At 43.6% G+C, this 72,089-nt stretch overlaps 1 protein-coding gene across 1 annotated transcript; it reads right to left on the bottom strand.

The window, feature by feature from the left end:
* Positions 1-29,348: 29,348 nt before the first annotated feature.
* LOC124606081 lies at positions 29,349-54,817 on the bottom strand. Its single transcript, XM_047138046.1, has 2 exons — positions 54,422-54,817; positions 29,349-29,471 (listed from the first exon to the last, which is right to left on the bottom strand). The coding sequence occupies exons 1-2, from the start codon at positions 54,815-54,817 to the stop codon at positions 29,349-29,351; spliced, it is 519 nt and encodes a 172-aa protein (XP_046994002.1).
* Between the last annotated feature and the right edge of the window lie 17,272 nt (positions 54,818-72,089).

The raw sequence follows: 72,089 nt of genomic DNA, 5'->3' as shown, positions 1-72,089 counted from the left end.
TCAACTGATACTGGTCTTCGGATGACCTTACTAGACGGTAAATTACAGCATCATCTGCGAACAACCTAAGAGAACTGATCAGATTGTCACCCAGGTCATTTATATAGATCAGGAACAGCAGAGGTCCCAGGACGCTTCCCTGGGGAACACCTAATATCACTGCAGTTATACTTGATGATTTGCCGTCTATTACTACGAACTGCGACCTTCCTGACAGGAAATCACGAATCCAGTCGCACAACTGAGACGTGCTTGCCTCACATGCAGCGGGCCCGGGTTTGATTCACGGCCGGGTTGGAGATTTTCTCCGCTCGTGGACTGGGTCTTGTATTGTCCTCATCATCATTTCATCCGCGTCACCGGCACTCGAGTCCCCCCAGTGTGTCGTCGACCTGAAATGAGACTCGCACTTCGCGGCCGAAATTCCCGGATCGGACCTCCCGGCCAGCACTGCCGTACGATCATTTCATTTTTTTACGGTCCTTTGACATCAAAATTGGTGCTACATTAATGTTTAGAAGGAGCAGAAATTAAGTTACCGTAGCGACTAGCTGTTGTTGATGTCTTCAGTCCTGAGACTGGCTTGATGCAGCTCTCCATGCTACTCTATCCTGTGCAAACTTCTTCATCTCCCAGTACATACTGCAACTTACATCCTTCTGAATCGGATTAGTGTATTCATCTCTTGGTCTCCCTCTACGAGTTTTACCCTCCACGCTTCCCTCCAATACTAAATTGGTGATCCCTCATGTCTCAGTACATGTCCTACCAACCGATCCCTTCTTCTCCTCAAGTCGTGCCACAAACTCCTCCCCAATTCTATTCAATACCTCCTCATTAGTTATATGATCTACCCATCTAATCTTCAGCATTCTTCTGTAGCACCACATTTCGAAAGCTTCTATTCTCTTCTTGCCAAAACTAGTTATCATCCATGTTTCACTTCCAGACATGGCTACACTCCATACAAATACTTTCAGAAGCGACTTCCTGACACTTAAATCTATACTCGATGTAAACAAATTTCTCTTCATCAGAAACGTTTCCCTTGCCATTGCCAGTCTACATTTTATATCCTCTCTACTTAGCCATCATCAGTCATTTTTATCCCCAAATAGCAAAACTCCTTTACTACTTTAAGTATCTCATTTCCTAATTTAATTCCATCAGCATCACCCGACTTAATTCGACTACGTTCCATCATCCTCGTTTTGCTTTTGTTGATGTTCATCTTATACCCTCCTTTCAAGACATTGTCCATTCCGTTCAACTGCTCTTCCAAGTCCTTTGCTGTCTCAGACAGAATTACAATGTCATCGGCGAACCTCAAGGTTTTTATTTCTTTCCCATGGATTTTAATACCTACTCCGAATTTTTCTTTTGTTTCCTTTATTGCTTGCTCAATATACAGATTGAATAACATCGGTGATAGGCTACAACCGTGTCTCACTCCCTTCCCAACCACTGGTTCCCTTTCATGCCCCTCGACTCTAATAACCGCCATCTGGTTTCTGTACAAATTATAAATAGCCTTCCGCTCCCTGTATTTTACCCCTGCCACCTTCAGAATTTGAAAGAGAGTATTCCAGTCAACATTGTCAAAAGCTTTCTTTAAGTCTACAAATGCTAGAAACGTAGGTTTGCCTTTCCTTAATCTTTCTTTTAAGATAAGTCGTAGGGTCAGTATTGCCTGGCGTGTTCCAACATTTCTACGGAATCCAAACATCTTCCCAGAGGTCGGTTTCTATCAGTTTTTCCATTCGTCTGTAAAGAATTCGCATTAGTATTTTGCAGCTGTCACTTATTAAACTGATAGTTCGGTAATATTCACATCTGTCAACACCCGCTTTCTTGGGATTGGAATTAATATATTCTTGTTGAAGTCTGAGGGTATTTCGCCTGTCTCATACATCATGCTCACCGGATGGTAGAGTTTTGTCCGGACTGGCTCTCTGGCTCTCCCAAAGCTGTCAGTAGTTATAATGGGATGTTGTCTACCCCTGGGGCCTTGTTTCGACTCAGGTCTCTCAGAGCACTGTCAAACTCTTCACTCAGTATCATATCTCCCATTTCATCTTCATCTACATCCTCTTCCATTTCCATACTATTGTCCTCAAGTACATCGCCATTTTATAGACCCTCTACATACTCCTTCCACCTTCCTGCCTTCCCTTCTTTGCTTAGAACTGGGTTGCCATCTGAGCTCTTGATATTCATGCAAGTGGTTCTCCTTCCTCCAAACTTCTCTTTAATTTTCCTGTAGGCAGTATCTATCTTACCTCTAGTGAGATGAGCCTCTACATCCTTACATTTGTCCTCTTGTCCTCTAGCCATCCCTGCTTAGACATTTTGCACTTCCTGTCGATTTCATTTTTGAGACGTTTGTATTCCTTTTTGCCTGCTACATTTACTGCATTTTTATATTTTCTCCTTTCATCAAATTCAGTATTTCTTCTGTTGCCCAAGGGTTTATACTAGCCCTCGTCTTTTTACCTACTTGATCCTCTGCTTCATTCAATATTTCATCCCTCAAAGCTACCCATTCTTCTTCTACTGTATTTCTTTCTGCCATTCCTGTCAATTGTTCCCTTATGCTCTCCCTGAAACTCTGTACAACCTCTGGTTTAGTCAGTTTATCCAGGTCCCATCTCCTCAAATTCCCACCTGTTTGCAGTTTCTTCAATTTTAATCTACAATTCATAACCAATAGATTGTGGTCAGAGTCCACATCTGCCCCTGGAAATGTCTTACAATTTAAAACCTGGTTCCTAAATCTCTGTCTTACCATTATATAATCTATTTGTTACCTTTTAGTATCTCCAGGGTTCTTCCATGTATACAACCTTCTTTCATCATTCTTGAACCAATTGTTAGCTATGATTAAGTTATGCTCGGTGCAAAATTCTACCAGGTGGCTTCCTCTTTCATTTCATAGCCCCAATCCATATTCACCTACTATGTTTCCTTCTCTTCCTTTTCCTACTCTCGAATTCCAGTCCCCCATGACTATTAAATTTTCGTCTCCCTTCACTACCTGAATAATTGCTTTTATCTCATCATAGATTTCATCAATTTCTTCGTCATCTGCAGAGCTAGTTGGCATATAAACTTGTAGTACTGTAGTAGGCGTGGGCTTCGTGTCTATCTTGGCCACAATAATGCGTTCGCTATGCTGTTTGTAGTAGCTTACCCGTACTCCTATTTTTTTTATTCATTATTAAACCTACTTCTGCATTACCCTATTTGATTTTGTATTTATAACCCTGTAGTCACCTGACCAGGAGTCTTGTTCCTCCTGCCACCGATCTTCGCTAATTCCCACTATATCTAGCTTTAACCTACCCATTCCACTTTTTAAATTTTCCAACCTACCTGCCCGATTAAGGGATCTGACATTCCACGCTCCGATCCGTAGAACGCCAGTTTTCTTTCTCCTGATAACGACGACCTTTTGAGTAGTCCCCGCCCGGAGATCCGAATGGGGGACTATTTTACCTGCGGAATATTTTACCCAGGAGGACACCATCATCATTTAATCATACAGTAAAGTTGCATGCCCTCGGGAAAAATTGCGGCTGTAGTTTCCCCTGGCTTTCAGCCGTTCGCAGTACCAGAACAGCAAGGCCATTTTGGTTAGTGTTACAAGGCCAGATCAGTCAATCATCCAGACTGTTGCCCCTGCAACTACTGAAAAGGCTGCTGGCCCTCTTCAGGAACCGCTCGTTTGTCTGGCCTCTCAACAGATACCCCTCCGTTGTGGTTGAACCTGCGGTACGGCTATCTGTATCGTTGAGGCGCGGAAGCCTCCCCACCAACGGCAAGGTCCATGGTTCATGGGGGGGAGCGACTAGCTGGATATCGAAATTAGTGCGCAGAATAATTCTCATAATTCTTCGTGCTTTGAACTTGCAGTTCTTGTTTTTCTTGCTTGTTTGCAGTTAAATTATTGAATATAAGTTCCAAACATGTTTCAGCAAATCTGTACCATCACCCGTGGGTTTTGTTATTTGAGCAACTGTCAAAATGAACGTACACTATGTGATAAAAGTATCCGGGCACCCCTAAAAACAGAGGTTTTTCATATTAGGTGCATTGTGCTGCCATCTACTCCCAGGTATTCCGTATCAGCGACCTCAGTAGTCATTAAACATCGTCAGAGAGCAGAATGGGGCGCTCCGTGGAACTCACGGACATCGAACGTGGTCAGGTGATTGTGTTTCACTTGTGTCATGCGTCTGTAGGCAAGATTTCCACTCTCCTGAACATCCCTAGGTCCACTGTTTCCGATGTGATAGTGAAGCGGAAATGTGAAGGGACACGTACAGGACAAAAGAGTACAGGCCTACCGTGTCTTTTGAGTGACACAGAACGCCGACAGTTGAAGAGGGTTGTAATGTGTAATAAGCAGACATCTATCCAGACCATCACACACGAATTCCAAACTGCATCAGAATTCACTGCAAGTACTATGACAGTTAGGCGGGAGGTGAGAAAACATGGATTTCATGGTCGAGCGGCTGCTAATAAGCCACACATCACGCCGGTAAATGCCAAACGACGCCTCGCTTGGTGTAACAAGCATAAATATGGACGATTGAACATTGGAAAAACATTGTGTGGAGTGACGAATCACGGTACACAATGTGGCGACCCAATGGCAGGGTATGATTATGGTGAATGCCCGGTGAACGTCATCTGCCAGCGTGTATAGTGCCAACAGTAAAATTCGGAGGCGGTGTTGTTGTGTTGTGGTGTGGTCGTGTTTTTCACGGAGAGGGCATGCACACCTTGTTGTTTTCCGTTACACTATCACAGCACAGGCCGGGACTCATGTTTAAGCACCTTCTTACTTAATACTGTTCAAGAACAATTAGGGGAAGGCGACTCCATCTTTCAACACGATCGAGCATCGGTTAATAATGCACGGCCCGTGGCGGAGTGGTTACATGACAATAAGATCCCTGTACTGGACTGGGCTGCACAGTGTCCTGACCTGAATCCCATAGAACACCTTTGGGATGTTTTAGAACGCCGAATTCGTGCCAGGCTTTACCGACCGACATCAATACCTCTCCTGTGTGCAGCACTCCGGGAAGAATGGGCTGCCATTCCCCAAGAGACCTTCCAGCACCTGATTGAAAGTATGCCTGCAGGGGGGAAGCTGCGATTAAGGCTAAGGGTGGGCCAACGCCATCCTTAATTCCAGCATTACCGATGGAGGGCTCCAGGTGTCCGAATACTTTTGATCACGTAGTGTATTTTAGGTTGTAACTCGTCTAAAAAAAAGAAGGCCTTATTTTTACATTATGTGGCTTTTCAGGACTATATGTACCGACAATTTGTGATTTGCAAACCAAACGATGTAGATGTGAATTTTATCAGTGATTTAACATATTCCTTGATTTTTAAAAATGTGATTCTGTTGTGGCAAAATGTTTTATATATTATTTCTCCTGTTTCGTTGTAGCTGATTCTCTTTCTCTCTTGTTCCGACGGCACAACGTACACATGTTAAATGTACTTTGCATATTTTCGGTTTTTGCAATCGCCTTTTCACTTCCCAGAACGATGTTGTTGTGTGTTATAATCCCATCGGCGTTCATTTTCTCCGGAATAAGTTTGACGCAGAATTTGAATTTTGTTTACTTTTACCCCTCTTTCTCTGTCTCTCTGTGTGAGTGAGTGAGCGCTGAGTTCGTGTGAATGTTTGTGTAAGCTCCTGTAGCTGTTTGTTGTCTTTTCTGTAAAGTTCCTTGAAAATAATAAATAATTTGCCTTTACAGACTGTAGTGTATTCATTTAAAACTTGTTTGCTTTCTGTATGTGGAAGTTTTCTTCTATTGTTACGTTATGGTATAGGCTGTGCCTGGATTTCGGTATTTTTTAATTCTGTTGCTACTGTAGTTCGATGACTTTTTTGTGCTATTAGGTGGTCAAGAAATGTGGTATGGGTACTGTTACTGGGTGCTGTTACTTTTTAGGGCCCTGAGCGTTCTGAGTATCTTGTTTTGAAGTTCCTGCATTTTTGTCCTATGTATACTTGTTGGCAAGTGTAGGATGTGAGTTTACATATTCCTGATCTGTTGAATTTATCTGTGGGTGTCTCCTGTGTTCTGAGTTTTTTCTGTGTTGTGTAGTCTGTCCCGTAGCCTATTCGAAGTCCTTGTTTCTTCAGTACGGTGCCTAATCTGTGGACAATTCTGTTATTGTAGATGAGTATGTGCCATTTTGTTTTCTGTGTGTACTGTTGCACTGTTGTCTCTTGTATGCGGTCATTGTTTGTATGTTGTGCTGTTCTGCGTTGTGTGTGTGTGTGTGTGTGTGTGTGTGGTTCGTCAATCAGGAGCCATTATATATAACATTGTATTTTTTTGGTCTTATTATGCGTGTGAAGATTTTGTTCTCTGAGTTGTTCATGAATAAAACACACTAAATTTTCTGGATCTCATCATATGAAAAACAAACAACACCCATAACTTCGTGATAATCAGGAAACCGAAAACCACTAACCCCACAATTCATAATATACAGAACCACCCGACGACATACAAGCAAGCAAGCTTCAGATTTATTGTCCACAGGTTGAGTAGAATATCCATATGCAAACAGAATTACACACAGGAGCTAAACGCAATAAAGCAAATAGCAGAGAACAATTTTACAAGCTCCATATGATACATAAATTAAACCAGTAGAGAAATGAAACCAACAAATTTTTAAACCAAAAAACGCACCCACTACACACACATAAAACCCTACACAATGCAGAACAACAAAACACCCAAACAATGAACACATACAAGAGACAACAGTGCAAAAACACACATACAAAAGGAAACGGCACATATGCATCTACAGTAACAAAATTGTCCAAAGAATAGGCAACATATTGAAGAAAATGGGACTTGAAATTGGATACAGAACAGACAACACAGAAAAAAATCTCAGAACACAGGAAACATCCACAGATAAATGTAACGGGTCAGGAATGTTTGACCTCACATGCAACACTTGCCAATCAGTATACGTAGGACAAATATGCAGGAACTTTAAAAAATGATGTAGAGAATACCTCACATCCTAAAAAGTAATACCACCCGCAGCACATATACTGACAACCTAACAACCCAAAACCGATATCCAACTACAATAGTAACTGACTTAAATATACTAAAATTTAGCCACAGCCTACACCACAGACTGACAATAGGATAAAACTTCCACATGCAGAAGGCAACAACAGAAGATAAGCAAGATTTAAATTACACTACACTCTGTAAAGGTACAAAATTTAAACCATTTAAGGAACTTCTCAGAAAAGGCAACACAAACAGCTAAAGCTGCTTGTTTTGTGTGTGTGTGGGGGGGGGGGGGGGGGGGAGGTGGTCATCAGTCCTCTGACTGGTTTCATACGGCCCTCCACGAATTCCTCACCTGTGCGAACCTCTTCATCTCAGAAGAGCTCTTGCAACGTACGTCCTCAATTAAATGCTGGATGTATTCCAATATCTGACTTCCTCTACAGTTTTTATCCTCTACAGCTCCCTCTAGTACCAAGGAAGTCACTCCCTCATGTCTTATCAAATGTCCTACATCCTGTCCCTTCTCCTTAGCAGAGTTTTCCACATGTTCCTTTCCAATCCAGTTCTGTGCAGAACCTCCTCATTCCGTACCTCATCAATCGATCTAATTTCAACATTCGTCTGTAGCACCACACCTCAAATGCTTCAATTCTCTTCCATTCCAGTTTTCCCACAGTCCATGTTTTACTACCATACAATGCTGCACTCCAGAGGTACATTCTCACAAATTACTTCCTCAAATTAAGGCCTATGTTTGATACTAGTAGACTTCTCTTGGCCAGGAATGCACTTTTTGTCATTGATAGTCTGCTTTTGATGTCCTCCTTGCTCCGTCCGTCATTGGTTACTTTACTGTCTAGGTACGAGAATTTCTGAACTTCATCTGCTTCGTGACCGTCAATCCTGATGTTAAGTTTCTCGCTGTTCTCATTTCTGCTACTTCTGATTACTTTCGTCTTCCTTCGATTTACTCTCAGTTCACATTCTGTACTCATTAGATTCTTCATTCCATTCAGCAGATCATGTAATTCTTCTTCACTTTCACTCAGGATAGCAATGTCATCAGCGAGTCGTGCCATTGATATCCTTTCGCCTTGAATTTTAATTCCACTCCTGAACCTTCCTTTTATTTCCATCATTTCGTTTTCGATGTGCAGATTGAACAGTAGGGGCAAAAGCCTACATCCCTGTCTTACATCCTTTTTAATCAGAGCGCTATGTTCTTGGTCGTCCATTCTTATTATTCCCTCTTGGCTCTTGCTCATATTGTATATCATGCGTCTCTCCCTGTAGCTTAGCCCTGTTTTTCTTAGAATTTCGAACATGTTGCATCATTTTACATTGTCGAACGCGTTTTCCAGGCCGACAAATCCTATGAGCGTGTCTAAATTTTTCTGTAGGACTGCCATTAACAACCGCAACTTCAGAATTGCCTCTCTCGTGCCTTACATTTTCTAAAGCCAATCTGATCGTCATCTAACACATCCCCCATTTTCTTTTCAATTCTTCAGTATATTATTCTTCTCAGGAACTTGCATGCGTGAGCTGTTAAGCAGACTGATAATTCTCGCAATTGTCAGCTCTTGCAGTCTTTGGAATTGTGTGGATGATATTTTTCCGAAAGTCAGACGGTATATCGCCAGTCCCATACATTCTACACACGAAGGTGAATAGTCGTTTTGTTGCCACCTCCCCAAATGATATTATAAATTCTGATGGAATGTTATCTATCCCTTCTGCCTTATTTGATCTTAAGTCCTCCAACCTCTTTTACATTCTGATTTTAATACTGCCTCCCCTATCTCGTCTAAATCAACTCCTGTTTCTTCTCCTATAACATCAGACCAATCTTAGAACCTTTCAGTGTATTCTTTCCACCTATCTGCTCTGTATTTAACATAGGATTTCCTGTTGCGCTCTTAATGTTACCACTCTCGCTTTTAATGTCACCGAAGGATGTTTTGACTTTCTTATATGCCGAGTCTGTCCTTCCGACTATCATTTCTTTCTTTTTCAATTTCCTTACATTTTTGGTGCAGCCATTTCGTCTTAGATTTATTTCATTCCTCAGCGACTTGTACTTCCTTATTCTTGAGTTTCCCGGAACATTTTTTTCATTGATCAACTGAAGTATTTCTTCTGTAACCCATGGTTTGTTCGCAGTTACCTTCTTTGTGCGTAGGTTTTCCTTTCCAACTTCTGTGATGGTCCTTTACAGAGATGTCCTTTATTTTTCAACTGTACTGCCTACTGAGCTATTACTTATTGCTGTAACTATAGATTTAGAGAACTTCAAGCGTATCTCGTTTCCTTAATACTTCCAAAATTGGTTCAAATGGCTCTGAGCACTATGGGACTTAACATCTGAGGTCATCAGTCCCCTAGACTTAGAACTACTTAAACCTAACCAACGTAAGGACATCACACACATCCATGCCCGAGACAGGATTCGAACCTGCGACCGTAGCATAGCAGCAGCGCGGTTCCGCACTGAAGCGCCTAGAACCTCTCGGCCACATCGGCCGGCTTAGTACTTTCGTATCCTACTTATTTGCCTTTTGATTCTTCCTGACTAGTTTTGTAAACTTCCCGACCTCCAATAGGAATTCAACCTTTTAATCCTGTACAAATTCCATTACTTAATACAGCTTTTCTTTTAGCCTCAGGGGAGAATCATCACTACTACATTCTGATCTGAGCCTATATAAGGAGCTTACACACACAAACTCACACACACAGAAAAAGGTAGATAAAACTAAATGAAATTGATATTCCGCGCCAAACTCACTCGGGAAGAAATGAACGCAGACCGGGTTAGAACACACGACAACAACGTGTATACCGTGTTTGTCGAAGTGAAAAGGCTGTCGCAAAACCGAAAATACGCATAGTACATTTAATGTGTGTGTGCAGTACCCTCGGAACGAGAAAGAAGAATGATCAGTCACAACAAAATATTAGTAATAACAAATATATACTCAACACTTTTTCCACACCAGAATCACGCTTTTAAAGATCAAGGGATGTGATAACTCGCTGATAAAATTAACATTTACATCGTTTGTTTTGCAGGTGATAAGCTATCAGTGCTGGACGCCGTACAGATAGTCTTGCAAAACCATATAATGTAAAATCAATCAAAACAAACAAGAACTGTTTTGGGCCTCATTTTTTTAGATCAGTTATAACGTAAAATATGTTCACTTTTACAGTTGTTCAGTAAGCAAAGCCTACAGAGGTGCTGAAACATGTCTGGGTAACAAGAAAGAACAGGGTCTTGCTTAAACGTTGAAGCCTATATCCAATAGTTGTCATAATTCTCTTTATTCTGATATTAACTCAAAATTGCCTTGTTTCATTTTTGCAGTATCGTGGCTTATCAATACTCCCGACTATGATACGATTCCGAAGCTGCATCGTAGGCGAAGGTTCCATCACACTAACTGTTTTTTGGGCTGGTCACACAAAAGAAATTATACATACAAGAACCGTGGTGGTAAAAACTGCATTAAGTCTTAATGACTTCCAGTGCACAGACTATGATGAGAACAATGTACAGAGTTCCATTGAGCGTGGGAGAAATCAGAGGAACAATTGCACCAAGGTTTTGCTTGGAGCACAGTAAACCTGCCCACTGCAGCGTGGTTTGCTGCGGCAGCAGTGACCTCAGTGTCGTAGCACCCGGCAGGGGTTCATCCTTCACGGAGACGGCGGCACGACAGGTCTGCTAAAGCTGCCCGTCTGCAAGCGAGCTGTGGTTCCTCCACGAAAACCCCTGACCTTTCTGTGGCTATTGGATTCAGAGGATCTTCTGCATTGGCTGCTCTTTGCCGCCAACGCAGCTGCTCTCGCAGGCATGCTCCACCCTCAGAAACCGCAGGAGGATTCTTTGTTAAGGCTCCTGGTGAAGTCACATTTACAAGGAACCTATTACTGATGTTGCGTCTTCTTCACCGACTTTAAAATTTACGGCTTCACTCTCACTTCCTGCCCCTAAAAGGGGTCAGAGAAACAAAATTCCTCTCGATAGGGGACCAAGAGTTACACTTCAAGGAATGTTTGCCAAACATTCCCTGTATTGTATCCTCCTACTGCACTGTACACTGTCTAAAATTTATATACACAAATTGCCTCTTTTCACATATCCAGCTATGTGGTGACGAATCGATCATAGCACTAGAAGATGAGATTATCCACAGTGTTTCCTCGTGGTCACAAGGGATTGCCACATTAGTTTAGCATCATAACTGGTTGCTGCGCTCGGAAATAAACGGATACACGCAGCATTGCTAAACATTTCGTACGGTACCGTCATATTTAAACTACGCAAACAGCAATAAGAACACATTTTCATAACCGCAACCTTAGTCGATCTAGAGCGGGTGCGTCCAGAGCAGCTAAGCATATTCTGCGGGCCGGCCGCTGTGGTCGTGCGGTTCTAAGCGCTCCAGTCCAGTCCGGAGCCGCGCTGCTGCTACGGTCGCAGGTTCGAATCCTGCCTCGGGCATGGTTGTGTGTGATGTCCTTAGGTTAGTTAGGTTTAATTAGTTCTAAGTTCTAGGGGACTGATGACCACAGCAGTTGAGTCCCATAGTGCTCAGAGCCATTTGAACCATTTTTTTCTAGGGGACTGATGACCTAAGATGTTAAGTCCCATAGTGCTTAGAGCCATTTGAACCATAAGCTGCGTTGGCGACCAAACGGTATCAACCACCCCGCTGATGAATGACACTTTTGCTTACCAAGTACGATGCATACGAAGTACATCCAAATCAATAATTGTTCGATTTTCCAGGAACTATTAGGTTTTGGACACGACGAGTATAAATATTTCTCTCTTTTGTTTGATTCGATTTTAAGAGCTTCTTTTTAATCAAATCGGAAATGGTGTCTTTGCCATTTACGTCTGCACCAAAACGTCGCAAGCCACCGTAAGGAGAGCGGAGGAGGGTCTCTTTTCCCCACTTGCCTGTTCCATTCACTAACCGCACTTAAGAAAATGTCAGTCGATAAACTGCTGTACTGCTGTACGATAAATTGATTTTTATCGTCGTGGTCATTCCGCGGGACACATATTTGGGGAATTAATTATTGCCCGATCCTCTTGAACCATACGCTCTCGAAATTTCAACTGTAAATCTCTCCATGATGAAGAGCGCCTCTCTTGAAATGTCTGCCACTGGCCTTTATCGAGAATCTCTATAATACTCTTGCAACAAGATCCCGCGACGAAATGCACTTCTCTTCGGTGGAGATTCCTAACGATTCTATTAACCCAGCTTCATCAGCTTAACAAAGCTTCATGGGTGACTCGCAATACAGAAACATAGATCAAAATCACACACTTTCGAGGATGAATTGTATACCTTTAAAATTCTCCATATGAACTGTAGTCTGCCGTTTGTTTTTCCTGCTTTTTCTGTGCCTTTATTTCACTTCACTTCGTTCGCGATGGCTACTCCTGCGTATTTTACGTTAGTTACATTATCCAGTGATTTGTCGCACAGTAGTGAATCTCTGCGCCCTTTCACTTGTAGTGTGCTATATTTATTTACGTTCATGGCCAACTGCCATATCCTGCACTTACCTTCAAGTATTTATTAATTTCGGTATGATCTTCCGGTGTTTCAACTTTTCAATAGACAAAAGCTTCGCCCGCGTAGATCCCCACAGAACTCTACAGCGCCCTTCCAATAAAGCTCAAATTACCCTTGTCTCAATCGAGTTTTTCGCAAAAGGCGACATGTTGAATATTACCTGAATGTCCTGAATCCAGTCACAAATCTAGACGGATACTGTGTAGGCTGATATTTTGTTCATTAAAAGACAAAGCGAAGCTCTATCTAAGCAGATGAAATAAAATTTTCTCGAACAAGGGGACCATTCGGCTAAAAGTCTTTAAGTGAGCGACATCTCACCATTAATAGTGACACACACTTTCAGTACATGTGACATGGTTATCCATTAAATCGTTAAATTACCAACGTTGATGACTCTGGCTAACTTCGATGCTGAATAACTCCGAAACGATTTTTTTCTTAGCAGTTGTTTCTTAGCATAGCCTCCGCTGTAACACACATACAAACTTTTCAGGCTGTTTCTGACCATCCTGCATATCACGATTTTCTTTCCGTTTCAGAGCGTGTAAAATCCACGGTACGATAATGGCGACAGTGGTACATTAGTATTATCCATATGCGTTTCTCCAGGCGTCCAATCGTAAGTATGTCATTAAGAAACGGACAATAAAGGATTTAATTGAAAACAGTTAATGTTGGGTCACGAAGCGTATTTTTTTCGAAATTGCTTCTTCTCGAAAAACCAGTTCAAGCTACATTTCGATTTATAAAACTCCCGTATGCCATAACACATAATGAATTTCTTCACATCGAAACTCTAGGTGTACTACAACCGCGGCATAAATAATGTAATTGACTCTCGTGGTGGGGGAAACCTCATCCCGGTTATATCAAAACACTAACGCCTAAACGCGTCTGCTTCCCAAGAAAGATGTCAACCAATTTGGACCGATTCAGTACTACAGATAGCTCACGCGCTACGTTACAGTCTTTAGCTATGGGATTTGTGATTAAACGATAGTTCGAAAGGTATTATTTATCAGGCAAATATTATTTTTACTACTGTATACTACTTAACCAGCCGTTGCTTTATAGTTTTCATACTCAACATGAAGCCAAGTAAAATACCAGGAAGTATGTAAGGAAGTCTCACATCCAGTCACAAATCTCGCAAAAAAAAGAGGTCCAACAGCCTTAAATTTATGGAATAATTTAATTACGCTGCCGATTTCGGTGCCTTATTGGCACGATCCTAAGGCCCCTGCACACGAAACGAGATAAGCCATCCCCTCGTCTGTGCTTACTAAAGGAACCACTGTTTCAAATTGATTTCCATAGATATCTTCAAAATAGACGTGCCCATTAATTTACGGCTGTTGGATTTTGCAAGTCATCGACCAGCCAGGCAGAATTACAGAAATCACAAATCTGCTCTGATGATCGGTGTGCTCGTAATTTGTTCACTAACCAACAGTGCACAACTGCAACAAATACCTTCCTAAATTCAAGGAACACGTCATCAATGTAGCGTGTCGTCTCATGGATCCGCAGAGCGACCTGGATGCAGAGCTCAGTTCCCGGTTCTCATCTGCTCATATCTCGTCCCCCGAATCATCATTATACGCCAATACTAGTATCCTGTGCCAGGTGTTTAATCTGATTGGAGGAATAAGACGTCTGATAGACACGACCTGGCTCAGTCGTCTTTGTATGGAATTCATGACTCCACTGAAGTCATAAATTCTAACTGTTAGTACTTTTCCTGTAATACCTGACTCGTTTCAAGCAATTACGTCCATTTTCAAGTGATCTTTAGCTACAGTTATGTTAATGCGAGTGTATGAACGAGCGGATTCTTGCGTCATCGGTGAAAATGCCTCGCATTCTCCTGCTGCAATCGAAAGCGCGGAAAAATTTACACAAAGGAATACTAATTATACAGCTGAAAGGCGTAAAGGCCTGAATGTTTGCGAAACAGGCCAGTTCTGCTGAACCAGAAATGTGCACACATACTGAATTAAACAATGGTTTCAAAAATATCTACTACAATTTTATAACTGTGAAGAAATAACAGGTACTTGGATATGATGTCATAGCCACACTGGAAAACCACGAATAAAATGAAAGACGATCAGTATAAGAACGTTAGTAACACGCTATAAATCGTATTTGATATGCAAAGCGTATGTAGAGTGAAATTTTACTGCAAGTAGAATCAAAACACGTATGACCAACGATGGATAGTATATACTCTTGAGACGTTTGTCGAATACTATCATGCACGGTTCTTTTACATCTACATCTACATCGATACTCTGCAAATCACATTTAAGTGCCTGGTAGAGGGTTCATCGAACCACCTTCACGATTCTCTATTATTCCAATGTCGTATAGCGCACGGAAAGAACGAACACCTATATCTTTCCGTACGAGCTCTGATTTCCCTTATTTTATGGTGTTCATCGTTTCTCCCTATGTAGGTCGGTGTCAAAAAAATATTTTCGCATTCTGAGAAGAAAGTTGGTGATTGGAATTTCGTGAGAAGATTCCGTCGCAACGAAAAACGCTTTTCTTTTAATGATATCCAGCCCAAATCCTGTATCATTTCTGTGACACTCTCTTCAATATTTCGCGATAATACAAAAAGTGCTGCCCTTCTTTGAACTTTTTCGATATCCTCCATCAGTCATATCTGGTAAGTCTCCCACACCGCGCAGCAGTATTCTAAAAAGAGGATGGACAAGCGTAGTGTAGGCAGTCTCCTTACTAGATCTGTTACATTTTCTAAGTGTCCTGCCACTAATACGCGGTCTTCGGTTAGCCTTCCCCACAACATTTTCTATGTGTTCCTTCCAATTTAAGTTGTTCGTAATTGTAATACCTATGTATTTAGTTGAATTCACGACTTTTAGATTAGACTGATTTATCGTGTAACCGAAGTTAACGAATTCCTTTTAGCACTCATGTGGATGACCTCACATTTTTCGTTACGTAGGGTCAACTGCCAATTTTTGCACAATTCACATATATTTTCTAAATCATTTTTCAATTTTTTTAAAATCTTCTCATGACTTTATCAGTCGAAATACAACAGCGTCATCTGCAAACAACCGAAGAAGGCTGCTCAGATTGCCTCCTAAATCGTTTATATAGATAACGAACAGCAAAGGGCCTATAACACTACCTTGGGTACCGCCAGAAATCACTTCTGTTTTACTCGATGACTTTCCGTCAATTACTACGAACTATGACCTCTCTGACAGTAAATCACGAATCCAGTCTCATACCTGACACGATATTCCATAAGCGCGCAATTTCACTACAAGCCGCTTGTGTGGTACAGTGTTAAAAGCCTTCCGGAAATCCAGAAATACGGAATCTATCTGAAATCCCTTGTCAATAGCACTCAACACTTCATGTGAATAAAGAGCTAGTTGTGTTTCACCAAAAAAATCAAATGGCTCTGAGCACTATGGGACTTAACAGCTGTGGTCATCAGTCCCCAAGAACTTAGAACTACTTAAACCTAACTAACCTAAGAACATGACACACATCCATGCGCGAGGCAGGATTCGAACCTGCGACCGTAGCGGTCGCGCGGTTCCAGACTGAAGCGCCTAGAACCGCTCGGCCACTACGGCCGGCTTGTGTTTCACAGGAACGGTGTTTTCTAAACCCATGTTGACTGTGTCAATAGACCGTTTTCTTCGATGTAATTCATAATGTTTGAATACATTATATGTTCCAAAACCCTGCTGCATATCGACGTTAACGATATGCGCCTGTAATTTAGTGGATTATTCCCACTACCTTTCTTGAATATTGGTGTGACCTGTGCAACTTTACAGTCTTTGGGTGCAGATCTTTCGTCGAGCGAACGGTTGTATATATGGTTGTTAAGTATGGAGCTAATGCATCAGTATACTCCGAAAGGAACCTAACTGGTATACAGTCTGGACCAGAAGACTTTTATTAAGTGATTTCAATTGCTTCAATACTCCGAGGATATTTACTTCTACGTTACTCATGTTGGCAGCTGTTCTCGATTCGAATTCTGGAATATTGACTTCGTCTTCTTTTGTGAAGGCATTTCGGAAGGCTGTGTTCAGTAAGTCTGTTTTGGCAGCACTGTCTTCGATAGTATCTCCATTGCTGTCGCGCAGAGAAGGCATTGCTTGTTTCTTGCCGCTAACATACTTCACATACGACCAGAATCTCTTTGGGTTCTCTGCCAGGTTTCGAGACAAAGTTTCGTTGTGGATACAGTTATAAGCATATCGCATTGAAGTCCGCGCTAAATTTCGAACTTCTGGAAAAGATAACCAATCTTGCGGATTTTGCGTCTGTTTAAATACGGCATCCTGAAGTGCATCGGACTGCGTGACTTCTATTCTTTACTTTCCCATTTTCTTCGCTTTGCGAATAAATTTATGAATGCATTGTGAGACTTTTTACTCATTTCAGTGTGTGAACTAACAATAGTTTAATACGGTGAGACTATTTAGTAATTACGTTATAAACATCCATTGTCCCATAACGGTTCTCTGTGTCAAACTCGAATTTCTTGATTGGTTCTCATTCCTTATCGACTGTTCCACAATCATATCATCAAAACCATTGTCATCGTCACTTGTAGCCACTTGTCAACTGCTTCTGGATAAACACCTCCTCTGGACTTTTCCGTTGCACTCTTTAGCTATAGGATTCGTGAATAAAGTAATTTTGTGCTTCCAATAACGTCAAGGGGGTCATAGATCAACTAATATAGGCTGAGTGCTCCTCGGTCGTTGTTGAGTAATAATTGAGTACTGCGGGCTTATGACCCGTGGTCTAGAAGTAGTGTCTTTCATTAGTAATCATAACGTCCTCGGTCCGGGTTCTAACACCGCCACCGGCCACCGCTCAAATTTTCAGTAAAAATCGTCATCATTGGCGGCCGACGACTTCCGGTATAAGAAGCCACCCTCATTCTGCCAAAAGCTTTGTCAAAGACGCAAAGACGAGACAGGAGTTAACAGTGGTTCAAGGCACTCTCTTGGGGTGGCAAACTGCTCCTAAAGGCGGAAGAATCAGAAATGATCAAAGGAATGAGGCTGCGGAAGGCAATGGACACCACTGCATTACAGATACATAATGTGTATCCAAAGGACATGCGGCCTCTAATTGAAAAAAGTGTCATGATGTTCTCTCCATTGGCAAAAGATTTCGAGTACCCTGCCGCTCGGATCTCCGGAAGAAGACTGCCAAAAGTTTGAATAACCAACGAAAGGATAACGTTCTACTAGTCGAGGCGTGAAATGTCAGAAGCTTCAACATGTTAGGAGAGCCAGAAAACTGGAAAAGTGAAATTCTAAGCCTGAATCGTGATATAGTAAGGGTCAGTGATGTACAATGGAGGCAAGACAAGGATTTCGGGTGAGGTGAGTTCAGGGTAATGTCAACAGCAGCAGAAAATGGTATAACGGGAGTAGGATTCGTTATGAATAGGAAGGTAGGGCAGAGAGTGTTACTGTGAACAGTTCAGTGACAGGGTTGTTCTTACCAGAATCGACAGCAAACCAACACCGACAACGATAGTTGAGGTATACATGCGGACGTCCCAAGCTGAGGATGAAGAGGTAGAGAAAGTATACGATGATATTGAAAGGGTCATACAGTACGTTAAGGGACATGGAAATCTAATAGGAGCAATGTGTTTGGAGGTGAGGAGTAGAACAAAGGATTATAGGAGAATATGGGTTTGTGACAAGGAATGAGAGGAAGAAAGTTTACTTGAGTTCTGTAGTACATTTCACCTAGTAGTAACGAATACTCTGTTCAAGATTCACATTAAGAGGATCTACATCTACATCTACATCTATATCTATACTCCGCGAGCCACCTTACGGTGTGTGGCGGAGGGTACTTATTGTACCACTATCTGATCCCCCCTTCCCTGTTCCATTCACGAATTGTGCGTGGGAAGAACGACTGCTTGTAAGTCTCCGTATTTGCTCTAATTTCTCGGATCTTTTCGTTGTGATCATTACGCGAGATATATGTGGGCGGTAGTAATATGTTGCCCATCTCTTCCCGGAATGTGCTCTCTCGTAATTTCGATAATAAACCTCTCCGTATTGCGTAACGCCTTTCTTGAAGTGTCCGCCACTGGAGCTTGTTCAGCATCTCCGTAACGCTCTCGCGCTGACTAAATGTCCCCATGACGAATCGCGCTGCTTTTCGCTGGATCATGTCTATCTCTTCTATTAATCCAACCTGGTAAGGGTCCCATACTGATGAGCAATACTCAAGAATCGGACGAACAAGCGTTTTGTAAGCTACTTCTTTCGTCGATGAGTCACATTTTCTTAGAATTCTTCCTATGAATCTCAACCTGGCGCCTGCTTTTCCCACTATTTGTTTTATGTGATCATTCCACTTCAGATCGCTCCGGATAGTAACTCCTAAGTATTTTACGGTCGTTACCGCTTCCAATGATTTACCACCTATGGCATAATCGTACTGGAATGGATTTCTGCCCCTATGTATGCGCATTATATTACATTTATCTACGTTTAGGGAAAGCTGCCAGCTGTCGCACCATGCATTAATCCTCTGCAGGTCCTCCTGGAGTACGTACGAGTCTTCTGATGTTGCTACTTTCTTGTAGACAACCGTGTCATCTGCAAATAGCCTCACGGAGCTACCGATGTTGTCAACTAAGTCATTTATGTATATTGTAAACAATAAAGGTCCTATCACGCTTCCCTGCGGTACTCCCGAAATTACCTCTACATCTGCAGACTTTGAACCGTTAAGAATGACATGTTGTGTTCTTTCTTCTAGGAAATCCTGAATCCAATCACAAACCTGGTCCGATATTCCGTAAGCTCGTATTTTTTTCACTAAACGTAAGTGCGGAACCGTATCAAATGCCTTCCTGAAGTCCAGGAATACGGCATCAATCTGCTCGCCAGTGTCTACGGCACTGTGAATTTCTTGGGCAAATAGGGCGAGCTGAGTTTCACATGATCTCTGTTTGCGGAATCCATGTTGGTTATGATGAAGGAGATTTGTATTATCTAAGAACGTCATAATACGGGAACACAAAACATGTTTCATTATTCTACAACAGATTGACGTAAGCGAAATAGGCCTATAATTATTCGCATCTGATTTATGACCCTTCTTGAAAATGGGAACGACCTGCGCTTTCTTCCAGTCGCTAGGTACTTTACGTTCTTCCAGCGATCTACGATAAATTGCTGATAGAAAGGGGGCAAGTTCTTTAGCATAATCACTGTAGAATCTTAAGGGTATCTCGTCTGGTCCGGATGCTTTTCCGCTACTAAGTGATAGCAGTTGTTTTTCAATTCCGATATCGTTTATTTCAATATTTTCCATTTTGGCGTCCGTGCGACGGCTGAAGTCAGGGACCGTGTTACGATTTTCCGCAGTGAAACAGTTTCGGAACACTGAATTCAGTATTTCTGCCTTTCTTCGGTCGTCCTCTGTTTCGGTGCCATCGTGGTCAACGAGTGACTGAATAGGGGATTTAGATCCGCTTACCGATTTTACGTATGACCAAAACTTTTTAGGGTTCTTGTTTAGATTGTTTGCCAATGTTTTATGTTCGAATTCATTGAATGCTTCTCTCATTGCTCTCTTTACGCTCTTTTTCGCTTCGTTCAGCTTTTCCTTATCAGCTATGATTCGACTACTCTTAAACCTATGATGAAGCTTTCTTTGTTTCCGTAGTACCTTTCGTACATGATTGTTATACCACGGTGGATCTTTCCCCTCGCTTTGGACCTTAGTCGGTACGAACTTATCTAAGGGGTACTGGACGATGTTTCTGAATTTTTTCCATTTTTGTTCCACATCCTCTTCCTCAGAAATGAACGTTTGATGGTGGTCACTCAGATATTCTGCGATTTGTGCCCTATCACTCTTGTTAAGCAAATATATTTTCCTTCCTTTCTTGGCATTTCTTATTACACTTGTAGTCATTGATGCAACCACTGACTTATGATCACTGATACCCTCTTCTACATTCACGGAGTCGAAAAGTTCCGGTCTATTTGTTGCTATGAGGTCTAAAACGTTAGCTTCACGAGTTGGTTCTCTAACTATCTGCTCGAAGTAATTCTCGGACAAGGCAGTCAGGATAATGTCACAAGAGTCTCTGTCCCTGGCTCCAGTTCTGATTGTGTGACTATCCCATTCTATACCTGGTAGATTGAAGTCTCCCCCTATTACAATAGTATGATCACGAAACTTCTTCACGACGTTCTGCAGGTTCTCTCTGAGGCGCTCAACTACTACGGTTGCTGATGCAGGTGGTCTATAGAAGCATCCGACTATCATATCTGACCCACCTTTGATACTTAACTTAACCCAGATTATTTCACATTCGCATTCGCTAATAACTTCACTGGATATTATTGAATTCTTTACTGCTATAAATACTCCTCCACCATTGGCGTTTATCCTATCCTTGCGGTATATATTCCATTCTGTGTCTAGGATTTCGTTACTGTTCACTTCCGGTTTTAACCAACTTTCCGTTCCTAATACTATATGCGCACTATTTCCTTCAATAAGAGATACTAATTCAGGAACCTTGCCCTGGATACTCCTGCAGTTTACCAATATTACGTTAACTTTTCCTGTTTTTGGTCTCTGAGGACGGACGTTCTTTATCAACGATGATAATGTCCTCTCTGGTAAGCCGTCAGGTATTTTATCGTTTCGCCCAAGGGGGGGTCCCTCTAACCTAAAAAACCCCCGTGTGCACGCCACACGTACTCTGCTACCCTAGTAGCTGCTTCCGGTGTGCTTATCTACACTTGAATAAGGCCGGGTGACTCAGGTATATTTCAGGCAGATTACATCATAGTCAGATAGAGATTATGAAATCAGATACTGGAGTGTAAGACACACCTAGGAGCGGATACAGACTCAGATCACAATAAACTAGTGATGAAGAGTAGGTTGAAGTTTAAGAAATTTGTCAGGAAGAACTAATACTCAAAGAAATGAGATACGGAGTTGCTAAGGAATAACGAGAAATCCTCTAAGTTATAGGTACAGCAATATGGAATAGGCAGTACAGTTTAAGAGGAATGGACTTGTCTAAAAAAGGCCAATAACAGAAGGCGGAAAGAAAAACGTAAGTTCAAAGAAACCACGGGTAACAGAAGAAATACTTCAGTAAATCGATGAAAGAAGGAAGTACAAAAACGTGTAGGGAAATTCAGAAATACAGAAATATAAGTCGCTGAGGACTGAAATAAATAGGAAGCGTAGCGAAGAAATAGAAAGAGAAATGTTTTCCGAGGGACTGACTCAACATACAGCAAAGTCAAAATAACCTTCGGCGAATTTAAAAGCAAGGGCAACATTAAGAGTGCAACGGAACAACGGAAATTCCATTTTAAAAGGAGAGGAGAGAGCAGACAGGTGGGAAGACTACGTTAAAGGCCTTTATGAGGGGGGGAGATTTGCCTGATGCGATAGAAGAAGAAACAGGGGTCGATTTAGAACAGATTGGGGATGCAGTACTAGAATCAGGATTTAAGAGAGCTTTGGAGGACTTAACATCAAATGAGGCAGAACGGATATATAACATTCCAAAAGGAAATCATTGGCAGAAGAGGCAACAAAACAACTATTCTCGTTGGTGTGTAGAGTGTATGTGTCTGGCCACATACTATCTGACATTCAGAATAATATCCGAAGACTGCCAGAGCTGACAAGTGCGAGATTTATCACACAGTCAGCTTAACAGCTCATGCATCCCCGTTGCTGCCAAGAATAATATAATGAAGAATGGAAAAGAAATATGAGGATGTGTTGGATAACGATCATCAGGAGAGGTATATAGGCACTATTTCTGACGTTTAGGTTGAAAATGGAAGCAAGACTAAGGAAAAATCAAGACAAGTTTAGGACTCGTCGACCGGGAAAAATTGTTCGACTATGTAAAATGGTGCAAGATGTTCGAAATTCTGAAGATAATAGCGGTAAGCTATACGGACAGACGGGTAATATACAATATGTACAAGAGCCAAGAGGGAATAATAAGGAGTGGGCGACCAAGAACGTAGTGCTCAGATTAAAAATTATGTAAGATTGGGATGTAGTTTTTCGAAGAAGCAATGATGGAAATAAAAGTAATGTTCGGGAATGGAATTAAAATTCAGGGTGAAGTGATATCAATGATACAAATTGCTGATGACATTGCTATCCTGAGTGAAAATGAAGAATTACATGCTCTGCTCAAAGGAAAGAACAGTCTAATGAGTACAGAATATGGATTGACAGTAAATAGAAGAAAGACGAAAGTAGTGGGAAGTAGCAGAAATGAAAGAAACCTAACGTCAGGATTGATGGTCACGAAGTAGACGAAATTAAGGAATTCTGCTACCTAGGCAGCAAAACAACCAATGACGGACGGCGCAAGGAATACATTAAAAACAGACTAGCATTGTCAAAAACGACATTCCTTGCCAAAAGAAGTCTACTGGTCTTAAACATAGGCCTCAATTTGAGGAAGAAATTTCTGAGAATGTATGTTCGAAGCACTGCATTGTATGGTAGTAAAACATGGACTGTTGGAAACCGGAACCTAATCGAAGCATTTGAGATATGTTAGACGAATGTTCAAAATTAGGTGGACTTACAAGCTGAGGAATGAGGAGGTTCTGCGCGGAATCGGAGAGGAACAGAATATGTGGAAAACACTGATAAGGAAAGGACAGGATGATACGACATCTATTAAGACATGAGGGAATGACTTTCTTGGTACTACAGGGAGATGTATAGGTCAAAAACTGTAGAGGAAGACAGAAGTTGGAATATGTCTAGCAAATAATTGAGGACGTGCTACTCTGTGATTAAGAGATTGGCACAGGAGAGGAATTCGTGGCGGGCGCATCAAACCAGCAAGAAGACTGATGACTTTTAAAACACCCTAACGCTGGTAGACTGTTGTAAATAGTGAAGAGTAATATATATTATTGATGACTGTGTTCTGTGCGTCTGTTGTGTTAAATAAACTTACGGGAAAAGGTTATGAACTTATGCTGCAACTCTCCTTGGCTCTTGTGATAAAAGGGAGTGAGGTAATATTTTGTTATTGCGTGAATGAAAAATTGGTGTCATAAGTTGAACCGTGACCGTCGTGATGTTAGTATGAATTACAAGTAGTGCTAAAGAAGGGAAAGCCTTTCATCTGTGGCCAAGGTTGAAAGCAGACTGAACTGTATGTAAGTCTTCGAAGTGAAGATTCAAGTTACTGAAATTTTATGAAAATGACTTCATTGCTCCCACGCATCACATCGATGTAATGACTCGATCTTACCGTATGCTGCCACGCGTGGTAGCCGCGCGGTCTGGAGGCGCCTTGTCACGGTTCGCCGTCGGAGTTTCGAGTGCTCCCTCAGGCTTGGGCGTGTGTGTTGTCCTTAGCGTAAGTTAGCGTAAGTTAGTTAAGTAGTGTGTAAGCCTAGGGTTCAATGACCTCAGCAGTTTGATCTCATGGGAACTTACCACACATTTACAAATTTCACCATACGCTGAAACGGCTGTAGAATTCGTCATTGGTGACACACTACCAACCTTCCCCAGCAACTTTCCAAGTCCCTCAGCTCATCTGCTGTGGTAAATGCGCTTTTTACTCTGTTTGGATTGGCTGAGCTGTAGATCTTTGGATCACCAACCTATAAAAACGCTGGTTCCCTTCTCTGAGTTTTTCTTCAGGCGGTCAACCAGTAACGCACGTTCTACAGTTCAGTGCTTGAAATGCATCTCGCTCTCCTATCTCTCTCTCAGTCGGTAATGAGGTGGGTCCTCATCGGTGCAGCCAACTTTCTCTCTGTAACCTGCTCCAGTTTCTTTTTTTCTTTTGCGCCATCAGTCTTCTGACTGGTTTGATGCGGCCCGCCGCGAATTCCTCTGCTGTGTGTCGACCTCTTCATCTACCGGTAGCACTTATAACCCACGTCCTCAATTATTTGCTGGATATATCCCAATCTCTGTCTTCCTCTGCAGTTTTTGCTCTCTACATCTCAATCCAGTAACAATAATGTCATTCACTGATATCTTGACTGATGTCCTCTCATCCTGTCCCTCCACCTTGCCAATGTTTTCTATATATTCCTTTTCTCTCCGATTGTGCGCAGTACCTACCCATTCCTCACCTAATTTTCAAGATTCTTCTGTAGCACCACATGTCAGGTACTTCGATCCTCTTCTGTTCCAGTTTTCCCACAGTCCATACCTCACTACCATACAATGCTGTTCTCCAAACGCGCATTCTCACAAACTTCTTCTTCAAATTAAGACTTATGTTTGATACTAGCAGACTTCTCTTGGTCGGGAATGCCCTTTTTGCCAGTGCTAGTCTACTTTTGATGACCTCGTTGCTGCTTTCGTCCTTGATTCTTTTTCTGCCTAGGTAGCAGAATTCCTTAACTTCATCTACTTCGTGACCATTAGTTCCGTGTTAAGCTTCTCGTTGTTCTCATTTCTGCTACTTCTCATTACTCTCGTCTTTCTTCGATTTACTGTCGATCCATATTCTGTACTCAATAGACTGTTCTTTCCAATCAGCAGATCATGTAATTCTTCTCACTTTCACTTAGGATGACAGTGTCATCAGCGAATCGTATCACTGATATCTTTTCACCATGACTTTTAATTCCAGAGCCTTTCTTTTATTTTCATCATTGCTTCTTCGCTGTACAGGTTGAACAGTAGAGGCGTAATACAACATCCCTGTCTTACACAATTCGTTCTTGGTCGTCCACTCTTGGCTCTTGTACATATTGTATATTACACGTTTCTGCCTATAGGTTACACCTATTTTTCTCAGAATTTCAAACAATCTGTGCCATTATACATCGTCGAACGCATTTTCACCGACAAATCATATGAACATGTCTTGATTTTTCTTTAGTGTTGCTTCCATTATCAACCGCAACGTCAGAATCGCTTCTCTGGTGTCTTTGCCCAATTCTTAAGTATCGTAAACATTTAGCTTTGGTGAATTCAACATTCGACAGCGTCTCAATCTTTCATAGGTGCACAGAACTGCGATTCTGACTCCACTTCTTAGACGTAATCTATAGTGTTTAGATTTTGTGCACAAGAATGCCTTTTCGGACGTTGTTAAAGCATCTTTCCTTCACTTTGCATGTCTGGGGTGTAAAATGACCATTGCTGGGCTGGGGGTTTCATACAACAGGAAATTGTGTATGTGCGGCGCACTGTGCGTCTGGCTCCAAAGTGCCGCACTATAAAAGAGAGTCCAGTGGACAGCAGACACTGTCCCGTGACCCTCCCGGCACGTCCTTTTGAGTAATGCTCCAAGAGTGGTTCCTCTGTTTGCCTGCACGACACTGTTGCTCCCCAAGCACTGTCACCTCATCCCAACCTGCTTTCAACATCCACTTGTTATGTAAACCATGCAAATTGGAATAAAAATGTAAATTCCGACAGTTGGCTGCCAACAATCACTAAAACTGATTTGCATTACATTTCTCCATGTCAGTTAATTATTTCGATCTAATGGATCTTTTTTATTGATTTCACATACCCTACGGGACAGTTTTGCAAAAAGAAAAAAAAAACGGTCACGTAACAAGAGCAAACAATGCACCTGTACCATGGGGCACTATTCAGGTGGGGCCAATGAGATCCTGTATGGCGAATGCAACACTCCTGAAACCATTGATTCCACGTTCGAATCACATTCGTAGGATCCCTGCCAGTGAGGGCAATTACTATAAATTGCAGTCCCGATAGGCAAAGATCCTGCTGCTCTCGATTTCTCACACGTGCTGGTTGACATTCTCCGTACACCTTGGCTAGCAAAATTTTGTCGCAAACACCGTAAATACAAATTTCGATCGAGAAATCCAGTGTCTAATCATTCCTTACTAACAGAATGTAGATAAGGTTATTTCTACGTAGTCTGTACGGCTGTGTGGTAATGCTGATCATTTGCTATACAATCAAGTTGCACACTTCATATCAATTTGAGTTTTATTCATGAAACTGAAATTTTAATGGCCAGCAGTGTGTGGCCCCTTGACGCTGCCAGATGTCCCAACGATCTTACTGGGCCGTATCACCACGAGATCAAATAATCATACTCCTCGCATCCATCTTCTTTCTTCATGTTTTCTACTGTAATCTACTCACTGTTATTAGATTATTGCCTCCGCCTTTTCATATGTGTTGGAAGCATTGATTGATTGATAATATGAAGTTGTATGCAATGTTATTCGCAAGCCACTCTAATCGCCATCAATGAGACTCCCTTGACCACCAGAGAAAGTGAAAATTCTACCATCTGGTTAGCAAGATGTAAGAGACAGGCGAAATACCCTCAGACTTCAAGAAGAATATAATAAGTCCAATCCCAAAGAAAACAGGTGTTGACAGATGTGAAAATTACCGAACTATCAGTTTAATAAGCCACGGCTGCAAAATAATAACACGAATTCTTTATAGACGAATGGAAAAACTGGTAGAAGCCGATCTCGGAGAAGATCAGTTTGCATTCCGTAGAAATGTTGGAACACGTGAGGCAATACTGACCCTACGACTTACCTTTTCAATGCCAATGACGCCAAATGCTCATTTCTATTTACACTGTGCATGAGGTCGAACACAACAACAGGCAATGGCAAGAATCCTCTATAGTTGCTTACATCTGATTTGTTGCTTTTCTTATATAGTTTGGATTACAGCAGTCTTGCTGTCACCCAGGGATTTTTCAGTTCGCCAAATGTTTAGGATTATTTGTGTACTTTTTGGGTGCGATTTGGCCAAAATTTATCGAGCGTTTAGATACAATTCTGTTCTCCCCAGATGTTTCATTGTCTTCATGTCTCTTGATATGTGAATACACCTCGTATTGTGCTGGTGGTGACGAACTTTCTGTTGTGATTTCTGGACCAACATTCGGGAATCTCCCATTGGGTTCCGGAAAATGTAAAAGCTTGAAAAATATGTGGCTACTTTTTAGCCATTTTCTTTATTTGACACGGCCAATTTTCCATCTTGTTTCTGAAAGTACATGTTCTGCAGTGAGTATCCTTTGATTTGGTTCGAAAAGGTCTTGTAGAAATCGTGTGTATTGGAGATTTTGAAGTTCTCTTCAATTATTTCCAGTTGATCATTGACAGAAAAAATGGTTGAAATGGCTCTAAGCACTATGGGACTTAACATCTGAGGTCATCAGTCCCCTAGACTTAGAACTACTTAAACCTAACTAACCTAAGGACATCACACACACCCATGCCCGAGGCAGGATTCGAACCTGTGACCGAAGCAGCAGCGCGGTTCTGGACTGAAGCGCCTAGAACCGCTCGACCACAACGGCCGGCCATAGACACATTTTTATTTTGCCTTAAAACCTACTGTTTCTGTTATTATTATTTTGTTAGTATTATATATTGCTCATTTATTGTAGAAATAGTAATGCTGATTCACTAAGGAGTCTGGTTCGATGTGAGAGAGAGCCTTTGAAACGTCCCCTTAGAAAAATTATACATGACTGTGTTTAAACTGACACACAATATTTTTAGCGCAACGCAATCTGACTTTCAATAATTCGTACAAAAGAATGGCCCTGACTAACATCAACCTATACCTTTCACAAATCACTTACCTCACAAAAATCTTCGTTACTCGAACTACTGCAATACAGCGAGCGCCACTACTTCCAGCTAAATAAAAGATCCAAACTACCGAAGGCACTAACTACTGATAAGCATACTTAGAAAATGAAAGATTTTGATAGAGAACAAACAATGTATTTGCCTTAATAATGTTCAAAAGTCATAATATATACGGCAGTTCATGACATACAGCTTACAAATTTACTGTCTCTGATGGACACACGTCCAGACCATCCGCTCTCAAAACTCTGCCATCTCACTCCCCACATACACCACTGCTGGCGACTCACCTCCAACTGCGCAGCGCTACGCGCCGCTAACAGCCAACCGCCCAACACTACAATAGCGAACAACAATGCAAACCAGCCACAGACTGCACACAGCACAGCCAGTGATTTTCATACAGAGTGCTACGTGGCGTTACCAATATGGAAACCTAAACAGCCTACTTACACCTTTCTAGTGAAATAAATGCATAAACAAATAAATCATGAACATCAATACCAAAGTGGTATTCAATGAACTGTGGGTGGAACTCCATCAACAGAGACTGAGATGCATCGAGCGAAAATAATAGTGCACTGAGAATGGCTAGTTTCTAGCCGAAATCCGGATCTGCATAATAAAATTTAAAAAGGACGACTGATTGCTGCAATCTATAATTTACAAATACCAAAGTGTCTGTCTAGATAAAGGCCGCCCTGAAATAGCAGGTGGCGGGGAAGCTTGTCGGCGCCGGCAGAGGCGGCGCTTAATCCCGTAGCAGCAGCAGCAGCGGCAACGGCCGGCTGAAGTCTCATCAGCGGCTGCGGTAAAATGCGCGCGCTTAGCCCCGTTGGCCGGCGCGTCCACGATGAATATTTTAGCTGTCCGCCGGCCAAAAGAGATTTATGAACGCTCGTGAGTCAGGCATGGGGGGGGGGGGTCTGGGAGGCCGTCTTCAGATTGCAATCCGGCCGGCAGCCCGCAGCGGCCGCCCAAAAACACTGCAGTAATCAGGCCAGCATAGCCGCACGTTAGCGCCGCGCCGAGCCACGGCCGCGCTCCTCAGCACACTCTGGCGGCTGGTAGCGGAACACGCGCTTCTGCAAAGTGGCGCTCTCACGACTGCGACTGGTGCTTGATCTTGGACAGTATCCCTGATCCAGATCAGATCAGCCAGATTCCACGCCAGAATACAGCAACGGTAATTAAGTTTCTTGGTAACGTATTAACGTTCTTATTTATCGAGTGACTGAAAAACACAGCTGATTTCGCAAGACATCAGTATTAGTGAAGATAGAAACAATGGGTAATTTTAACATAGCACATAACTTCAGCCACATTTTCACAAGAGCCATAGAATTGTACAAGTTAGAACATTCTATAGTTATCGTTTTCAAAGGAAACATCAGAGAGTACAAGTTAACACAGTCTAAGACAAAAAAAGAGGTACCACGAAGGAATTATCCAATGCGATGGAGATCAGTAGATGTGATATACGAGGTGCGACAGTAAAGTAATGAGACTGGTTTTCTTTGCATGATGTGGCAACCCTGCACGCTTGTGTAGGCACAATATCTTTGACCTTGTTCTATAAGCTGCTTCTAGTCCACGCGGCACATCTATGCAACTGCTCAGTCGTGAGTTGTGCTGTAATAAGTTAACACGTGTTCGTGTCTCTCGTCACGGAAATGGAACCGCATAATATTGCGCTACGGTATACCATTTCTCTTTGCGTTACATTGGGTGAAAACGCGACGACAACTTAAGGTAAGCTTCAGAAAGCATTTGGAGAGGAGGTTATGTCGAGAGATCAAGTTTTTCATTAGCATAAAATTTTTAGTGAAGGCAGGACGAATGTTGAAGATGCAGACCGCAGTGGACGACCATCAACCTCACGGACGGATGTCAACTTGGCCAGGGTGCGTGAATTCGTACGATCTGTTCGAAGATTTTCTGTGAAAATAATTGCACAAGAATTGAACATCAATCGAGAAACGGTTCGTCTAATAATAACTGAGGATCCTGGTATGAGAATGCGCCATCCCATACTGCTCTGTCAGTACAGCAATTTTTAATCTTAAAACAATTTTCAGTACTACCACAGCCAACTTATTCACAATATACCGCTCCATGCGACTTATTTTCAAAATCCAAGAGTAAACGGCGGTCAAGGGACACCATTTTCAAACAACAGAAGATGTCCAAAAAGCTGTGAAGAGGGTCTTGGAGGATATTACAGAAGATGAGTTGCAGAAATGTTTCCATCAATGGCAGAAGCACTGTGCAATTAGAAGGGAACTACTTTGAAGGAAACAACACTAAAGTTGACTAAAACGGTAAGCAACATTTTGTTTTCACATCAGTCTCATTACTTTATTGTCGCACCTCATGCGTGTGCAGACAAACAAATGATTACAATTTCAAAAAAATGTTGGGTGAATTATTCAAGAGAAAGAGCTTCACAAACTGAGCAAGTCCATATCGTATTGGTCCACGAAGAATGGCTCTGAGCACTATGGGACTTAACTTCTAAGGTCATCAGTCCCCTAGAACTCAGAACCACTTAAACCTAACTAACCTAAAGACATCACACACATCCATGCCCGAGGCAGGATTCGAACCTGAGACCGTAGCGTCGCGCAGTTCCAGACTGTAGCGCCTAGAACCGCTCGGCCACCTCGGCCGGCTATTGGTCCACGTCTGGCTCTTACACAAGTGGTTATTCAGCTTCGCACCGATTGACCGAGTTGTTGGATATCTTCCTTAGGGATATCGTGACAAATCCCGTCCAGTTTCCGCGTTAGATCGTTAAAATGCCTAGCTGGTTGAGGGGCCCTCCGATAACCCTCCGTAAGTTCCCAATCGGAGAGAGATCCGGCGACCCTGTAGGCCAAGGTACGGTTTGGCAAGTATGAAGGCAAGCAGTGGAAACTCTCGCAGTGTTCTGGCGGGTATTATCTTGCTGAAATGCAAGCACAAGATGGCTTGCCATGAAGGTTCAAATGGCTCTGAGCACTATGGGACTTAACATCCATGATCATCAGTCCCCTAGAACTTAGAACTACTTAAACCTAACTAACCTAAGGACATCACACAACACCCAGTCATCACGAGGCAAATGCCATGAAGGGCGCACACACACAAACACAGTCATATATACTTCAGTTTAGATCCACTCCCCATAACAACCTCTCTTCCTATACTTCTGGCAACCAAGTATTTAGTCTTTTCTGAAGTTTATGTAGTTTTCGTACCCTACTGGTCATATTCTTCTTTGAGCTTTGTTAACACGTAATATACATCCTCTTCTTCCTCGGCGAAAAGGATCAAATCCTCTACGAAATGTAGGGAGAAAAATGTGTCGTCACCTATTCCAATTCCCATGCTTTAGCACTTTCTTTTCAAAGTTTTCAGTGCTTCGTTGAAAAATATTTTTGAAGGGGTAGGTAACAAGCAGCATCCTTGCCTCAGACGTTTGCTAATATTAAACTTCTGTCATAGTAGCTTCACAATTTTAACACAGCAAGTATTATCTGAATACAGCTTTCTAACTGCTTCTTCACAACATTTATGTATGTTCTGGTTCTTCATTGCTTCCCACTTCCTAATAATTAGTACACTATCATAGACCTTGTGGAAGTCTATGCAAACTATGTGTATCTCCAAGTTACATGTCCCGTCAGTCACCTCTCTAATGCTGCAGATACTATCTATACAATACCTGAGTGTCCGGAAGCCACTCTGTTTTTGTACTTCCTCAGTTCCTCTCAATTCCTATTTTAATGATTTCACCACACACTAATATAGAAATGAGGAATGTGACGCTTCCAGGGACGCCGACTTAAAAAAAAATATTGAGGAGGCCCGTGCTGGGGGGCTAAATTTTAGATGAAAAATAGTGATTTTTAAAGTTTCTTTTAAGCGTTTTAGAGTCATATGATCAACATTAGAACCCCGAAAACTGGACTCTCGATAACTCGTCACTCCGGGAAACTCGAAAAGCCTGACATATTTTTTGGCTTCGAAAAAAGAAACAAAACATAAACACGCACGGTATTTCCGTAAAAACTAATTTAATTTCCAGTAATAATCATGCATATAGACTACTACAGAGCAGTGAATATATAGCTCTCAAAAGACTAAAATTATAATTAAATAAATACTAAACTATCATTAAAAGAATAAAACATAAAATATTGCTGTCGCACAGTAATAGCACTTTGACTAATAAGTGAAATAGCTAATTTAAGCTTACTTTGAATAAGACTCAGGGTTCATTAAATAAAAACAGTATCTCAAAGTTAATACAGTGTGCCTAATACTTTCAATAAAAAAGTATGTAAATAGCGTATTTTAATTGGGTCTTACACCCTAAAAATATTTAAGTATTTGAAAATAATTAATATAGTACTATAGTAAAATAGTAATACAGTACTAAACTAGTATTAATATTTCGAAACTGAAAATTTAACTTTATGTATGTATTTAATTCTCTATTTTAGAAAGATTTTTAATATTGCTCCAAATGCCGTTATTAGGGCTAGAAAGGTGCAAATGTCAGCCATCTGACTGGATTACTGAACATGAAGTCGTTGATGACTGGTCAGATCTGCAATTCATCCAAAACATCTAGGTGAGCGTGAAGAACAACCAAGTTGTTCAATCGCTTCTGTACCATCGTTGATCGGAGATATGACTTCAGGCGTCTAAGGTCGCTAAATGACCGTTCTGCTGTTGCTGTCGTGTTTGGAACTACTTGGAGAAGCTTAATGCACTTCACTACTTCACATAACATTTCTCATACTGCAGGCTCTTGTGTAATGTACGAGGGTTATTCGCAGTCGCGAAATGGAAACCACAGTAAAAATCTGATGAAGTTTTGCACAGGTGTGTTGGGTAGTGTCTCTAGTACGCCCGTCGATCACGTTACGTCGTTCTTTTTAGTTCTGAGCACACAGGGAGCACATAAAGATACTTAGAACAATAGTATCTCCCGCCAAGTACGAAGGCCTGGAGAGAAATTTCGCCTGAACGTATGCAGTCAACGTTACATAACTGTCGTGCGTTTTCTTCTTCAAGAGAATTCTCAGCCGCATTCTGCAGGGGCAATGAAGATGCTCCGACATCGTTTTCAATTGGAAATGTTAGATTACCCTAATACAACCCGTAATGGTCTCCCTCTGAGTTTCATCTCTGCTCATATGAACCGCTGGCTATGAAGACAACATTGTGGCACAGACAACGAGCTGTAGGCCAGCATAGACAATTGGCGGAACGCACTGGCGGCTGCCTTCTATAACGAGGGCATTGGAAAGTTGGTACAACGCTACGACAAACGTCTAAGTCGGATCGGCGACTATGGAGATAAGTAGCTGGAAGTTGTAGCTAACTGTTGCAAATAAAACAGTTATGATTTTCACTGTGGATTTCATTTCGCGACATATCATTCCTTACTTTCCGAATAGCCCTCGTACTTTCTTACATCACACGAGTTTTTTAAGACCAGTCGTTTTTTATTAGCGATATCGGCTAACATATTCAAGTTTAAGCACAGTCTCTCAATGTCTAGGTCTTTTTGAAAAACTCAGTTCATTTTTCCAAATTTGTTTCACCTCTGATTACTAAAAGCAAGCACTCTTGTTCAACTGCAATGACGTGTGTGAGTCCAGTTGAACAAACCGCTCATTAATGCAAGATTGCACCATTTCACAAACTTCAATGTAAATAACTTAGCAGCATTCCTTTGGGGCATTGAAAGCGTGTGGTGAGCTGGCTCAGTGGTTTACATACTTCTTTGGTATACTTCGTCTACTTCGATTCCGAGGAAGCGAAGGATCATCAACTTGTAAAGGTTTTTCTTTTAAACACAATTCCCAAAACTGTTCAGAACTATCACGCTTTCCATTCAATATACAGTTCAAGCCATCATATAATTTTTACGGATTAGCAACACTTAGATGAGGGCACTGAATGTTTTCATTGACATCCCCTACTGGGTTCATTGCATGGCAATAAAGATGTAGAAAGGAATAGGTCTTGAATTGTAACATTGACTCAATGTAGCCTGCACATTTGTATCCTGCCTCTGTTTTGTCCTCTGCAGAAAATGTTTCAAAAAGCTCTAGAAGTTCTTCAAAGTTTTTCAATATTCTCAAGATACTAGAAGCTCACATAGTCCATCGAGTCGTGCAAAGGGGTCGTAGACCAGCATGGTCGTTGGCCCTCTCACAGCTCGTGCTTCTCAAAAGTCTCAACCTTTCGTTGGATTCCTTTACGGTGTTTATTAAGTCCTTGGCTAAAGCCATAATATCCCTCATAGACGTAAGATGGCGGAGATTGTCTACAACTGCCAAGTCTAAACTGCGAGCAGTGCAGTGCACATAACATGTTTTTGGTTGTATATCCAAAACTAACGTTTTTAGTCCTCTCATATTCGAGGCACCATCGTAGCACTGTCCTCTTAAGTTACCGATTGATAAATCAAGACGAGCAAAAACGTCTTCTAAAATACTAAACAGAGTTTGTGATTCAATGTTTGGTGTCTCATGTAAGCCAATAAAGTCTTTGTTGATGATTAAGGAATCATCGACAGAACGAATACAAAACGACACTTGTTCGTGAATCGAAGAATCACTTGTTCCGTCAACCATAATAGAAAAATGTCCAGTCTTCTTGATTGAAGCCAATGCCTTTCTCAACACAAACTTTCGTAGTAGATCAACCCTGAATGCTCTAACCAATCTTTAAACTCAGGTATGTCATTCTTTCGGAGTTCCAACAACTGAAAAAAAATTGAGTTTACTTTTCCGTGCCCTTTAATTGCTGGTCCTTGTCGGCATAGAAACTGCACGGTAGTAAAAATTGTCTCGAAAGCTAAACGGCCTTTCTTCATATCACTATCTGACTGTTCATTCAATTGGGAGGCCACGTTTGGTTAGTGATAGAATTTAGTTTGAACACCTTCTTTATGCATAAACGTATTTTCATGAAGACAAAATTTTTCCAGTGCCTTTTTTCAGTTAGAAAACCCTACGGAAGTAAATGCATCTTCTTTTTTTGAAGAGCATCTGCCTCTTTTTCGTTAGATACTTCATATTCTAGCCATGTATATTTGATCAACCAAGACTTCCGAAATGATCTTCCATTACCAGATTCTCCAGGTTTTGGCTGTGAACGGTTCTCACCTGAACAGACGACGAAGCAATTAACACAAGAATTGATGGAGGCTGACTTGCAGTATCATCAACTTACACGCGCGCCTTTTTGGTCACAAATTTATCCATTGCAAACTGAATTCACAATACGCTAAGAGACTAAAGTAAACAAATAAAATATAGTCATATAAAATAGTCCACTAGACACTAGAGTCGGAACACTAAACACGTCTGCATCATACACTGAACGAAACTATCCACACTGAATGACGGCGACAGCAGGGTGGGCTTTATATAGCCGCGGCGTCGTAATGTCTCGAAGCGTAAAGGCGACGTGAGGCGGAGGGTTCGAGGCGCTTCTGCTCTAGTCCTTTTGATGTCGCCGCGGCCGCAGTTCTGGCCCGCCGGCGCCAGACTTTACCTGAAGGTTCACGCACCGGGACAAATTCTAAGTGTGTCCACAGCACTGTAACACTGTCATGATTCACACCACTCGTTTTCAGTTAACCTTCTTGCTACCGTAATAATTATTTGTTTTAACTCATTACTGAATGTACACTCCTGGAAATTGAAATAAGAACACCGTGAATTCATTGTCCCAGGAAGGGGAAACTTTATTGACACATTCCTGGGGTCAGATACATCACATGATCACACTGACAGAACCACAGGCACTTAGACACAGGCAACAGAGCATGCACAATGTCGGCACTAGTACAGTGTATATCCACCTTTCGCAACAATGCAGGCTGCTATTCTCCCATGGAGACGATCGTAGAGATGCTGGATGTAGTCCTGTGGAACGGCTTGCCATGCCATTTCCACCTGGCGCCTCAGTTCGACCAGCGTTCGTGCTGGACGTGCAGACCGCGTGAGACGACGCTTCATCCAGTCCCAAACATGCTCAATGGGGGACAGATCCGGAGATCTTGCTGGCCAGGGTAGTTGACTTACACCTTCTAGAGCACGTTGGGTGGCACGGGATACATGCGGACGTGCATTGTCCTGTTGGAACAGCAAGTTCCCTTGCCGGTCTAGGAATGGTAGAACGATGGGTTCGATGACGGTTTGGATGTACCGTGCACTATTCAGTGTCCCCTCGACGATCACCAGTGGTGTACGGCCAGTGTAGGAGATCGCTCCCCACACCATGATGCCGGGTGTTGGCCCTGTGTGCCTCGGTCGTATGCAGTCCTGATTGTGGCGCTCACCTGCACGGCGCCAAACACGCATACGATCATCATTGGCACCAAGGCAGAAGCGACTCTCATCGCTGAAGACGACACGTCTCCATTCGTCCCTCCATTCACGCCTGTCGCGACACCACTGGAGGCGGGCTGCACGATGTTGGGGCGTGAGCGGAAGACGGCCTAACGGTGTGCGAGACTGTAGCCCAGCTTCATGGAGACGGTTGCGAATGGTCCTCGCCGATACCCCAGGAGCAACAGTGTCCCTAATTTGCTGGGAAGTGGCGGTACGGTCCCCTACGGCACTGCGTAGGATCCTACGGTCTTGGCGTGCATCCGTGCGTCGCTGCGGTCCGGTCCCAGGTCGACGGGCACGTGCACCTTCCGCCGACCACTGGCGACAACATCGATGTACTGTGGAGATCTCACGCCCCACGTGTTGAGCAATTCGGCGGTACGTCCACCCGGCCTCCCGCATGCCCACTATACGCCCTCGCTCAAAGTCCGTCAACTGCACATACGGTTCACGTCCACGCTGTCGCGGCATGCTACCAGTGTTAAAGACTGCGATGGAGCTCCGTATGCCACGGCAAACTGGCTGACACTGACGGCGGCGGTGCACAAATGCTGCGCAGCTAGCGCCATTCGACGGCCAACACCGCGGTTCCTGGTGTGTCCGCTGTGCCGTGCGTGTGATCATTGCTTGTACAGCCCTCTCGCAGTGTCCGGAGCAAGTGTGGTGGGTCTGACACACCGGTGTCAATGTGTTCTTTTTTCCATTTCCAGGAGTGTATTTTAGAAGGTAACTATCGTCAAACAATGAAAATGAAACACTCCAACATAATTTTGTCATTTTACAAAGCATAATATAACTAATAATTTTCTTAAATCATTAAATACTTTTCTTAAATACACTGCCAGAAAAAATGCTAGAAAGTTAGGTGAGAGGCAGTTCATCTCCTTAAGAGTTTATGATACTTTAGACGAGATGGAACACACGTCACGGTAAAGGATGTACCTTCCTCTAGCGGCAACGCTGGTTTATATACCGCATGTAAACAACCACATAGGTGCACAGTGGCATTCTGCGATAGCGTATCCTAAGCATCTTGCACCTTTTGTTGCAATTCGGCAACGGTTCTTGCAGGCCCTGGAGAACTAGTATGTTCCAATTCATTATGTTCGTGTTCAGTTCTGATGATCTTGGTTGTCAGGGCAGTTGTTGTGCACCACGAAGAACACGTTGCGCGCAGTAGCCGTATGTGGACGTGTATTATCAAGCGGGAAAAGCAGATCCCCTTTCTACTGAAAAAGTGGCAGTCTCGCGGTATAATAACTTCAAATAGGTTGCAAGCATTGGTTACTTCATGTTACAGAAACACCAAATGTGACTACGAGGTGTAATGATGCCCCCCCCTCCCCCCCCCCCCCCCCCACACACACACACCATGAGGCAGATGGAACGTATTCTCATGGTCGAATGCAATGTGCAGTAGGCAGCTCACTAGGTCACGCCGTACTGGTGTACGTCCATCACAGACAGATGGAACGTACTCTCACCACTGAAGACAACAAACCGCCATTCCACTCCCCACTCTTCCAGGACACGAAGGTAGCAATCCGTGGTGGTGTAGTCGTATCAGTGGTAGGCTAGAGGCATACGCGATCTTAATCCTGCTGCAGGCACATAGTTTCCAGTGGTCCCTGATGACACAGCAGGTACAACATGTCTCCGGATTTCATCCCTAGATGATTTTAGGTCTGTCACTGCTGCTAGCACAATGTGTCGATCTTTACGTCCGTGTGTACTGTGTGTGAAATCTTATGGGACTTAACTCCTAACGTCATTAGTCCCTAAGCTTAAACACTACTTAACCTAAATTATCCTAAGGACAAACACACAAACCCATGCCCAAGGGACGACTCGAACCTCCGCCGGGACCAGCCGCACAGTCCATGACTGCAGCGCCTCAGACCGCTCTGCTAACCATGTGTACTACACGGACGTCCAGAATCTGATGCACAGCTGTTGGAACGTCCCACAGGCCTCTGTTGAAATTAGCGACACGCTACCGATACATTGTGCACAACATGTGCAGCAATCCGACGATACGTCAATCCAGCTTCCCACAGGTCCATAATGCGATCCCGCTCAAATGGTTGTAGCAGTCCTACAGGAGTAGGTACCCGACGGTGGGGCATCGTTGTACCGTTGAACGAATGATGCAAATACTTCTCACCTATAAACTCAGCGTAGTTACTACCTGCAGAGTCAAAATAGATGGCGGACAGTCAAGTCTCTAGAGTGCCATCTCATCGCCGACGAGCGCGAGAAATGAATCAATAGATTCTAGTATGAAGGCTTTCACGACCGGATGAAATATCTTCTAGTAAACCTTGCGGGATGTAAGGTCGTGGTCCATGAAACTCTTCAACTCCTAACGTTTCGTCCAGTGCTTCGCTGGACATCGGCAAGACTCACGGGAGGAGAAACACCCCTCTGAAGATGTCCAGCGAAGCACTGGACGAAACGTTAGGAGCTGAAGAGTTTCATGGACCACGACCTTACACCCCGCAAGGTTTACTAGAAGATAATCAAAAGATTACAACCCCCCGGTATACACGTATTATACCCTGGTAGCTCTGCACACTGTACTTGAGGATGTCGCATTTTTTTCTGGCAGTGCTTGTTTGTGATGAACCCTTCTTGAAACTAGACAGGGATTTCCAATCCACTAAGACGGAGGTTGAATAGCTTCCGGAGGTATTCAAATAATACGTTTGGCCCGGGCTTCAACAAGTCCATGTAAATAGTTCCAGATTCTGGTGTGTTTGGCCTTTTATTAGTGAGAGGCGGAAGTATACCTGGAAAATACCGTGTGATACGGGAAGACTTCAGTTACATTACATCATGGTTAGGTTAGGTTAGGTTAGTGTTGTTTAACGTCCCGTCGACAACGAGGTCATTAGAGACGGAGCGCAAGTTCGGGGTAGGGAAGGATAGGATAAACGCCAATGGTGGAGGAGTATTTATAGCAGTAAAGAATTCAATAATATCCAGTGAAGTTATTAGCGAATGCGAATGTGAAATAATCTGGGTTAAGTTAAGTATCAAAGGTGGGTCAGATATGATAGTCGGATGCTTCTATAGACCACCTGCATCAGCAACCGTAGTAGTTGAGCGCCTCAGAGAGAACCTGCAGAACGTCGTGAAGAAGTTTCGTGATCATACTATTGTAATAGGGGGAGACTTCAATCTACCAGGTATAGAATGGGATAGTCACACAATCAGAACTGGAGCCAGGGACAGAGACTCTTGTGACATTATCCTGACTGCCTTGTCCGAGAATTACTTCGAGCAGATAGTTAGAGAACCAACTCGTGAAGCTAACGTTTTAGACCTCATAGCAACAAATAGACCGGAACTTTTCGACTCCGTGAATGTAGAAGAGGGTATCAGTGATCATAAGTCAGTGGTTGCATCAATGACTACAAGTGTAATAAGAAATGCCAAGAAAGGAAGGAAAATATATTTGCTTAACAAGAGTGATAGGGCACAAATCGCAGAATATCTGAGTGACCACCATCAAACGTTCATTTCTGAGGAAGAGGATGTGGAACATAAATGGAAAAAATTCAGAAACATCGTCCAGTACGCCTTAGATAAGTTCGTACCGACTAAGGTCCAAAGCGAGGGGAAAGATCCACCGTGGTATAACAATCATGTACGAAAGGTACTACGGAAACAAAGAAAGCTTCATCATAGGTTTAAGAGTAGTCGAATCATAGCTGATAAGGAAAAGCTGAACGAAGCGAAAAAGAGCGTAAAGAGAGCAATGAGAGAAGCATTCAACGAATTCGAACATAAAACATTGGCAAACAATCTAAACAAGAACCCTAAAAAGTTTTGGTCATATGTAAAATCGGTAAGCGGATCTAAATCCCCTATTCAGTCACTCGTTGACCACGATGGCACCGAAACAGAGGACGACCGAAGAAAGGCAGAAATACTGAATTCAGTGTTCCGAAACTGTTTCACTGCGGAAAATCGTAACACGGTCCCTGACTTCAGCCGTCGCACGGACGCCAAAATGGAAAATATTGAAATAAACGATATCGGAATTGAAAAACAACTGCTATCACTTAGTAGCGGAAAAGCATCCGGACCAGACGAGATACCCTTAAGATTCTACAGTGATTATGCTAAAGAACTTGCCCCCTTTCTATCAGCAATTTATCGTAGATCGCTGGAAGAACGTAAAGTACCTAGCGACTGGAAGAAAGCGCAGGTCGTTCCCATTTTCAAGAAAGGTCATAAATCAGATGCGAATAATTATAGGCCTATTTCGCTTACGTCAATCTGTTGTAGAATAATGGAACATGTTTTGTGTTCTCGTATTATGACGTTCTTAGATAATACAAATCTCCTTCATCATAACCAACATGGATTCCGCAAACAGAGATCATGTGAAACTCAGCTCGCCCTATTTGCCCAAGAAATTCACAGTGCCGTAGACACTGGCGAGCAGATTGATGCCGTATTCCTGGACTTCAGGAAGGCATTTGATACGGTTCCGCACTTACGTTTAGTGAAAAAAATACGAGCTTACGGAATATCGGACCAGGTTTGTGACTGGATTCAGGATTTCCTAGAAGAAAGAACACAACATGTCATTCTTAACGGTTCAAAATCTGCAGATGTAGAGGTAATTTCGGGAGTACCGCAGGGAAGCGTGATAGGACCTTTATTGTTTACAATATACATAAATGACTTAGTTGACAACATCGGTAGCTCCGTGAGGCTATTTGCAGATGACACGGTTGTCTACAAGAAAGTAGCAACATCAGAAGACTCGTACGTACTCCAGGAGGACCTGCAGAGGATTAATGCATGGTGCGACAGCTGGCAGCTTTCCCTAAACGTAGATAAATGTAATATAATGCGCATACATAGGGGCAGAAATCCATTCCAGTACGATTATGCCATAGGTGGTAAATCATTGGAAGCGGTAACGACCGTAAAATACTTAGGAGTTACTATCCGGAGCGATCTGAAGTGGAATGATCACATAAAACAAATAGTGGGAAAAGCAGGCGCCAGGTTGAGATTCATAGGAAGAATTCTAAGAAAATGTGACTCATCGACGAAAGAAGTAGCTTACAAAACGCTTGTTCGTCCGATTCTTGAGTATTGCTCATCAGTATGGGACCCTTACCAGGTTGGATTAATAGAAGAGATAGACATGATCCAGCGAAAAGCAGCGCGATTCGTCATAGGGACATTTAGTCAGCGCGAGAGCGTTACGGAGATGCTGAACAAGCTCCAGTGGCGGACACTTCAAGAAAGGCGTTACGCAATACGGAGAGGTTTATTATCGAAATTACGAGAGAGCACATTCCGGGAAGAGATGGGCAACATATTACTACCGCCCACATATATCTCGCGTAATGATCACAACGAAAAGATCCGAGAAATTAGAGCAAATACGGAGACTTACAAGCAGTCGTTCTTTCCACGCACAATTCGTGAATGGAACAGGGAAGGGGGGATCAGATAGTGGTACAATAAGTACCCTCCGCCACACACCGTAAGGTGGCTCGCGGAGTATAGATGTAGATGTAGATGGGGAAGGAAATCGGCCGTGCCCTATCAAAGGAACCATCCCGGCATTTGCCTGAAACGATTTAGGGAAATCACGGAAAACCTAAATCAGGATGGCTGGAGACGGGATTGAACCGTCGTCCTCCCGAATGCGAGTCCAGTGTGCTAACCACTGCGCCACCTCGCTCAGTTTTATATCATGGTCAGACAGAGAGTCTGAAATCAGGTATTGTATTGTAAGGTGTACCCAGGAGCAGATACAGACTCAGATCCCAATGTAGTATTGATGAAGAGCAGGCTGAAGTTCAAGAGATTATGAATGTATATATATATATGACTCTAGCGATATAACATCTGACTTTCGGAAAAATATCATCCACCCAATTCCGAAGATTTCAACAGCTCACAAGTGCGAGAATTATCGCACAGTCAGCTTAACAGCTCATGCATCCAAGCTGCTGAGAAGAATAATATACGGTATATAAAAATGGAAAAGAAAATTAAGCATGTGCTAAATGAGGATTACCTTGGCTTTAGAAAAGGTAAAGGCACTAGAGAGGCAATTGTGACGTTGCGGTTGATAATGGAAGCAAGACTAAAGAAATTCGAAAAATCAAGACGTATTCATAGGATTTGTCTACCTCTAAAAGCTTTCGACAAAGTAAAATGGTGCAAGATGATTGAAATTCTGAGGAAAATAGGAGTAAGCTGTAGGGAGAGACGGGTAATATACAATATGTACAAGAGCCAAGAGGGTATAATAAGAATGGACGACCAAGAACGAAGCGTTCGGATTAAAAAAGGTGTAAGACAGGGATGTAGTCTTTTGGCCCTACTGTTCAATCTGTACATCGAAGAAGCAACGATGGAAATAAAAAAAATGTTCAGGAGTGGAATTAAAATTTAGGGTGAAAGGATCTCAATGATACGATTTGCTGATGACATTGCTATCCTGAGCGATAGTGAAGAAGAATTACATGATATGCTGAATCGAATACAGTCTAACGAGTACAGAATATGGATTGAGAGTAAATCGAAGAAAGATGAAAGTAATGGGAAGTAGCAGAAACGAGAACAAAGAGAAACTTTACATCAGGACTGATGGTCACGAAGTAAATGAGGTTAACGAATTGTGCTACCTAGGCAGCAAAATAAGCAACGAGAGCATCAAAAGTAGACTAGCACTGGCAAAAAGGGCACTCCTGGCCAAGAGAAGTCTACTAGTATCAAATGTAGGCCTTAATTTGAGGAAGAAATTTCTGAGAATGTACGTCTGTAGCGCAGCATTGTATGGCAGTGAACATGTAACGTGGGAAAACCGGAACAAAAGACAATCGAATCATTTGAAATGTGGTGCTACAGACGCATGTTGAAAATTAGGTGGACTGATGAGGTAAGGAATGAGGAGGTTCTGCGCAGAATCGGAGAGGAAAGAAATATGTGGTAAACACTGACAAGCAGAAGGGACACGATGATAGGACATCTGTAAAGACATCAGGTAATAAATCCCATGGTACTAGAGAGCAAAAACTGCAGAGGAAGAGAGAAATTGGAATACATCCAGAAAATAATTGGGGACATAGGTTGCAAGTACTACTCTGGGATGAAGAAGAGGAAATAATGGCTTTCTACATCAAAGCAGTCAGAAGACTGATGACGCAAACAAACAAACAAAAAAGTGGGACGTTGCGAGAATCGATAGGTTCCGCCATACCCTTAAACGCTTAAAACTGGAGCGCAAGTGACATGGTATGCACTCCCACAAGGCGGGAACTTGAGAATCGGACGGCCGACGTGAGCGGTGGCGAGGAGAGGCGGCAGTGAGATGTGATCAAGCGTCTGTTTAGTTTTGGGTTCGGCGTGTGTGCTCTAAACGGGCTCCATTGTTGCGGATTCTGTGCTTGGTTGCTGATTGGCCTACTGAACATGCAAGGCATGTTTCCGAGGAGCACGAGGAGAAGGCAATTTAGTGCGTAATCACTGACACACACAGAGGGGAGTGAGCGTCAGGAAGTTGTTTCCTGTATTTCTCGAGCTTCACAAATGACAGGGAGTTATTTTTCACCTGACATCTAAAAAGATCTTCCCGGTGAGGACGCTTTGAGACTCTCACATTTATAGGTGCTAACTTAGCCAAACAAGTGACATTTCTGAGCAGTGACTGTGTCTCAGTGTTTTGTGTTCCTAGCGTCCCTCCTACTGCAGTAGGAGCCTTTGTTTGGATCATTACACAGTGACTTAACAAAGTGCTTTGAATCCCGGTTTGGACTTCAGCTCAGCTTCCTGATCAGAATTTCAAGGTAGCTGTGAATCTGTCATCGTATTTGCCTTGAAGTCTAACAAGCTACTGTAGTGAACTTTTGTTCCTTTCATATTTACTTACGCTTTACGCATTACTGTTGAAGTGTTGTTTTCTTACCGAGACGGGACTGACATTCCTAGAAACTTAAGTCCCGCTGCATTCTACAGCAATTTTTTGTGAACAATTAATTACTACCACCGACCAATGAAAGCTTTCTGGTACACTCCGGACGAAGTTCTCTAGCCCACCATTCGGTCATCCCTGCCGACACATGGATTCATTTCGGTGCCGTGCCATGGGCGTAACATTTGGATCAGATTAATGGTTGGCGGCTGCACGTAGTCCGGTTTGCAGGGACCAAGTGGGCAGGGTCCTCTCCAAGCTGCTAAATTTGTTACTTCGGTTTGAGAGAGGACTTCTTATTAAAAATTACTCTGAGTCCATTTCTGTCGTTTATTTATTATTATTATTCTTGATGGCGTCCACCGATCGTACAGTCCGTGAGCAGTTCCTTGCAATTGTTCTTTAAATGGTACGCTAATTTTGCGATGTCAATCTCCAGATAAAATTGCCTCGAGTGCTACGGTATTGCCTGAAGCACCGCCCGATTTCATCTTGTCTAATTGTTAACTGTATTATGTGCCTGTGTAATCACATGTCTGCCGCGCGGGATTAGCCGAGCTGTCTAGGGCGCTGCAGTCATGGACTGTGAGGCTGGTCCCGGCGGAGGTTCGAATCCGCCCTCGGGCATGGGTGTGTGTGTTTGTCCTTAGGATAATTTAGGTTAATTAGTGTGTAAGCTTAGGGACTGATGACCTTAGCAATTAAGTCCCATAAGATTTCACACACAGTTGAACATTTTTTTGAATCACATGTCTCTACTACGTGTGTTCTAGAGCCAGAATTCTGAGCCGTCAGATTTGTTAACTGCCCTGAGTTGAGACAATAGTGGCTGGCACTGTGCATCAGTTTTCTTATATTGTATTTCAAATAATAATTATTAATTCCCAGGTCTTAATAAGTGTCTTTTGTGGAGTCCCTGGTCAACTTTTCGAATTTCAGCTCTTGATGTAATTAAATATTGTGAATCTTGGTAAACCAGTTTTATGTTTCAACACTAAATAAAATGTTCCCTACACAGGGAACTGGCCTATACAGTTCCATGTTTTGAGATTGCAAAATTTTTAACTGTTCAACTCGACTTTCACCCTTGCTCTGTGTTTCATAGAATGCCATTAGATGTTAATAAATGTTCAGTCCCTTTCCAAGTCCTTTCACTTGCAAGCAGCCGGACGCGGAATCTAGCGTCACTATTCGTGCCACTTGTTAGTTTTCACTATCCATTCAACGCATGACGGCACTGTACTTGTACGAATACCGTCAGACGAACGTCGCTGGTACCTCTGCCTCTTTCTCAGGCGGTAACACGGTGCCTCTACCACTGTGGCTCATCAGTTTGCCTAATCGGATACCCCTGGTGGCTGTATTGCAGAAGAACGGTGACGAGGCCTGCAGAGAACTCGCCTCCTCGGACAGAGGCCGGCGCCCTCGGACGGTAGACAGGAGTGCGACTCGGCAAGTGTCCGCGCGGTGTCCATTAGGCGCAGGAGGAGGGGCGGTAGGCAGGCGTAGCAGTGAGCGGTGAGCCCCCCGTGTGATGGACGCGCCCAGTGATCGATGCCGGGCCCGCCAGCCGCGAGCCGCGCGGCGCCCAGCCTAGCGCATGCGGGTCGCCCAACCGTGGCGCGCGCCCCGCTCGCTTTGTTCGCAGCCACTCTCTAGAACGCCGCCTCCGAGACACGGATTCCGCGCTGGTTAGCGTGACACCCGTGGATCCAGTCGCTGCTAACGACGACGTCGACCACTAACGAAGATCACACGGAGTATCTCCGCAAATACACGAACTTGGTCACGCTCTTTTTTATTTGAGCTGATTACAAGTTTCGACTTTTCAGGCATCATCGGTAATCTGACAGCGCGCCCACGTGACGCAGTAAAATTTTTAGATCTGCTGACGTCTGCAAAGCAGAAACCACCAATATACACTCCTGGAAATTGAAATAAGAACACCGTGAATTCATTGTCCCAGGAAGGGGAAACTTTATTGACACATTCCTGGGGTCAGATACATCACATGATCACACTGACAGAACCACAGGCAAATAGACACAGGCAACAAAGCATGCACAATGTCGGCACTAGTACAGTGTATATCCACCTTTCGCAGCAATGCAGGCTGCTATTCTCCCATGGAGACGATCGTAGAGATGCTGGATGTAGTCCTGTGGAACGGCTTGCCATGCCATTTCCACCTGGCGCCTCAGTTGGACCAGCGTTCGTGCTGGACGTGCAGACCGCGTGAGACGACGCTTCATCCAGTCCCAAACATGCTCAATGGGGGACAGATCCGGAGATCTTGCTGGCCAGGGTAGTTGACTTGCACCTTCTAGAGCACGTTGGGTGGCACGGGATACATGCGGACGTGCATTGTCCTGTTGGAACAGCAAGTTCCCTTGCCGGTCTAGGAATGGTAGAACGATGGGTTCGATGACGGTTTGGATGTACCGTGCACTATTCAGTGTCCCCTCGACGATCACCAGTGGTGTACGGCCAGTGTAGGAGATCGCTCCCCACACCATGATGCCGGGTGTTGGCCCTGTGTGCCTCGGTCGTATGCAGTCCTGATTGTGGCGCTCACCTGCATGGCGCCAAACACGCATACGACCATCATTGGCACCAAGGCAGAAGCGACTCTCATCGCTGAAGACGACACGTCTCCATTCGTCCCTCCATTCACGCCTGTCGCGACACCACTGGAGGCGGGCTGCACGATGTTGGGGCGTGAGCGGAAGACGGCCTAACGGTGTGCGGGACCGTAGCCCAGCTTCATGGAGACGGTTGCGAATGGTCCTCGCCGATACCCCAGGAGCAACAGTGTCCCTAATTTGCTGGGAAGTGGCGGTGCGGTCCCCTACGGCACTGCGTAGGATCCTACGGTCTTGCCGTGCATCCGTGCGTCGCTGCGGTCCGGTCCCAGGTCGACGGGCACGTGCACCTTCCGCCGACCACTGGCGACAACATCGATGTACTGTGGAGACCTCACGCCCCACGTGTTGAGCAATTCGGCGGTACGTCCACCCGGCCTCCCGCATGCCCACTATACGCCCTCGCTCAAAGTCCGTCAACTGCACATACGGTTCACGTCCACGCTGTCGCGGCATGCTACCAGTGTTAAAGACTGCGATGTAGCTCCGTATGCCACGGCAAACTGGCTGACACTGACGGCGGCGGTGCACAAATGCTGCGCAGCTAGCGCCATTCGACGGCTAACACCGCGGTTCCTGGTGTGTCCGCTGTGCCGTGCGTGTGATCATTGCTTGTACAGCCCTCTCGCAGTGTCCGGAGCAAGTATGGTGGGTCTGACACACCGGTGTCAATGTGTTCTGTTTTCCATTTCCAGGAGTGTAGTTTATTGAAATACAACAAGCGATAAAAATTTTCTATTTGCTGGTATTGTTTCAGGGTACATGCAGCGTAGCGCGGCTCCGATGCGGGCATATAAGAACCGACGCATAGGCAAGGTGTCATTCGTGTCATTTAGACGTGTGTGCCATAAATGGGAAATTTGAACTAAGGCGACTTATTGCCAAATGCGTCCAGCCATCACCACATGCTTTTATCCTTTATTTGGTTCCGAAGGACAAAAACATCAGTAGACATCCATCGGAAACTGAAGAACCTCACTGGGGTAGAGCGTCTCTCGAAAACTACCGCTGTCATGTGGTGCACAAACTACACTACTTGCCATTAAAATTTCTACACCAAGAAGAAATACAGATGATAAACCGGTATTCATTGGACAAATATATTGTACTAGAACTGACATGTGATTACATTTTCACGCAATTTGGGTGCATAGATCCTGACAAATCAGTACCCAGAACAACCACCTCTGGCCGTAATAACGGCCTTGATACGCCTGGGCATTGAGTCAAACAGAGCTTGGATGGCGTGTACAGGTACAGCTGCCCATGCAGCTTCAACACGATACCACAGTTCATCAAGAGTAGTGACTGGTGTATTGTGACGAGCCCGTTGCTCGGCCACCATTGACCAGACGCTTTCAGTTGGTGAGAGATCTCGAGAATGTGCTGGCCAGGGCGGCAGTCGAACATTTTCTGTATCCAGAAAGACTCGTACAGAACCTGCAACATGCGGTCGTGCATTATCCTGCTCAAATGTAGGGTTATGCAGGGATCGAATGAGGGGTAGAGCCACTGGTCGTAACACATCTGAAATCCAACGTCCACTGTTCAAAGTGCCGTCAATGCGAACAAGAGGTGACCAAGACGTGTAACCAATGGCACCCCATACCATCACGCCGGATGATACGCCAGTATGGCGATGACGAATACACGCTTCCAATGTGCGTTCACCGCAATATCGCCAAACACGGATGCGACCATCATGATGCAGTAAACAGAACCTGAATTCATTCGAAAAAAGTGACATTTTGCCATTCGTGCACCCACGTTCGTCGTTGAGTACACCATCGCAGGCGCTCCTGTCTGTGATGCATCGTCAAGCCTAACCCCAGCCATGGTATCCGAGCTGATAGTCCATGCTGCTGCAAACGTCGTCGAACTGTTCGTGCAGATGGTTGTTGTCTTGCAGCGTCCCCATCTGTTGATTCAGGGATCGAGACGTGGCTGCACGATCCGTTACAGCAATGCGGATAAGATGCCTGTCATCTCGACTGCTAGTGATACGAGGCCGTTGGGATCCAGCACCGCGTTCCTATTACCCTCCTGAACCTACTGATGCCATATTCTGCTAACAGTCATTGGATCTCGACCAACGGGAGCAGCAATGTCGCGATACGATAAACCGCAATCGCGATGGGCTACAATCCGACCTTTATCAAAGTCGGAAACGTCATGGTACGCATTTATCCTCCTTACAGGAGGCATCACAACAGCGTTTCACCAGGGAACGCCGGTCAACTGCTGTTTGTGTATGAAAAATCGTTTGGAAACTTTCTTCATGTCAGCACGTTGTAGGTGTCACCACCGGCGCCAATCCTGTATGAATGCTCTGAAAAGCTAACCATTTGCATATCACAGCATCTTCTTCCTGTCGGTTAAATTTCGATTATGTAGCACGTCATGTTCGTGGTGCAGTAATTTTAATGGCCGGTAGTGTACATGCTGGTACTCCAAGTTAAGGAACGCCCCGAATTGCCACTTTCTTAGCCCAGAAGTTACACCAGCTCAAGTAGGAGACACTCGTTGACCCTTCCTGTAGTCCTGATCTCTTACCATACGATTATCACTCTTCAGTCCCTTAAATAAGGCCTTGAAGAGCCGATGATGTGCATCAGGCAGTTACTGACTTCCTCACGCAGTAGGAGACGCTATTTTACCAAACGGGTATTTTCAACCAGGGTCGACGGTGGAATGGTTACCTCAATCCTACTGGCGATTTAACGAGACTGGCGTACCGATTCTGCGCTGTACGGCATTCGGACGGAAACTTTTTGATCCCTCCTTGTGTCATATGACAAAAAAAAAAAGAATTTTGGAATCAAATCCATTACTTAGGTCAGCAGTCTCCTCAGGAGCCACAAACGGCTCTTTCCGACAATACTAAACTAAAAACTCAACTCCATCATAACAGGCCTTGGAAGTCTCCAAAGGTACCGACGGGCCGCCGTGTCATCCTCAGCCCACAAGCGTCACTGGATGCGGATATGGAGGGGCATGTGGTCAGCACACCCCTCTCCCGGCCGTATATGAGTTTACGAGACCAGAGTCGCTACTTCCAAATCAAATAGCTCCGCAGTTTGCCTCACAAGGGCTGAGTGCATCCCGCTTGCCAACAGCGCTCCGCAGACCGGATGGTCACCCATCCGAATGTTAGACCAGTCCCACAGCGCTTAACTTCGGTGATGTGACGGGAACCGGTGTATAGGGCAAAAACTGTAGAGGAAGACAGAGCTTGGTATACATCTAGCAAATACTTGAAGACGCAGGTTGCAAGTGCTACTCTGAGATGAAAAGGTTGGCACAGGAGAGGAATTGTTGGTGGGCCGCATCAAACAAGTCAGGAGACTGATGACTCAAAAAAAAAAAAAAAAAAAAAAAAAAAAAAGGCTGCGCACGTTGATTATACTTACGGACAGGGACCGTCGAGCATTATGAATGGTGTAACAAATCGCATGACATCTGCAGACGGAATCGCTCGTGAGTTCCAAAGTGCTGCCAGCAGTCCACCTAGTACGCTGATTACACGTAGGAAGTTAAAAAGAATTGGTTACAATGGTCGAGCAACTGGTCGTAAGACACATATTTCTGTAATCAGTGCTAAACGACGTCTGAGGCAATGTAAAGAGCAACGCCACTGGACAGTGGATGACTGGAAGCGAATAATTTGGAATTATGTATATCGCTGTCCCCTTTGACATCCGATGGAACGGTTTCGGTTTAGGTAAATGTCTGGAGAACGTTAACTGCAGAAATGTGTAGAGGCAAATATGATGTGTGAATCAGGTAATGCTATGCTGTGGGTGTGTCTCCGGTGGCTAGGTTTTGGTCTTCATATTACTCTTGAGTAAATGCTACAGACGGAAGTGTACGAACACATTTTACAGGAAGTACAGAAAAAGTTCGGAGACGATGACTATATGTGTATGAAGATGCATACTATCATAAAGCAGCACCTGTGAGCCAATGATTTCTACACCATAACATTCCCGAAATTGATCACCCTGAACCTACTGGAACACGATTGGGATGAGTTAGAACGCCGACTTCGCTTCAGACCCCAGCGTCCTACACCAATGTCTTCTCTGGTTTCGGCTCTTGAGGAGGAATAGGCTGCCCCATTGAAAGTGTCGTCGACACAGTTCAAGCCATCATAAAGGTGAAGGGTGGACACAGCCCTTATCAATGTCCATTAATAAGTATCTGTATAATTTTGATCACATTGAGATTCGATCGACGAATATTTGACTAATACGATCCACGTATAAGCTACTGGACAGCGGATGGTCCAAGAAACGAAAGTGACGTCTGATATGACCCAAGGAAGGGTAACAGGACTTCTAATGTTTTCAGTATAATACATAAACGATTTATGAGACACGATCAGCAGCACTATAAGACTGCTCGCTGATGATGCTGTTGTGCAGAAGTAGGTATTGTCGTTGAATGATCGTTAAGAATTATAGAAATACTTTGCAGTGTTTTCGTCCAGCTGGAGCTGTTTCTTTTTTTCAGTTCTTTTTCTTTGCTTGCAGTGAATTTGAATATCATTTGATATCACCACGCTCCTTCTGTGCACCCACTTGCTTGGAAATGCTTTGGATCATGTCGTCGCTTTGTGCACCCTTCCAACCAATTAATCTTCTTCATCTAAAATTGATTATGCCAGATATACACTACACGTTTTGTAAAAAAAAAAAAAAAAAAAAAAAAAGTTCTTCTGATGTTGCTTTCCGTAATATATTCTGCCCACGGTGTACACAAACGACCAACTCCAAATTGACAGTGTAATTTCATCCAGATTCTCGGGGAACTCAAACTCAGCAGAACTTTATTTCACAAAACTTGATTACGCTGTTCCCTTAATATTTCATCTGGTGAGGTTAGTGCCCTTCTGGGAGGGGTGGAGGGGAGTGGTTTCACTCGTTGCATTTCCATAACCTTAGGCCCGAAGGCATTTTCATCTCGACGCCTCTAACACTGTTGAAGCGCCTGGTCTTACTTGCTTACCTGAATACATTCACCTTGTATTATCACTTGGATTACATAGCCGTATTCTTAATATTGACTTATCGAATGCTTTTACCATATAGAATGTCGAGTTTGTATGTTGAAGAAGCAACAGAGGAAGTGGAAGAAAATCCAGAAGTAATGTTAAACGTGCAATGTGAGATACATCACTATCGATTATTGATTGTTAAAGCAAAGTTGATCGCGATACCTAGCAACAGGCTGACTTTAACCTAAATTGTTATCACGTACGTTCCTTTCCTTATACATATGACATGTTTATAACGACAACACAACACTGCAGATTGCTTACTGACTCTACAGATACCATACGAAAGTTATAAAATTTTAGTTTAGGATTCCTGTTAGAAATCCATATTTAGAATATTGAAACCAGTTAAATTCACTACCCCCATACGTTGCTACCATGAATTGACGAACGATAACAACTAAAGGCCATAATACGATATAAGGTATCATGAGGGACCTATTCCTTTGACTAATTTCAAAACTGTATCACGTGTTAACAAAAGAAGCTGTGTTGCAGCGCCACTACCATTTTGTAGACAAGTATATGGGAATATGTGGTGGAGTACTGCAGCAGCCGTTGGTAGCTGACGAGAGCAAGGTGCAGTCATTTAGGCTACACCCACAGACATGTCTGATTATAGTGAGACGGGCGATCCCGTTCATTGAAACTTTGTAGCAAAGCGGTAATGCACAGTACAGGCAAGGGGATTTCTCCACCAACGTGTGCCAATGTCCGCCTTTCACACTTTAGTGCCACAGAGCATCGAGTCATCCCAGGCTCACTCCATAAACAAGCTGTACTCCTGCCCGACGGCAGCGGGTCGCATCACGTACATGGCAGCCATCTTCAACCGCCGGAGTATGTTTGACACCATACCGCACACCAGTGGCAGCTGGGACGCACTCATTCATCGCAAAGCTAGAAGCTGTTGGGAGATTCCCGACAATCTTCGTGCGCTACTGATGCGAGGTTTTTATGGCACGCATCATGCAGTGGGGTCAAATACCACATACGAAACACAGGTGTCAGCAAAACTGGGTGCGCGAGTTGTAGCCAGCTGGTAGGATGCCGTTTGTCATCTCACCGGTCACCCAGCTCACCCCACGTGAAGTTGGGGCCTGGACGGTACCCTGCACACAGCACAAATGAACGAGTAAGATAAATTATTAACTCGGCAGGCGAGTGTCTCTGGGCCTTTACAGGCCTGCTGTCTCATCTCAGTTTTCCACCGTCTGTCATCCTATATTGTAGCCATTCCTCCATCCGTGGGGTCACCTAAAGCAGAAAGCATTACTAACTGCAGCATTCACGTACAGCATTCTGGATCTAGAACACAACCAGCTGGGCCCACAACAGGTAAAACAACTGCTTTTCAGCTGGTATAGAATAACAGCAGTAGCAGATAACTTAGCATTATTCTTAAGAGTTTATCCCTATTTCTTCTTCTTCTTCTTTATCATCACCTTGTCCCACGTCACGTAGGGTCGGCGTTGCTCTTCTGGATCCTTCTCCTCCTTAGTTCTCTATCCATTGCCTCTTCCTTCTTCCATCCTTTCTCCCTTAGAATCCCGGATATCTTATCCTTCCACCTGATCTTCGGTCCTCCTCTCCTTCTCGCTCCTTCAATCTTTATATCTTCAACTCTGTTTCCGATGTACTCTTCCCCTTTTCTCTGTAAGTGTCCGCACCACCTTAGTCTGCTCTCTAGTATCTTTCCTCCAATGGGTCCCACTTTCACAGCTCCTCTAACAACTTCATTTCTAATTCTGTCCTTCCTTGTTACCCCACACATCCATCTCAGCACCCTCATTTCCACCACTTCCATCTTCTTTTCCTGAGCTACTGTGATTGGCCATGTCTCTGCCCCGTATATCATAGCAGGCATTACCACCGACTTGTACACTCTCCCTTTCAACCCAATGCTCACCTTCTTGTCACACAACACTCCACTCATTCTCCTCCAGTTGCTCCAACCGCAATTTATTCGGTGTTGTATCTCGCTTTCCAGTCCTCCATTCCTCTGTATGAACGACCCCAGGTATTTAAATTTGCAGACCGATTTCGGCTCATCATCCTGGATCTTGCAAGACCTCATCTGCACATCCTTCAGTGCTAAATATTCTGACTTTGTCCACCTAATTTTCATCCCACTTTCTTCTAGTGCCTTCCTCCAATCCTCCAGCTTTTCCTCAAATCTGTCGATATTCTGCTCACAAAGAACCACATCATCCGCAAACATCATATTCCACGGTGCTTCCTTCTTCACATCTTTCACCAGCACATCCATAATCAGGTCAAAGAGGTAGGGGCTAAGCGCAGACCCTTGATGTAACCCTACTATTACTGGAAACTCCTTTGCCATGCCCACACTACTTCGCACCTGAGTCATTGCTCCTCTGTACATTTCCTTCACTAACCTCACATACTTGCATGGCACGCACTGCTCTCTCATGCTTCTCCATATTTCGTCCCTTGGGACTCTGTCATATGCTTTCTCCAAAAATCAATCAAAACCATATGTAGATCGGCTTGTAGCTCCCCGTGTCTCTCCACTATCCGCCTTAAAGCATGTATTACATCAGTTTATCCCTATTTGTTGTGATCTAAATATTCAAAAGCTTTGACGTAATCAGTTACGTATTCTTTCCCTTCCCTATCACCTAGCGAGTAGTACAAAATTAACCAATAGTTTCTCTAAGTTCGTATAAAAGGAGTTTGCTCGACTGGTAGTTCTCTATACTAATAAAAACCTTATATATGTGTAATAAGCCACTTTCATACCCGTCTGTCTTAACAGCACTTGAAAAATCCGCAAGTTAATTCCGAAAGTCAATATCAAGGTGGTCTGTGTTCTTGAATTTTCTTTTAGATGACTCTTTTAGAGACTACTGGTATTCTCAGTTACCTTTGTTCTTGCCCTTGCAGGCAGTTCAGCTGTATTCTGTCCACACGACTAGTGTCAGCGTCCAGACAATATGCCTGTGACGTTTGTATAATATGGTTGCAACACGCGCTCTTAAACAGCAGCAAAATAACAACGAACACACGTGGTCCATCTTTCATGAACCTTCTGCAGCCTATGACTAGTTTCTCTGCTTCCTCATTAAACATATTATGGAAGTAAGAGTATGAGTTTGTCTCTTTAAGTTAGTTGATACCTCAGTTGTGAATAGTTGATTAACTCACTCAGACTACGGAAAGACAGGTAGATCGTTTCCGACGTTCGTGTGCAGGCACGAGCGGGAGGAACGACCTCATTACTTATTTCATACTTTTCGTCATGTCTCCAAGAGGTTTTTCCTCTCAGCTCCTTGCAAACTAAATAACGTATTCACGTGTACACGGCGGGAGAAAACTTTGTCAGCGAAATTTCCGCAAACGGCTGTTCCGACAAGCGGGCGAGTGAGGCTCGCAGGAAACTTCACGTAACTCAGACCTCTTATCAACAAAACTGCCTCCCGTGCTGTTTGCCTTCAAGACCGAAGGAAAATACCTATCACCTCATGGGAAAATATTTTCATTTCTACATCCTGCCGGAGATTACATCAACGATCAGTCGCGAAAGGCGTATCAGATCAGAATGTGGGTGCTCAACACACTCGTATTACAGCTTCCCTGTGTCAGAATGAAGCTGTTAGTGATCCACGGGAGCTGTGAAAAATATTTATAAATCACTTCTTGCCAATAGTCGGCAATTTGAATTAGTATGCCGGACTATTAAAAGTAGTTGTTCCGAGAAAGTTGTATGTCATGCAACTACAGGAAACGAGCAAAAATATAACTGAATCGAAGTTAAACGGTAGTTTGAGAACATTACGCTCTTTCGTTGATTGTGTGGATGCTATAATTTTGCATAATTTGGGACATTATGGGAACCGAGAAAAATCTCAATAAAGGTTCATTTCGTATCTGGAAAGTAGGAGGTAAAAGATTTTCTTCCAATGTCAACACAGTCTGCGGGGCCAACTCGCAAACTTTGTGTATGTGGATGTTCAGGTGTCCTGGAGTTCTAATTCTGCTATCCTTGCACATGTATTCCATCAAGGGATTTTGTTGCTGACAATAATGATACATTCAGAAGTTACTGCAACAACATTCATTCAGTGAACACTAGACGGAAACAGGATCTCCTCGTGGATAAACTTTCCTTAACTATTTCATTTTCAACAGCGTTCCAAGTGGGACATCACAAGCTTTCAAACCTAAGATGAAAGCTTTCATTGAGGAGCACTCCTATTCCTTACCAGAACTACTCCCAATAGTTGAAAACTTTTCTCTGTATTGTGTCACTTACTCGTATATTCTCTCACATTGTTTTCCTTTTAATTAATCTCATCCGTTTCTTTGTTTATAAATACTCTACTTAGAAGTCTGTAAACCATCTATTGTCCTTACAATACCGAACGTTTTTTGCTCACATGGTCCCAAGGAACCTGACAAATAATAAATAAATAAATAGGAAACCGATAGACGCCTTATAACACAACTTCTGGTATCAACTAATCCATAACCTTCCCTCTATTAATATTTTCATTCTTTTCTATGCTAACAGTTTATATACAAATTCTACACTTCACATTTAACGCACTTTATTTGTTTTGTATCACGTCTTAGGGAATAGGGAAATTCTCCCCAAAAACCAGAAACAGCTGTGGCACAATCCTTAGTTAATACGTTTGTGGAAGCGAGACAACGATTGGTCTGTGCAGTTACCAAGAATGACTGAGCATTAGACAAAGTACACTTAGTTTGACGCCCCAACAGCCTTTGTCGCTGAGCTCGTTGTGACTCTCTCACTCTGTGGTAGGCTCCGCGCATCGCGACTAGTGCCCTGCTCCTGTAACAACTAAGGAACTACTGAGCGTACCTAAATATCGGTCAGGGGCCACGGTATTGTGTAGCTTGCTGGAAGCGTTGGCTCCAGAGAGCGCCTTGATTGGTGCCTTTAGGCTGGCCTCAAATGGTTCAAATGGCTCTGAGCACTATGGGACTTAACATCTGAGGTCATCAGTCCCCTAGGACTCAGAACTACTTGAACGTAACTAACCAAAGGACATCACACACATCCATAACCGAGGCAGGATTCGAACCTGCGACCGTAGCAAAAGCGCGGTTGCGGACTGCAGCGCCTAGAACTGCTCGGCCACCCCGGCCGGCGGCTGGCCTCAAACGCGCGTAATAATTCTTTCGGTGGCGCCAACTTTGGAACTCTGATGTGGATTAGTGATAACGCCGCGTTACTTCCCCCACCCACACAAACCTTTGGATTGCCGTTGTGTACTATTGAGGAACGTGTCGAAGGCGGGGGAAGGTCTCGACGGAGACGTTGATGAAGGGACAGGATCTGTGACGGTGGCCGATGGTAGGCCTTCTGTCCGCACCCCGGGATTCACTTGGAGAGTGGCCGGAAACAGCGGCCGAAAAGCCGGCCACAGGGTGCACGCCTGCGTCCAAGGACTATGCTAAAGGCGCTTCCAAGACCGCACCCGGACCCTCAGGAGCGTCCCAGTAGGGGGCCGAACGTGGCACCACAATGGGGACTGATACCCCCTGCGGGCACGGTTGCTCAACATCGACCTCTATGGATAGAATAGAGGCGGCGACTTCGTTGGGCTAGAAGAATTCGAAGGTGGCCGCTGCTGCTGATCTCTGCAACCAAAGAATTCGTGGCCGAATGATGCAGTCGAGTTTTGACGCCGCCGGTGCAGCCATGACGACCCTGCTACTGTAAACAACCACGTGCCAAACACCCAAGTGACGACACCTTCTGAAGGCGTCTTGCCACTTTTGGCGCGGCTCCCCCTGTCGTAGGTTCGAGTTCGCCCTCGGGCATGGACGTGTGTGTTATCCTAAGTTAGTTTAAGTTACATTAAGGGGCTCCGGAAAGGCTCAAAATCATGAAAATTTCAATTTTTACTTTTTTGCGTTTTCTGAATCTGCAGACTATTACCTTTTAATAGATATATAATTTAGTCAATTCCGAAGACTACAACTATTTTTAAATTTTTTTTTGAAATGTGTTCTACATGGGCGTGACCCACTGTGGCGCTGTTAAACTGCTGTCAAATGGCGTTATTATTAACGTCCGTGTTCATCAGGTACATTTTAGTGATGTGAGATAAAGTATGTGTTGTGGCTAACCTGTGATGGTTCAATATATATCGCTGGTGTGATTGTCGATTGTTTCATGTTTATTTACTCTGTCGTTATCTCGAAAATATTCGTAATTAATTCTGTTTCTTGAGTCTCTGTTTTGTTGAAGTATAATAATGAGTAAAAGTAAAGTTATTAGGAATCCTCTGAAGGCTTTTAAGAAAAGGAGAAATGTTGGAAAGCCAAAGGTATGTGTTGTTACTGTAAACAATAAAGACAATAACCAAGTGAGTGAACCTAACCTCTCAAGTACACCTGCCCATAGCAGTCAAAGTGGGAAAGAAAATACTTCACAGAAGAAGCTTGGTTCAATGAGTGAAAACTATGAATGTTTTATGGGCGAATCGGATGTGAATGAAACATTTGATACGTCGGTTCTCAAAGGAATTTTTTCAAACTGTGTAAGATGTATTCATTGTAGTGAAGTTGGTCTGGAACTCTCCATAATAAAGCACGTAGGACTTGATACTGAAATACAACTGAAATGTGATAAGTGTTCATACATGACCACCTTTTGGAACAGTGTTGCAGTAACTGCAACTGAAGAAAATGGTAGCAAAATCTACGAACACAACAACGAGCGATGCTTGCTTTAGACAAGAAACGCCTTCGGGCTGCAGACAGGGCTGTAAAGAGTCTAGAAATACAAGCAAGAGTAAACAGGAGGAGGAACAAGAGGAAGCTGGAGGAGGAGTTTGCAGAGGATGAAGATAATCCATCCTATGGACCTGGAATGCACTAAAAAGTTAATCCAATCTTTGTCGCTCGATTCCCAAAACTTTTATTTTCTCATACTAATTACATGTTTTCTAAGGTTCTTCCAAACATATTTGTTTCAAACTTTCAGTAAATGTTACACAGTACCTTCTGCATAATTTAACACAGCCTTTTTCCAAAAAACTGTATATTTTTGAATATATAAATAAAAAATTGCAAAAAAATGTTGTGAATTTTCATTACAATTGAAAAAAAAAATCATCTTTAATAACTGAACTGAAATTTTGTAAAATCCCTGTGTTAAGTTGTAGCCCATATTCCAATAAATAATCTGTAAAAAGTTCAACTTCCTACCTCAAATACTTTGTGAGGAAAGATGTAATTTATAAGCGTTATTTTAACATTGCAAGTGTAGGGCGTTCCGGAGCCCCTTAAGTAGTGTGTAAACCTAGGGACCAATGACTTCAGCAGTTTGGTCCCATAAGAACTTACTACAAATTCAATTCAGTTCAGTTCAACGACGCCTTTACATAAACATGCAATCTATTGCCGCGAGCCTGTTGCTGCTGATTTCACAGCGAGAAATTCTGACTATAGAAAATTTAGACTGAACGAAGGTTCCATCGAGATTGTATCGGGTCGCCTATAACGGCCATTGGTGAATACTCTATAAGAAACGTTGTCCGGGCACTGAAACTTGGTGTGACGCGCCAGAACTTAGGCCTTCTGTGGCGTTTGCAGGAGTATGCGATGCCGACGGCAAAGTTCCACCGGTGACTTACCATCGTGTGGAAAGGAGCGAAAGGTAGGTAGAAACTTCTAGAAGACTTAGTCCCGTGTGTGGCAGCTGCGCAGCTTGTCCGTCGGTCTCAAATATACCTATAAAACGTACATATTTAAAGTCAGAGTGTAGATGAAACGTAGCACTTGTGACGTACCGGACACTATTGGTTTGACAAAACTGTGGAAGTCAGACCACATGAATTGTGGGCTACTGACGGAGACAATGACTTCTGTCACTGCTTCTGTACAAGAGACAGAAGAGGTCGGAGACCATACTTGCACCCGTATTGGAACGACAAAGGAGAACATTCTGTATGCATCAGCAACCAACGAATATTCCAGAATGGTCCGGCAAAATCAAAGTGAAGAACTGCCATATGCCACTTGGTCGTGGCCAATCAAAGAAACGTTGCAACGGAGCAAAGTGATGCTACGCACGTGCAGTGCAGAGGGCGACCAATCGTTCGATGTGTGCTTCCATACCCACCTACGTACAGTGACGCCAATCTAATTGTTTCGTGTGAACAATGCTCCAATGACGCTGGTCCAGCAGTTGTAACACTACCCGCTGGAGGGACTGAGGATCAAAAAATGTTCAGATGTGTTTGTGAATTCCTATGGGACCAAACTGCTTAGGTCATCGGTCCCTAGACTTACACACTAATTAAACTAACTTATGCTAAGAACAACACACACACCCACGCCCGAGGGAGGACTCGAACCTCCGGCGGAGTGGCCGCGCAGTCCGTGGCATGACGCCTCAAACAGCGCGGCCACGACGCGCGGTGACTGAGGATCCAAACCTCGTGTATTGTCGTTATCAGTGTAAACTGGGATAACACTTAAGATGCCCAGAAAGAGCGCGCCGTTACACAAAATAACGGCGCACCAAAGAACTCCGTATTTCAGATTCTGAGGCCATGCAGTACGAACATATTGCAATAACACAAGGATAGCTGAATCGGAAGCAGTTTCCGGAGCTGTTCACCGAATAGGAAACCCTTGAAGCGCGTCAGTATGCTAAGCATCTGTATGAAAATCGTTCAAATGGCTCTGAGCACTGTGGGACTTAACATCTGTGGTCATCAGTCCCCTAGAACTTAGAACTACTTAAACCTAAATAACCTAAGGACATCACACACATCCATGCCAGAGACAGGATTCGAACCTGCGACCGTAGCAGTCCCGCGGTTCCGGACTGAGCGCCTAGAACCGCTAGACCACCGCGGCTGGCCATCTGTATGAAAATATGAATCCTTTGAAGAGTCAAAGACAGATAGTTCAGCCATAGGTAAACGAGACAACATCCCAGCTTTGGAATGCTGAGCCGTGGGTCTGTATAGAAGTTCATGCTTAATTTGAGGAAGAAATTTCTGAGGATGTACGTCTGGAGTACAGCATTGTATGGTAGTGAAACATGGACTGTGGGAAAACCAGAACAGAAGAGAATCGAAGCATTTGAGATGTGGTGCTATAGACGAATGTTGAAAATTAGGTGGACTGATAAGGTAAGGAATGAGGAGGTTCTACGCAGAATCGGAGAGGAAAGGAATATGTGGAAAACACTGATAAGGAGAAGGGACAGGATGATAGGACATCTGCTAAGATATGAGGGAATGACTTCCATGGTACTAGAGGGAGCTGTAGAGGGCAAAAACTGTAGAGGAAGACAGAGATTGGAATACGTCAAGCAAATAATTAAATAATTGAGGACGTAGGTTGCAAGTGCTACTCTGAGATGAAGAGTTTAGCACAGGAAAGGAATTCGTGCCGGGCCGCATCAAACCAGTCAGTAGACTGATGACCACAAAAAAAAACAAAAAAAAAAACAAAAAAGAACAGGACAACAGAGGAGCCCGCCGTTGCAAGTTCCACACTGCCCTCGGCGGAACAGGCTAGAAAGCGCTGAAAACGGCCATCAGGCTCGCTTGGTCTGTGAGAACAAAAATATTCGTATGTGCAGGTATTGACTGAGAAAATTTATTAATCGCGTAAATAATGGCGACTACCTTTTTCTCTAACTGTCTGACCTCAAAATGACTGAGCACAATGGGACTTAGCCGGCCGGAGTGGCCGTGCGGTTCTACGCGCTTCAGTCCGGAACCGCCCGACCGCTACGGTCGCAGGTTCGAATCGTGCCTCGGGCATGGATGTGTGTGATGTCCTTAGGTTAGTTAGGTTTAAGTAGTTCTAAGTTCTAGGGGACTGATGACCTCAGTAGTTAAGTCCCATAGTGCTCAGAGCCATTTTTTGAACAATGGGACTTAACTGCTGAGGTCATCAGTCCCCCAGAACTTAGAACTACTTAAACCTAACCAACCGAAGGACATTACACACATCCATTCCCGCCCATGGACCACGCAGAAGAACATTATTCGGCGCAGCCGGTACGGGACAGCAGGGGTGAACATTGTGTAATATTTAAGTTTGCCCATCACTGCTTGAAGCTCACGATCATTGGGAGCTCCTGGCAAATCCTTAACAGCCAAAAAAAGCGACTGAGCAGGAAGAATGCCCTGAGCTTCAACGACATGACCTAAATACTCAAATTCTGTATGATGGAAAAAGAGAAAGAAACACATTTCCTTGCTACACATGAGGCCGCCATCCGAAAGCGCCTTGGAGAGACACTCCAAATTTGGCCAATCTTCTGTGGGCGTGCGACCAGAAACTGCAATATCATCAAGCTAGTTTGAACACGTCGGGGCCTATGGTATTAGCTATTCCAAAAGAGGGTGAAAAATGTCTGGAGTAGACGCACTGCCTTATGTGAATATTGATTACAGAAAGAACATTTTCATTGCTCGTCCAACGGCAAATGCAAATATGATTCCTGCAAGTCTGTTTCGGAAAAGAACTGACCCTGTCCCAAATTAAACATGAATTCATTGTGTCGAGGAAGAGGAAAGGAGTCGGCCACTGTCTCAGGATTGACCGTAGACTTGAAATCCGGGCAGATACATAATCCGCCTGACAGCTTTTTGGGAACAACAAGGAAGGATGCCCTTTTACTTGGCGAGACAGATTTAACGGTACCATTTTCCTGCCGCGATGCAGCTCCCGTCTGACTTAATCGCGAAAGGCATGTACCACAAGCCTAGCTCGATAAAATCTTGGCCAAGCATTGCCTTTATTTCCAGATTCCAGAAGGCTTTTCACAGCGTTGCTCACAAGCTATTTATAATCACTTGTCGTGTCTCTAATCTGTCGTCTCAGTTGTGTTATAGCACTCGCGATTTCACAGTCAGGAAAATGTTTATTTCTTTTCTTCATAAGTTAGTTTTGTCTTGCTACCAAATCTGTGAAGATATTTTTGATTTTGCCAAATAAAACTATTTCATGGTATACCTAGTGAATGTTTCGTGTGACATCTGAAACAAGGGGCGTATCACTAGTCCCGTGAGTTACCAGTACTGGAAGATAAACAGTAAAGCATTCATCATCTGACATCCTTTAACACCGCAGTAGCAGCGCTGAGGTAAGGGACCAACTTAGAGCCACGGGTCGTAACACATCTGAAATGTAACGTCCACTGTTGAATTCATCAACGTAAATTAACATTAAATACATCTTATATTATTACTCTCTCTCTATAAGTATCACTGTTTCTTACTGGGCAGGGAAACGAAACTCCTAAGAAGCTCTTAACGTTAGTTGATTTCTAAGATTCATCTGTGCCAGTAGTGTATTATGATACACTACTGGCCATTAAAATTGCTACACCACGAAGATGACGTCCTACAGACGCGAAATTTAACCGACAAGACGAAGATGCTGTGATATGCAAATGATTAGCTTTTCAGAGCATTCATACAAGGTTGGCGCCGGTGGCGACACCTACAACGTGCTGACATGAGGAAAGTTTCCAACCGATTTCTCATACACAATCAGCAGTTGACCGGAGTTGCCTGGTGAAACGTTCTTGTGATGCCTCGTGTACGGAGGAGCAATGCGTACCATGACGTTTCCGACTTTTATAAAGGTCGGATTGTACCCTATCGCGACTGCGGTTTATCGTATCGCGACATTGCTGCTCGTCTTGGTCGAGCTCCAATGACTGTTAGCAGAATATGGAATCGGTACCGTACTGGATCCCAACGGCCTCGTATCGCTAACAGTCGAGATGATCTTATCCGCATGGCTGTAGCGGATCATGCAGCCACGTCTCGATCCATGACTCATCAGATGGAGACGTTTGCAAGACAACAACCATCTGCACAAACAGTTCGACGTTTGCAGCAGCATGGGCTATCAGTTCGGAAACCATGGGTGCGGTTGCCCTTGACGCTGGATCACAGACTGGAGCTCCTGCAATGGTGTACTCAACGACGAACCTGGGTGCACGAATGGCAAAACGTCATTTTATCGGATGAATCCAGCATCATGATTGTCGTATCCGCGTTTGGCGACATCGCGGTGAACGCACATTGGAAGCGCGTATTCGTCATCGCCATACTGGCGTATCACCCGGTGTGATGGTATGCGGTGCCATTGGTAAGACGTCTCGGTCACCTCTTGTTTGCACTGACGGCACTTCAACAGTGGACGTTACATTTCAGATGTGTTACGACCCGTGGCTCTACCCTTCATTCGATCCCTGCGAAATCCTACATTTGAGCAGGATAATGCACGACCGCATGTTGCAGGTCCTGTACGGGCCTTTTTGGATAGAGAAAATGTTCTACTGCTGCCCTGGCCAGCACATTCTCCAGATGTCTCACCAACTGAAAACGTCTGGTCAATGGTGGACGAGCAACTGGCTCGTCACAATACGCCAGTCGCTACTCTTGATGAACTGTGGTATCGTGTTGAAGCTGAATCGGCAGCTGTACCTGTACACGCCATCCAAGCTCTGTTTGACTGAATGCCCAGGCGTATCAAGGCCGTTATTACGGCCAGAGGTGGTTGTTCTGTGTCCTGATTTCTCAGGATCTATGCACCTAAATTGCTTTAAATGTAATCACATGTTAGTTCTAGTATAATATATTTGCCGAATGAATACCCGTTTATCATCTGCATTTCTTCTTGGTGTAGCAATTTAATGGCCGGTTGTGTAGTTGTCGTGTCTATAATGTATCGTCTCAGTTCTGTGATAGGACTCGTGATTTCCTGTCAGAAATTTCACAGTGAGGAACATTTTTATTTCTTTTCTTCATAAGTTAGTTTTGTGTCACTACTAAAACTGTGAAGATATTTTTGATGTTGCCAAATAAAACTGTTTGATGGTATACGTGGTGAATGTTTCGTGTGGCGTAACTGAAACAAGGGACATATCACTAGGCCCGTGAGTTGCCAGTACTGTAAGATAAACATTAAAGCATTCACCATCTGACAGCCTTTAACACCGCAGTAGCAGCGCCACTTACCCCTTTGCGCTGAGGTAAGCGATCAACTTAGCTCACGCTCGAATTCATCAATGTCAAATGGCTCTGAGCACTACGGGACTTACGTTCTGAGGTCATCAGTCCCCTAGAACTTAGAACTACTTAAACCTAACTAATCTAAGGACATCACACATACTCATGCCGGCGGCACGATTCGAACCTGCGACCGTAGCGGTCACGCGGTTCCAGAGTGCAGTGCCTAGAACCGCTCGGCCACTTCAGCCGGCTCATCAACGTCAATATTAAATACATTTTAATATATTAGTCTCTAAGCATCATTGTTTGTTACTGAGCAGGGAAACGAAACTCTGTTGTGACTTAGCACGACAGCCAAGTCACAACGAGAGGAAGCCGAAAGGCACGCGTTAAGCTCACGCAGATTGGCGTGAGGTCTGGAACAGTTAAAAGGAAATGAGAACTTAGAAAATGGACGCAGTTGCTGTAATACTTAACTTTACTCCACATTTGTAGAACATCGCTCTTGATGATACATGCTTCACAATATTAATTATCAAAGCTATGGTGCCTTGCTAGGTCGTAGCAAATATAGCTGAAGGCTATGCTAACTATCGTCCCGGCAAATGAGAGCGTATTTGTCAGTGAACCATTGCTATGAACGTCGGCTGTACAACTGGGGCGAGTGCTAGTAAGTTTCTCTAGACCTGCCGTGTGGTGGCGCTCGGTCTGCTATCACTGACAGTGGCGACACGTGGGTCCGACGTATACTAGCGGACCGCGGCCGATTTAAAGGCTACCACCTAGCAAGTGTGGTGTCTGGCGGTGACACCAAAAACTCTTAAGAACCTCTTAACGTTAATTGACTTCTAGAATTCAGCTGTACTAGAAGCATATTATTATAAAATATGGCCTAGAACCGTGGGCTACACGAATACTTGATTCGAGCTGCATGCGGCATCGGGCCGCAGTTCGACGACCGATGCAACAGATGGTGAGTCTTGGCGGCACTGGCTCCTTCTACTTGCAGCAAGCGAATTCTAGAACGTTCCTCGCAACTGGTAGGAGACGCAGTAACGCCGCTCATTTCAATCACTTGCTACTTACAGAATGACGAACGCAACAGAGAACTGACTGACGCAACCGAGCGACAGGAAGCTACGAAAATAGCCAGTCATTGGTTAATTAAAGACCAGCCCTCTTATTTATCTCCACATGGTAGCTCTGCGATGGTTGTGAGTAGTGCTTCGATCGTCAACATAGGACGCAAGTTTCGCGTCTGAGAAGGCGGCGGCACGGAGTGGAGGCAGCTCATATTCCGGCACACACCCCCGCAGCCGCTATCGAGTCCCTCTCACTGCACAAAAGGCAACCCCCGGCAACACTTCCGTGAGAAAACACGGCCCGTCCGCCATAGGTCAGAGGTGAGTCGCGTGGAAGCGGCGGCTGGCGTGTGCATCCGCCCCGCTGATACCTCCACAACAAGCAACTGCTTTTACTTAACCAGGCCGCAGCTCACTGTGGAGCACGTTGCATAAGCCTCCAGCCTCTTAATTCTCGTTTTGCGTGGGTGGCGCCGGCCGTCTGAGTTTCTCTGGTGGCTGGGAGCCTCTCTAATCAAGTCTCCCAGCCAGAAGGCCTTTTGTTGCAATCTCGGCTGTTCCAACTGTTCCTTGTTTCTTTTAGAAATATTTTTCCGAATTTACAATGTGTCTTAAAGTTAAAATATGTGATAACCTCTTCTCTGTCTCCGTAAATTCCTGTCTTCGATTCATAAATCTCTTATTTTAAGATTTTCGTTTCTTAATTCCTTTTAAGTTTTAATTTTTTAAGGCTGCAATATTACTAATTCTTACTAAAAATAAGGAATAGCTAATGAGCATCATGTTCCATAAATGTAGGATTTCGTATTGTGAAAGTACGACCGCTGTTAGTAACAAGGTGGCAGGTTATTTGTAAATGGCAGCAAATAAATAAATATTCCAACTGTTATAAGAGGGGTTCCATGATTTCCATTTTTCAGCAGAATCCATTTCTATGTCTGTCAGGAAGTTCAGTTTGAGACGTGATTGGGTTATGCTCGAAATTACCAGTTGCTTGCCATTTCTGTTTCATTAATATTGATTTCACTACAGCAAGACGCAACCAGTATAGAAGGAAGTAACTGGTGACTAAAATACACCCTTAGATAAAAGAAAAAAAATGAAAAATGAAAAACGACGCGCCACGATGGAATTATCCGTTTGAGACGCGAATCGGTAGACGTGATGTAAAAAAAAAAAATTGGAAAAGTTTGGTGATAAGTTCAAGAGAAGGAGTTTCAAAAACTGAGCAAGTCAATTGCGCTTTAGTCCACCGCTTACCCTCTTGCAAGTAGTTCCTCGGCTTGGATGTTCTCCCGAAGTATGTAGTGCCAAAGTTTGCTCAGTTGGTGCATTATATAGTCAAAATCCCGAGCTGTTCTGTGGCACTGCCAATAACGAACCGAACTTTCTCAGCTGAGACAGATGAGGTAATCTTGCTGGCCAAGGTAGGGTTTGGCAAGCACCAACAGAAGCAGGAGAAACTCTTGCTGTTTGCGGGCAGGCATCGTGTTCCTGAAATATAAACCCAGGATGGTTTCCCATGAAGGGCAACAAAACTGAGCGTAGAATATTGTCGCCGAACCCGAACCGCTGTGCTATAAGGGTACCGCAAATTACAACCAAAGGGGTCTTGTATGATTGTCGGCTGTCGGGTTGGTAACCGACTATTCCGGCATGGAATCTTAATGACTGGACTAGAATTGTTTTCACTGATAAGTCCCACTTTGAATGAAATCCCGATTATCAGCGAAGACGTGGGTAGTGACGCTGCAGAAAGCAGTTACCAAAATGACTGTCAACCACTGTACGATCCGATAAACAGGGGTGTTGTTCTGATGTGATACTTCTTTCCTTTGGTTGCGATCCACAGCACCCTTGCAGCACAGCAGTACGTCACGATACTCTACGCCCCATTTTATTTCCCTTCGTAGACGAACCATCCTGTGCTTACATTTCAGCAAGATAATGCCCGCCCGTACACGGCGAGATTTGCTACTGCTTGTCTTCGCCCTTGCCAAACGCTACCTAATTGAGAAAGTTTAGAGCATTATGGGCAGAGCCTTCTAGTTGGACAGAACTTGGTACAATACCCCTTAGGAAGACATCCAAAACACCATCAAGTCGTGCCAAATCGAATAACTGCTTACATAAGGGCCAGAGGTGGATCAACTTGTTATTAACTTTCTCAGTGTGTGAGACTTACTTTTGAATAAATCATTCTAATCATCAACATTCTGAAAGTGTAAAAATGAAGGTCTCAGCATGAAACAGTATCTTAAACTCAAAGGCCACAACTTGGGGAGCGAGTCCACATGTACTTCGGACGTCGGCTCTAGACTTGGACTAGTCGGCAGGAGAATGTACTTCCCCTGTGTGGCAACAGTCCTGCCAGTCGAAACAGAGTGATATTAATATTCATCAAACTTTCCGCCAGGTGACAGGATACTTGACACGAATCCCAGTCGAGAATGTCCACGTTCTGGCCGGAATAGCTCCACCCGATACCAGGTTGATAGCAACAGCGAAATCCGAAATGAGCAGAGAGGCTTCATCCCTGGCAGGAAAGAGCTGAAAGTTACTGGATACCGCCAAAGGAGGAGCTACGTCCAGGGAACAACTTGTCACGGCCAATTGTCATCGCGTGGGCATTTCCCGTAAAACTGTTAAAATGGGGGCTCCGCGATAACCAAGACGTGTCCTTTACGTATGGTGTTGAGCAGGCGATGATCCATTTGCTTCACTATCCTGTTTACACCACTTCCTCAGGCATTGTGACGAAAGAGGGATCTGGCATCAGGAAGCCCAAAATCAGTGCATCTTGCCGAGGCACTACAATTCATTTAAATGGTTGTCATCGCCAAGCTAACAAGGAGAAGAGCTGAAATAATGAACAGAAATTCCTTATTGAGAATACGATGTCCAGTCACTGAGGAATTTTCATGTCCATCAGTTCAGTGTACTCTTATTTACTGGTTTTCTTAAGTCATCAGACGCTACGACTTACGGATCATTTACTTAGTCGTGTGGTTCACAGCACAGTATAAGCCTTTCTAGTTGACACCTGTACTGAGGCTTGCGTGTCCGGCATCTGTTCCGTGTACATGAGACCGTTCGCGGTAGCGTGTCGTGTCTGTCTAATTGACGATAATGAAAGAGAAAGGAAACGGGACAAATACGTCTGCACCTAGCGGCAGCGCAGTTAGGGTCGCATTCGCACTTGTGGGGGGAATTTTGATGTAAACCTAATCAAAGTATGATTTTTAGGAAAACTACACGGTTATAACACTCTTTATTCTCGCGGATGTCGTTTTTATCAAACTAGAATTTTATTAGAATTCGTCATTTACTAAATCGACATGGCTGAGTCTTGTTTGTGTTTATCATGCCCACAAGTTTAACTTTATGCTAATTAACAGAGACACAAAATTTTTTGTTATATCTGTGACGTCAGCAGCCATTATTAAGACACAACAAGAAAGTGACTGAAGACTCCACTCTCGCACACATTTTCAGACTGTCAAGAAAACAACCGTCATAGAAAGAATGAGGTACCATTATCGCTCCTGGCCGTTTCTCTATTGTTGGATGTTTTAATGTTATACTATTAAATAATAATAACACAGCCCCAGCAAAAGAAAACGCACAAAATAAAGAACTAGAATGTGCAATTCATTTCGGATATTTGTATTTCTGTTGCACATGCATATTGTTCGAGTAAAGTAATTGAAGTGTTGCGGTATTGTTCGTTTTTTCAGCCTGCAGCGGAACACGTCTAAATTAATTCAATATTGCTTGCACAACACGTTTGTGGACGAATTGAAGTGGTATTAAAATTTTTGCTGCTAATCACACAGAACATATGAAAGTACGGTTGTGTAAATGATGACATCCGTGTTTGTGGCTGTACGTGGAGATGGCCTTGTGAATTAATGCTTGCTCAGAAGTGTGAGACAAACTGCCCGTAAACCTCACTGATGTTTCGTTGCGTTTTGGTTGCCACCACTTGTCAAACTGAATACATCGATGTGTTTTCACGCGAGATATGTTTATCTTTTTATTTAGAAAATTTGTAGCTTGGACTTGCATTGTACTTGTAAACATTTTTCAGTGAATATTTTGGGTACTGTGTTGCAAAATTTCGTTAGCCTTTTGCAAAGTTCGTTTCACTGTTAGTATCAATAATAGTCTAAATATAGGAGACTCTAGTAGCTGTGCGATTGATATCGAGCAAAAGCTACTTAGAGAAATTTCTCGAAGTCATTTCTGCCTCCACGCATATTGAACCCGTCTTTGCTATGCTTCGTTTAGAAATTACTACTCTAGCCAACAGTGAAAATGTAACTGGGATGTAATAAATGTTTATTAACTCTATCTGTCACGCTGATAACGAAACCGACATTGAAAAATTCGAATTTCCAAGTTAAACAGGGGTGTATTTAATTACAGTTACATTTTATTAGCATTCCTTGTCAATGCCTTCCCATATAGGCTTCGAAACCCCGTCGGTGGTAGGCAGTGTGATGAAGTTTTAGGTAACAATACCTGTGTTCATTTTGTCGCTATTTTTAGCCTTTTTAGCCCGGGCTCGTAGCACAAAGTGGAAGGGGGAAGAGGATGGCAGGAGCGGAGTATGTTTCATTTATGCGTGGTTTCAGTCTGTTAGAAACTGTATTCTCTTCGTGTGCTCGAAGAACGTGTTACTGAAGTGAAGTTAGTGCCTGCGATTCGATAAGCCTCGCAAATGTATAAACAGGCTGACAATTTTCGCTACATTTGCGGACATGCTACGCTGAATCCGCAAAGGAGGCCAATAACGCCTTATGTTAGGAAAGAGACAGCAAAGGACCTGGAGGAGCAGTTGAACGGAATGGACAGTGTCTTGAAAGGAGGATATAAGATGAACGTCAACAAAAGCAAAACGAGAATAATGGAATGTCGTCGAATTAAATTGGGTGATGCTGAGGGTATTAGATTAGGAAGTGAGACGCTTAAAGTAGTAAATGAGTTTGGCTATTTGGGGAGCAAAATAACTGATGATGGTTGAAGTAGATAGGATATAAAATGTAGACTGGCAATGACAAGAAAAGCGTTTCTGAAGAAGAGAAATTTGTTAACATCGAGTCCGCAGCTCGTGGTCGTGTGGTAGCGTTCTCGCTTCCCGCGCCCGGGTTCCCGGGTTCGATTCCCGGCGGGGTCAGGGATTTTCTCTGCCTCATGATGACTGGGTGTTGTGTGAGGTTAGTTAGGTTTAAGTAGTTCTAAGTTCTAGGGGACTGATGACCATAGATGTTAAGTCCCATAGTGCTCAGAACCATTGTTAACATCGAGTATAGATTTAAGTGTCAGGAAGTCGTTTCTGAAAGTATTTGTATGGAGTGTGGCCATGTATGGAAGTGAAACGTGGACGATAAATAGTTTGGACAAGCAGAGAATAGAAGCTTTCGAAATGTGGTGATACAGAAGAATGCTGAGATTAGATGGGTAGATCACATAACTAATGAGAGGAGGTATTGAGTAGAATTATGGAGAAGAGAAATTTTTGGCACACCTTGACTAGAAGAAGGGATCGGTTAGTAGGACATGTTCTGAGGCATCAAGGGATCACCAATTTAGTATTGGAGGGAAGCGTGGAGGGTAAAAATCGTAG

This window comes from Schistocerca americana, chromosome 3, assembly GCF_021461395.2.
Source record: "Schistocerca americana isolate TAMUIC-IGC-003095 chromosome 3, iqSchAmer2.1, whole genome shotgun sequence".
In the NCBI taxonomy this organism is placed as follows: Eukaryota; Metazoa; Arthropoda; class Insecta; order Orthoptera; family Acrididae; genus Schistocerca; species Schistocerca americana.
Note: the sequence above shows the minus strand (reverse complement) of the source record. Positions and strands in the feature narration are given on the sequence as shown.

Excerpts from the sequence above, each read along its gene's own strand:
- LOC124606081 (XM_047138046.1), bottom strand. The coding sequence starts at position 54,817 with ATGAGAGAGCAGTGCGTGCCATGCAAGTATGTGAGGTTAGTGAAGGAA. Across the intron at positions 29,472-54,421 it reads AGGATGATGAGCCGAAATCG|GGATACTGTCCAAGATCAAG; the intron begins GTCTGCAAATTT and ends GATCTGGATCAG.